The following is a 72,089-nucleotide window of genomic DNA, read 5'->3' on the forward strand; positions in this document are numbered from 1 at the left end:
GGGCTCTGTGCAGGACACTCGAGTTCTTCACTCTAACCTTTTAGACTATTTTAGACATTTGACCCTGCTGTGATCTTAACAATGACTCCAAAATCTCAATTCCAAAATCTTAAAAGTTCATCTTTAGTCTTTAGTTAGTCTTTAATTCCATAAAAATCCTACATTCAGCCACTCTTTTTGAGATTTCTCTCCACCACCTAGTGGAGGAGGCATAAAAATACACACACTGAGCACTTTATCAGGAACACTATACTAATACTGGGTAGGGCTTCCCTTTGCTCTCAAAACAGCCCCAATTGTTCATGGCATGAATTCCACAAGATGTTGGAAATATTCCTTTGAGATTCTGCTCCATGTTGACATGATTGCATCATGCAATTCCTGCAGATTTTTCTGGTGCACTTTCATGCTGTGAATCTCCCATTCCACATCCCAAAGGTGTTCTATTGGATTCAGATCCAGTGACAGGGAAGGCCACTGAAGAGCACTGAACTCATTGTCATGTTCATGAAACCAGTTTGAGATGACTTTTGCTTTGTGACATGGTGCATTATCATGCTGGAAGTAGCCATTAGAAAATGGTTAAATTGTGGCCATGAAGGGATGCACACGATCAGCAACAATACTCAAATATGCTGTGGCATTCAGTAATGATTGATTGGTATTAACAAGTGCAAAGTGTGCCAAGAAAACATTCCCCACACCATTGCACCACCTCCACCAGCCTGGACTTTTGACACAAGGCAGACTGAGTCCATGGATTCATGCTGTTGGCGCCAAATTCTGACCCTGTCATCTGCCTCAGCAGAAATCTAGATTAATCAGATACAATACATTTTCCAGTCTTCAACTGTCCGGTTATGGTGTACCTGTGCCCAAGGCAGCCTCAGCTGTCTGTTCTTGGTGTTGCAGCCCATCCGCCTCAAGGTTTGACAGGTTGTGCATTCTGAGATGCTTTTCTGTACACCACAATTGTACAGACTGATTATCTGAGTTACTGTAGCCTTTCTATCAGCTTGAACCAGTCTGGCCATTCTCCTTTGATCTTTCTCATCAACAAGGCATTTCCATCCACAGAACCGCTGCTCACAGGGTGTTATTTCTTTATTACACCATTCTGAGTCTAGAGAAAATCCCAGGAGATCAGCAATTTCTGCAATACTCAAACCACCTTGTCTGGCACCAACAATCATGCTATGGTCAAAATCACTGAGATTTTTTCCTCATTCTGATGTCTGATGAACATTACCCGAAGCTCTTGACCTGTATCTGAATGATTTTATGCATTGCACTTCTGCCACTTGATTGGCTGATCGGATAACTACATGACTGTGTAGTTTACAGGTGTTCCTAATAAAATGCTCAGTGGATGTATATCTCGCAGATATTTTTAGCATACAGCTGGCTGTAGTAACCAAAAAAAAAAAAAAAGACTATGTAGACGATAATTTCTCTAGTTTAATTTAATACTGATACATGTGTGTTCATATGTTCGTAATGACTGTATTATTGTCCTGTAAAACGACAAGGCTTTATCCTTGTGTTTATTTGAACTTTTGTTTTGACAGATTTTCGCAACCGGAAGTGAACATCGGTACCACTTTACGCTTTTCTGACAACTCCGGAAGTTGCTAGCTTAGCGTTTTGGCTGTTTATTATAAAGGTTAAGCATACACTTGTTATATTTGCGGTTCTGTTTCCTTTATAGCGAAAACTCATGAACATAAAACGATACTGGTAATAAATTAATACACAGAGCTCTTGGGTCGGAAAAACATAAAGCTTCCTATGTTGGCTCAGTTGTAGCTAGCTGGCTAACAACAAGTTGTTGGGTGTTAATTAACGTTAGCTAGGTAGCTAACTAAATTCTTACACGGTGTCTGAACGGAGGAAAGCAATATACCTGGTGGATATTTTGATTGCATTTTATGCTGTAATAACCTTAGCTTGAGAGTGTTTGGTGGACAGAGTGGACTATTACCTGGCTTGTTGACTGGTTAGTAAAGGTGACATATAGACTAGTTGACAACACGTTAATACGTCACCATATTATTGTGTCGGTTGATGAGGAGTTATCAGGAAGCCATGGATCAGATCGAGCACATGAGGATCTTTCCCATGAGCTTGTGAGCTCAGACTGACTTTTTAATGGGAGCCGGGTGGCGTCTTTGCCAGACTTGTGGGCGATACTCACGCAGAAGGAAGAAGAACCGGCGGCTTGAATGGAGTCGTTGGCAGGTTACGTTTATAAAGCGGCCAGTGAAGGCAGAGTCCTGACCCTAGCTGCTCTTTTACTCAACCATTCTGCCTCTGAGACGCGGTATCTTTTGGACTACATAACCCAGTTGGCTGGCCAACGCTCGACTCCTCTCATCATAGCAGCAAGAAACGGCCATGACAAAGTGGTCCGTCTCCTTCTGGACCACTACCGAGTAGATACTGAGCAGACCGGGACAGTCAGGTTTGATGGGTAAGAATAATGTCGAGCGCTATAACGAATACATACACGCATGCACAGATTTCCCAGCTCTCCTGTTGCTACCGATGAATTAATCCGACTTTATGTATTCGTTCCTTACCTTCTTCCAGGTATGTGATCGATGGAGCCACGGCTCTTTGGTGCGCAGCAGGTGCAGGACACTTCGAGGTTGTGCGGCTTCTGGTGTCTCACAATGCCAACGTGAACCACACCACCCTGACCAACTCCACCCCTCTCAGGGCAGCGTGCTTCGATGGTCGGCTTGACATTGTGCGCTACCTGGTGGAGCATAACGCCGACATCAGTATCGCCAATAAGTACGACAATACCTGTCTGATGATAGCTGCTTATAAGGGACACACGGACGTGGTGCGCTTTTTGCTAGAGCAAAGGGCCGACCCTAACGCGAAGGCCCACTGTGGCGCCACGGCACTGCACTTCGCTGCCGAGGCTGGCCATCTGGAAATTGTGAAGGAGTTGATGCGATGTCAGGCAGCTATGGTGGTGAACGGCCACGGCATGACACCACTCAAAGTGGCGGCAGAAAGCTGCAAGGCAGATGTTGTCGAGTTGCTTCTCTCCCATGCTGACTGTGACCCTCACAGCCGTATCGAAGCTTTAGAGCTGCTCGGAGCTTCGTTTGCTAACGACCGTGAGAATTATGACATCCTCAAGACATACCATTACTTGTATCTGGCCATGCTGGAGCGCTACCGTGACCCTGAAAGGGTCATCGCCAAAGAGCTCCCGCCACCCGTTGAAGCTTACGGTGGTCGCATGGAGTGTAGGACTCCTTTAGATCTGGAGACCATCAGGCAGGACCGTGACGCGCTGCACATGGAAGGTCTGATGATCCGTGAACGCATCCTGGGATCGGACAACGTAGACGTTTCGCATCCCATCATATACCGTGGTGCCGTCTATGCCGACAACATGGAGTTTGAGCAGTGCATTAAGCTGTGGCTGCATGCCTTGCACCTGCGCCAGCGAAGCAACCGTAACACGCACAAGGACCTCTTGCGCTTTGCACAAGTTTTTTCACAGATGGTGCACCTGAAGGAACCAGTTCAGGCAGCTGACGTTGAGCAGGTGTTGTGCTGCAGTGTCTTGGAGATCCGGCGCAGCATGGCACGCTTGGAAACGGCCTCCGAGGCTGAACGTCCAGCCTGCACTGACAACTACGAATCAAACATTTTTACATTTCTCTACCTGGTGTGCATCTCCACCAAGACGCAGTGCGACGATGAGGACCGCGCACGCATTAACAAGCAGATTTACGATCTAATCCGACTCGACCCGCGCACCCGAGAAGGCTCGTCGCTGCTCCACCTGGCCGCCAGCTCCAGCACTCCAGTGGATGATTTCCACACGAATGATGTGTGCAGCTTCCCCAACGCACAAGTCACTAAGATACTGCTGGACTGTGGTGCGCAGGTGAACTGTGTTGATAATGAAGGAAACAGCCCTCTGCACCTCATAGTGCAGTACAATCGGCCTATCAGTGACTTCCTCACTCTGCATGCCATCATCATCAGTCTGGTGGAGGCCGGAGCTCACACTGACATGACCAACAAGCAGAAGAAGACACCTCTGGAGAAGAGCACCACGGGTGTCTCAGAGATCCTCCTGAAAACACAGATGAAAATGAGTCTAAAGTGCCTGGCTGCTCGGGCCGTCCGACAGCATCACATCCTCTACCGAGACCAGATTCCTAAAAGCTTAGAGGAGTTTGTTGAGTTTCACTAATCTATATATTTCTTTCAGTTTCTAAAGTTTTTAGCTGATCTGATGGTGCTGGGAATTCTTGATCATGTTTTTTAAACCTCTTTTCCCCTTTGTTAAAAGTGCTAGTCACATGGATCTGAAAATGGCTTTTACACTCTTATGCATCTGATGTACAAATTTGTCTAGACTGATCCAAGATTTTTCCTGATTTTTTTTTTTTTCCTCCAAAAAAGATTACAGTGATGTACTCACATGATGCACATTTTCTAGGCTGCCAATCATTTACACTCACTTCATACAAAGTCATGGGGTGTGACATATGGTATTGAAATAACTCATCAATGCTTTCTTGGGGCCATAGGTAAAGACTTGAACTGAAACTGTCATTTTATGTGAATGGCAAAATCCCCTGAGAGAACAGCTTTTTACTGACTGCACTTTGCTTAGGATGATTTAGTTTGAGATTTGTTTTATTAACATTTTATTAAAAAAATTATTTAAAACATAGTCAGAAGATCTATTTTGTAAGGAATCTATAGCAGAGGAATGATGTACTAAAATCTAAGCCTTCTTTGTCAGGCTGTAAACGAATTTCTTTTATAAATAAATACACTAAGTCGTGCCTGTGACAGGTTCTTTACCTTTTGTTTTTTTTTTAGTTCTTTGGTTGTTCAACTCCGATCATGCCACTGTAGAGTCATTTAATATCTACATGACCGTATGCTGCCATGCCTTGTGTGGCCTTATTTTGGATGGTGCTTGGATCTTTTTATTAAAATCTGAGAAAGCAACAGCATCTTGCATGTGGCTCTCTGTGCCAGGAAGAGACAAGTCTGCAAACTTGACTTTAAATGTTGAGAGTCTTTGCTTTATGTCTTTGAGAACTGGTGATTGTAATGAGGTTGTACTTTTATTTTTAATCTAATGAATCAATATTAAGCCAACATTAAATGTTTTGTCATCCCTGCTTTACACAGTCTGATTCGAGACGTCATTCATTCATGAGTTCAGTTCATGTTCTCAGTAGCCACTCTATTGATTCTACCTTATATTACAATAACGTGTGTTTGTTTATATACTTCATCCATTCATATGGTAATGTTTATACATATACTCATAAGTATAGAGAGTGCAATGTGATGTAGTCCAACTTAATCTGGTTAAAAATGTGCTCACCTTGCTTAGGTAGCACCATAGCCTTTTTGACCAATGCTTTTAAAGTGTTTAAGATAAAGTTTAAGACTAAACAGTAGGCTTCATGCATAGGCTGCTTAAAGATAAATGTTACCATTCAATATCCCTTGAGTCAAATTTTAGCTAACAATCAATAATTTGCTAAAAGTAGAGATAACACAATATGCTACTTTTTCTTTTTTTAGACACCAATCACATCCCGCAGTTTGCTGTGTTTCTTCTTTAGTCTGATGTATTTCCCTACAGCCAATCTATCCCCCACACGCGCTTTGCCAAACAAGAAATTCTGCGATTTATGGCTAGATTTGTTACAGAATCAAATTTGTTCCTTTTTCCCCCGATATCTGGCTATGAGATCGGTGCCATATCTTGCAAAAAGTATAAAGCTTGCCATGTAAATCACAACACCTTCATCTTACAATATGTTAAATACTGAATTTATTTTATACATAATTTACTTCATGTATAATCCTGTTTGCAGTTGTAGGTCTACGTCTACCTAAATATAACAGCCAACTTGCTTTATGCATTTGCTGTAATTGTAAATGCATTAAAGAAAAAAAAAACCTAACCCCAGATTATGTGACCAATAAAAGAATAAGTGCTCACATGATACAGTAAGCTGACTTTCTGAGTACAACAAAAGCATTTAAATATCTCAGTTAAAATGGTATTAAAAGATAGTGGTCTACTAAGTAGAGCAGATGCAATGATGTGGCCTCTGAGTGTATACAACACAAGATGTCTAGTAAGCTGCTTGTTAAATGCTTTGAAAGACTTCCAGTTTTTTAACATGAAAAGCATAGTTTGATTTTTAAGTAAAGTAAATTAGAGCAATGGCATAATAAATATTAATTGCAAGCCATTGATTGTTGCTGTCTACACTTATTCCCTATAACGATGTAAACTGAGTCCTAGCAAAGTTCAAATTATTAAATTATCCATTAAATTATCTTCTCAGTCAACTTCAACATAAAGTTGGGGTTTACATATGCCTTTCAGAATCTGCAAAATGTTAATAATGTTTTTTTTTTTTTTTTTTTAATAAGAGGGATCATAAAAATTGCATTTTGTGTTTTATTTAATACTGCCCTGAATAAGCTATTTCACATAGCTGATGTCCACAAGACACAATAATAACTGAATTTACACAAATTAACAACATTTACATACACTTGATTCTTAATACTGTGTGTCAGGGAGATAAAAACTTTTGAACAGGATGATTGGTGTAAATTATGCTGTTAAAAGGTCTTGTTTTTTTCTTAATTTTTACACCCCACGGCTCTTAATGTTTCGTGTTGCCTTCTTGAGAATCAGTGAATGTTTGTACCTTTTGTAATAGTTGTGTTTGAGTCCCTCAGTAGTCCTCAGTGAGAAAACATTGATCTCGCATCTGTTATGTGAAATAGCTTATACTACAAAACAGAATGCAATTTTTATGATCCCTCTTTTTTTTTTTTTTTTAAATTAACATTTTGCAGATTCTGCAAGACGTATGTGTAAACAAAGTATAAACTTATGACCCCAACTTTATCACCCTGTCCATCTTATTATTAACTCCAGGAGAATATACAACAGTTCTCTCACTCAGATATATTAAATATTCTTTTAATTCAGTTTTAGGCTGGCAGGTAACTTTAAGAACAAGCTATTTCAAAATAAAAACACAAACAAAACAAAAAAACAACACAGTTATCCCATGGTTGGCCTTTATTCTACACAACAGTAGCTCTTGCATGTTAAACATTGCCTTATCTTCTTGTGCTGTATCAAATAAAGCCGTTGTTAAATGTAAAATGTAAAAAAAAAAAAAAAAAATGCTGAACTTGGAAGTATAATATCTGCTTGTGTTATGGTGGTTAGATGGTAGATGTCAGTCTGTCGTACAGAAGATGAGTCCATTGAGGAAGTAAAGTTCATTTATGGTGCAATGGAACATCTCCGTTAAAGCAGATATGTAATGTGTGTATTTTATATTACGTTGCCATACTCCATTCCAAAAGGAACTATTTTTGTCACTGGTTAATTACTAGTTCAAGTCTATATGTACAAGTGCACATGAATTTATGCTACTGCAGCTGTTAAGTGATTATCTGTGATCACTATAATGCAAAATGTGTTCTAAATGATCTGTTTAAGCATTTTGTACTTTCATCTAGTACTGTACATTTATTACATTTACAAATCCCACATTTCTTTTTAGCTCTATATTGTTAAAATAGCCTACAAATCAAAGGTCTCGTATAGTAAAGACCTTGCAAGGTTTAAAACTTTGGTCATAAGTTACGACTCGTCAGAGATCCGCATCGTTACTGCATTAGAACATTTTGGTCCGGTGAGAAAGTGGGAGGGCTCAGCAGTGCATGACGTGTCAAATGGCCAGAGTGCTGCGAAGACGGACCCATACTATACTCCTGGAGCATCCCTGAGTTACAGCTTTGTGAAGGAAAGAGGACACTGTGGCTTTACCGCTGCTCTGTGGTCTTCTCGTCTTCTTCACGTTGTCTCTCCCTGTCAAAGAATCCCAGCTACAGACAAACAGAGCCTATTGTGAGTTTTTTTTTTCCCTAATGTGTACAAATCCATTAAGAATGACTTCAAAGACTAAGATGTAAGGAATAACACACTCCATACCCTGCTGTTATATAAAAATAACGCACTCTGGGCATGGTGGTGAGGTTGACGGGTAGCTTGTGTAATGTGGCACCAAGCGAATGCTGAGTGCTACTAACCCGCACCCCCCACGTGCATTATTTTTGTATAACAGCATGGTCTGTAGTGTGTTATTCCGCTTATACCACAATGATTAGAATGTTTAATTTATTAATGAACAACAAATCATGCATTTTAATGCTTTATAGTTAGATTTAATGTTGTGGAACATCCGAGAGACAAGTTCGTTCCTGTTGTCACTTATGTTATAGCTGCTCTAAACAGTCATTCCCTCACCAGCCTCTTTCTCTCTCTCTCTCTCTCTCTCTCTCTCATACAAACACACAGTCACAGCATGTCGTTTTATCTTGAAAATGGAAAGCATAACCGAGACTAAGCATGCTTACAACCGAGGATCCTTCCATAAATCTTAATGTCTCCTGACAGGAAAAACTTCACCACATCAATGATTATAAGAATAACTTTGTTAAACAACAACCCGGTTTACACAACAAATCCATTTATTATTAGTGTTAGATTATGTGGAGCTTCTGCTATGCAAGTCCCTGTGTATGAGCTGTTACTGTAGAAATGTATTAGAACAAGTGCATTAATATTAGTTGTTCCTTACTACCTTTGCTGTTATATGAAAAAAAAACTGACCAATCAAATTCAGGCACTGAACCATGCTGTGGTATAAACTTATATACTCAGTTTCCATATAGCTTATACTTATACTTTAGCTTATGGTAACACCTCGCTTATATTATTGGCCCATTTATCAGTTGGACCAAACATATTGGTCATTTTCTACACAGTTACCTTTCTGTTGCTATGAATAATTTGTCAGCCATCTTCTACCCTGTCCTTCAGTGGAATGGGGCCACTATAGGACCACTGCTGACTAGATTTTATTTGAGTGGTGAACATTTTCAGAACATCAGTAACTGACATTAATGTTGCACTGGTACAAGTGTATCCGGCTCTGATTGGGTTTTTAAGTACTGTATATTTTACTTGCCTTGTTATTAGAGAAATCTACACTATTGCTGCACCTTGTAGGTGTACACCAAGAGACTGTAGTTTTTATTTTTTCCATGTGCATGTCATTGAGGTCATTGCACTGACATTGAGGCGTTTAAAACCCCCAACAATGCTGCTGCACTTGATAAACCCATACCAGTGTAACACACACTACCATGTCAGTGTCACTGCTGTGGTGAGAATAGTCCAACATCTAAGTAATATTTGGTTACCAGTTTCTATTTTGGTCCTTGCTCACTGACAGACAGGGTAGAGGGGTACTGACTACCTGCAAAGCAACAGATAGGTAACAGTCTTCAGTTGTACTGTATATGTAGGATTACCTAATTAAAAAAAAACATTAAGTGATTAGTGTAGATACTAGAGTAGCTAAAAAAACTGACAACTGAGTGTGTATATACAATAAAATAGAACTTGTATAATAATGAATCAGGATAACATGCCTTCCAGAGAGCTAGTACAAGCAGAGCCAAAAGCTGTAGGCCTCCCAGAGTGCTTCCGATTATAATCCAGATGGGAATTTTGTAATCTTCATCCTTTCTAATCTCCAGAATTATCTGCAGGCATAACACAACAAAAATAAAGACTGAGTCCCAGATATACAGTATGTGGATATATGGATATATGAAGAGAGATGTAGGTTAAGAGTTTGTTTATAACATCATTTGGAATTTCAACAGACCTGATCAAGGTTACTGTACATGATTGTTTAGTATGTGCTTATGTTAGGCTGGTAACTGCTGGCCTTCTTTGCATACACAAAGTTAAATGCAAAAATTGCAGATGCAACCTTCCTTTTAACCTTATGACTAAGACTCTGAATCTCAATACAATGGTTTACTCGTCTATTATTATTATTATTATTATTATTATTATTATTATTATTATTGTGTGATCTTGTTAGGAAATGTAACTGTCATTTTATTGTAACCAGATTCAAGATTAATCTCAAGAAGTTAGACAGACATATGCACACATGAAGAAAGCTTTTATTCTCTATTATTATATGCTTTCATTCTTATTATTTTATTACTTGGCTTTTATTAAATGCTTTACAGGGTTTATTTGTGAGTAGCATTCTTTCGTCGTGCTCACATGTCTTGTAGGCCTTTCCTCATGCAGGAACACAGGGTTGTTTGGGCTCAACTCGATGGCTGCCATTATCACCAACTCCAAAGCCTTGAAGTTTATCTGGGCAAAATACAAGAAGTACTTTTTTCCCCACTCAAACTTTGTGTTGTGGGTTTTATCGCTTTCCACATCCTCTTTCTTTCAAGTGATTTGCTGTACTTAAAATATTTTAAATTACAACATTACATAAGAATCAGAGCAATGACAATTAAGATTTCTGATTTAAGACACTTCATATAACATTCCCAAGACCAGCTGGTAAAATGTGTTCTGAGAGTTGAGGATAATTATAGCTTTTCTATTAGTTTAATTTAATGAATTTCAGTTGCCTTTTCAAAGTGGTGACACAATCTGTGGCTAGCATTCTGGCACATACACTAAACTAAATTAGGCATAGGCCATTTTGCCACAAAATGTGTCATCCAAAAAGAAGTCTTCGTTATATCTGATTTTGTTGATGTTGCAAACAGTTATTAAGCTGGTATTAACCTGGTATTTCACAAGCAAAATATAAAGACAAAGAAAAAAAAACATATGGCTCCTTTAAATGAGACAGATAAGTTTCCTTAACTGTGGGTTATTCACTCAGTTTCTAATAATTTACTACATTCTAGTAGTTGCCTTTACTGCAGCACATAATATTATGTCATAAGATGTCATAAAAGCCAAAATAGTTGTTTCTTATCTGAAATTAGAGACATCTTCAGTTGGCATCATCGTGAAGCAGAGAGAAGACACTGTGAGAACCGAGTTCTATTTTATGAGTAGCATTATAGGAGGATTAGGCCTTGATCTGCCACATTGAACACATTAGAAGCCCTGTGAGCAACGAGCAAATAATTTCTGAAAAGGAGCCACAATGCATTAAAGTCCAGCTGCTTACTTTCTGTAGTGTGTGGAGGTTTAGCGATCCTGCCACAATCACACTGACGTCTTGATGGGGTAGAAGCATGAGCCTGCACTGTGCAGAAAAAGCTACAGCAGTCGACGAATTCTGTTTCAGTAAAAAATAAATAGGGGTGAGAACTGCACTGAAGAGATACAGACCTGAAGAGGCAAGACATGAACAAATCAGGTAGTGTAGTCTTTTGCATTTATAGCCTACTGCAATCAGGTAGTGTAGTCTTTTGCATTTATAGCCTACTGCAATCAGGTAGTGTAGTCTTTTGCATTTATAGCCTACTGCAATCAGGTAGTGTAGTCTTTTGCATTTATAGCCTACTGTAGCTAAAATGATTATAAACCATTTTTGTACAATTTTATCTCAGCTAAAATTATTTTGCAGTAGCCGATGTAGACATGAGCTCTTCAGCTCTTTTATCAAATATAATAAAAAAATAATTACCAGCTGTGGTGTGAGCGAGAGGTCTTCATCTGAGGGCACATCTGTCTCAGTGACATGTGGAACTGTGCACTGAGAACCAGAATTCTGGAGAAAGCACATATACACTGACTCTTATGCTGTGAATCATTACTAAATAGCAAAGCACATGCAAATGTACTTAATTACTGGAAAGTAGAACAGAGCTACTAAGCAAACATGTTTAAATCAGCTAGTTAAATTGCTCTACTGTCAAAATAAAGTTTGAGACAGGTAGAGAAACCACTTCTATATATCAAGAAGCCAACAATGATAAAATTTTAACAAAATGAAGATAGGTATTTGAATGGCAATGAATGATTTGAAAATTCATTTTTATCCCCTACCTGATCAACATTTATATCTGAGATGTACAGAAGATTATTGCCATTTTTAGTCACAGAAAACACATCTACTGTGAGGAGCAGGTGAGTAACAGGGAACAGACCGAGGTTCTGGAGCTGCAGTGTAACATGATTAAAAAGCATTTAACAAACCTGTATCACTGAGTTACATCTTTTTTAAAGTTGTCAAAAAAAAGTTCAATGCTAACAATGCAAGCAACTTCACAGCTAAAGGAAAAAGTGATTCCTACCTGATAAGACAAATTGAAGGTAAGTCCGGTAGCTCCTACATACTCTAGATTAGGCGCAGATTTAATTTCAAAGCGAACAGGGCTGGAATCCCTTGATGATAAACGTAGTTAAAAAAACAGTGATCTGCACAGTTTAGCTTCTACAGTATGTTGTTTGTACTTAAATAAAAGTATGCACAATGTATTTTCTCTTTGCTGCACTCACTCTCTGAGCAACGTATTACTTTTTTTCCAAAAACATATTTATTACCTTGTAAAGAGGATATCAGCCTCATGCTTTAAAGGATGATGTATATTATTGATGTTGTCTTCTGGAGTCACCTCTTCACCATTGCTACAAAAAAATAAAACATGCCAGTGCATTTTTAATAAAACCACTGTTTGACTACCTGAAAATTCCCACCCATGAGCTAACTCTCCCCATCATACAGAAACTACTAACTAGGGAGGTGAAGGCTAATGCATGCTTCCTCTGATAAATGTGAACCCAGCCAACTGCATCTTTCAAAATAATTGCTCATGCATCACAAGACAACTGAATGCACATGGAAGAAAGTGCTATCTACCCTGTTCTGCATACAGTACATGACCTCACAGACACCCAGTGCCACTGTGATTGACAGGGGAGAGTGAGTTCGTCCCTCCCACCCACTACCAGTTTTGCTCCCTTGGCTCCTGGCTGTGGCATCATCAGGATTTGAACTCACAAACTCCTGACAATAGGGTGGATGCTTTTTCTGTTGTGCCACTCGGTAGCCCATAAAATACACATTTTAAAAAAGTGGAGATCAGTGTGACTTTTTTATTCACTGTGTGAATGCACTATTAAAACAATAATATATTCGTTCTTACCTGGAGGCCTTTAGCAAAACTTGCATGTAATCCATAAAGACTGATCTGCTAAACTCCAATTCCAAACGGAAGGTCACCTAGGATGAAGCACATTCACACATATGCATACACACCCAAGGTAAATTAAGCAGTCTATATTGTTAAGGCAGATCAGAAGCCAATAGATTACTATTGGATATAGTAATATATTTGTTTCAGGTAGTGAGACAAACCAATTTGCTTTTCCACACCCACAAAACACAAAGCTATCAAACAGCTTCATACAGTGTTTCATAAACATGTCATTAGAGCCCCCAGGACCCCCTGAAGATCCAGAGATTTGTTCTCCTTTAGCTACCAACAGGTGTGTGGGAAGCTGGGAGAGTGCAAAAATGAGGACCTGGTTGGAAACCCTGTTTCACATTATTTGACACTCTTTTTTACACTAAAGGCACTGAAATTAATAAAGTGGATCATTTATGTATAATTAAAACTCACAGCAATGAAATGATTAAGAATTCTGCAAGAGAAAGGTAAGGCTTAACAGATTAAACATAAAATATGGAAAAGCAGAGAACAGAAGTGGTAAGTAAAACATTACTGATCTACCAGACTGGATGAATTAAACCTCACTGGTATCAATGGAATATTTGAAAGATAGATGGCTTATATCTACTTGGAGTGATGAAACTGAATGGAAATTTGGCTGAGAATTATTCTTAACATTTCTAACAATTATACACTTTATAGGAATTTATGGCTGACAATCTAATAGATTCATGACTGTTTTCTCTGGATGTGATATGTAATGTGCACTAGAATTAATTTGTCTATGTTGATTTTCTACAGTTTTTGCTGCAGATTTTTCATTAGCAAAGCCCTAACCTTTGCCCTTATTGGCCAAGAACCATGTTTAAGACGTGCCGGTGACAGGCATGTTTATGCTGCATACACTAAAGGTTGTAACTTGTAATTTCCAACTAGGGAAAACCAAAGTAAAATGCCCCCTCAACTTGGAATTCCTACTTGGGAACTTGGGTCTCCTCATCCCTGAGTTCAGCACGTGACATCAAATCAACATGGCTGCTCAAAGCATGAACATTAAATAAAGCAGTTTTTTACCATTAAGTGATTTATGTTGTATATATGAGTATTTCCTTTAGATCAATCCACATACAGGCATGCTCACTTGTTAAATCTACAACACTGATTATACAGTTCGCTGTTTTGAGGAAGTAAATATACATTATTCATCGCAATTAACTGACTAGCTTGTTGCAAACAAAAGACAAACATGGTTTCAAGGTAATGGTTTCCACTTTTAAGGTAAGTGGAATGCAGCACTTGTCTCACCTGAGCAAGAGACCGCATCAGTGGAGCACTGACATTGCAGTTCCTCTGTAGACTTAGTCTTTCTGCTGCCTCACACTTGATTTCTATATCAGGAGGAGTCTGGAATGCAAAAGACACTAGCATGTCACCTTGGTATTAATTAGTGAAGTGGAGTGATGTGTGGCCAAGTATGGTGACCCATACTCGGAATTTGTGCTCTGCATTTAACCCATCCAAGTGCACACACACAGTAGTGAACACACACACACACCGTGAACACACACCCGGAGCAGTGGGCAGCCTTTTTTTTGCTGCGGCGCCCAGGGAGCAATTGGGAGTTCGGTGCCTTGCTCAAGGGTCTCACCTCAGTCGTGGTATTGAGGGTTTAAAAGAGCACTGGTCATTCACTCTCCCCACCTACAATCCCTGCCGGGCCTGAGACTCAAATCCATGACCTTTGGGTTACAAGTCCGACTCGCTAACCATTACTCCACCACGGCCCCCAAATATCCATAACTCAACATCCCCCCAGGTTCTTTTCAAGGCAGTAGTTGTGCTAGTCATATGGTTAGATTGGCTCACTGATACACACAATGTGTCTCCAATCAAAATATCCAGAAGACTAAAATTTGTAAGAAAAGTATAAATTAATTCTATGTATCAAAATGCCAATTCTGCATTCTAGAACCAACTCTGGCCAATTTGACAGTCCAAAACCACAGTGCTTTGTATGTGTATGTGTGTGTGGAAGCAAACCTTCACCATCAGGTTGGAGAATTGCAGGTTCGCTGAGTGAGAAATGTGTAGCTGTGTGTTGTAGGCATTTTCTCCTCTATTCTCCAGTCGAACCTCCACCAGCACTCTTCTCCTGCTGGTTTCCACCACACGTTCAGTGTTCACCCTCGCTCCTTCCAGGGCACACAGTGGGCATGTAGCACACTCTCTCCGAGCACAGAACTGTCTGGAACCAAGAACAGAGACGGCACAATGTATGTGCTTGTGTGTGAAAGAACACACAAAACATTACTTCAGGTCTGGGACGTGTACTACAGGTTTGTGTTTGAGTGTGGTTCCACAACAACACACCTACGGTCCAGTAGGTCAGTGCTGCTCTGTAGCATCAAGTTGGGCGCACATCGATCGTCTTCCTCACACCCATTCCAGAAGGGCAGCTAAGGAGGAAAATACAAGGAAAGAAAATGTGAGGAAGAAACACCATTAATCTAATACTGAGCATAGCATTCCAGCAGTGAACAAAGTTTAGGTAACGTTAGCCATTTAAAGCTTATTTTAGCTGTGAGTCACCTCTAAACGCAGTGAGGTGGACCAGCCATCATCCAGCACAGGGCCTTCATCAAGGTTCTGCAGTTTCACATCCACATTGAATACTACTGGCCGAGTGTAATCAGCAGTTTCCTATACACAGACACAGACTTTGATACACAGCCCTGTTAATTCTGTTAAACCATGTAATATAATAAATGATAAACTGCAAAAATTCCAAATATATTAAGAAGAAAATGTCTACACTGATATGGTTTTGATATCCTTTTTAGTATTAATAAACTTTGGGAATAGAATAGAAAATATAAGTTAAGAGGTGATGTCAGACTCACATGCACATGGAAGTAGATGTGCTCACAGTGCGGTGTATCTGCTAGGACAGTGATATTTGCAGAAGGCTGTCCTTCAGTGTTATCCAGCACTGCTCTGGGGCTGTAGCGTCTCTCATCAAAAGCCCAGCTCTGTTTGAGAGCTGCAGAGACAAAGACAGACAAAGAGAAACTGAAATATAATCAAATGTGATGAGATGAATGCTTAATAACCACAATCTTGCTTAGGCAACTGGTGTGTTTAACATGCAAATACTAAATTTGCAGCATATCCTACATTCACTGCATTTTCCAGGACATACACTAGTGTTACAGGTGCTACAGTTGCTGTGGGTTGGGTGGTACAGCTAATTTTAAATTTCTACTAACTGAATTTAATGTCTTATTTGCACATTCTTATTCATAAATAAAGTTATAGCATATTAATATCTAGTTACCCCCAAACGTGAAAAAAGAGGAAAAAAAATCATCACATGTAAAGACATTAAAAGATGCTCCGCCTACATCTAAGGGTCTGAAAAGTCAGGAACCAATGAGAGTAAAACTACATATACTTACTTTTGTTTTCATTTTCTCAGCAGCTTTGTCATGTTTTTGTGGATTTTGCTCAACATATTTGGATTGACATATATGCTCAACATACTCCCACTGGTTCCTGACTTTTTGACACCCTGTACATTTATAACCTTAATCTACTTATGGAAAAACAATAATACTACAAATTTGAAGGATCTTTAAGTTTACAATGGGAGATGAGTTATCACTTTGATCATAAGCATCTTTCACAAAAGTCTCTGTCTCATCACCTGAGATAAAAGTCACTTTTTTTCATAATTGATGAGGAAATAATAATGAGGTCTGTTCTGTTGTCTAAATGCATTATTCTTAATAACCTTTTATTATGTCATTTAAAATTTTCAAACTTGTCATTTGTATGCTGTCATCTGTACAGAGTTTGTAAGCTCTATTCTCTGTTCTGTTGCTGATGCAACAGTGCAGGATCATTGCAGGTAATCATTGCAGGTAATCTTAGGCTTGTGTCCATTTTGCTATAGCAACAACTTGATCAAAGCATAACTTTGATTGCTTGAGAAAATCACACTTAGCTAGCAAGGTTTCAGCCATTTATGCAGACCACCTTGTTAATAAACCGGCTCCTTAACCAATGAGATCTTTGCAAGCAGAAAGTTTAGAAAACACGCTAAACAAAAACATTTCCACATCATTTTGGTAAAATATATTTTTTTCATAAGAAGTAGACATTTCAATGGATATTATTGGCAGAAAAACAAAATTTTTTTCAAAGCCAAAGTTTTCATCATTGTTGGCTGTTTCCGGAATTCATCTACAGTGAATAAATAAATAGACTGAATCCTCTATTATCCCATGACTACACTAAAGGGAGAGTTCTTCTTATTGTAATTTATTTTTTTGGTTACCAAAATATCCTCTAATAAAGAAAAAGCTTCTGACTCAATTTCTCCAAGATGGATGATGGAACAAGTTAAGTAATCTTTTTGACTGAGAAAATGCCAGCCAAGTGTTAAGCCTGATATGAAAGAGGTGGAGAAAGTGATTATGTGTGTGCGTGTGTGTGTGTATGGGAGAGAGAGAGAGCGAGAGAGAGAGAAAGAAAGAAAGAAAGAAAGAAAGAGTTTCATAAATTAGATCCAGATGAGGAGTGAGAGGGAGGGACAGACACTGTTTTACAGTGGTTTCTATGGCTGTGTTTTTTGTGGCTTAACACATTAGAAAAAAAAATCTTTCCATTATAAAAAATTGACCCTTCATACACACATCTGATGGAGATTTCACACAGCTCCAGTTCAGTGGAAAATACTACACAAACTCTCTTGTCTGTGCTCACGTGTATACAAACAGACAACCAATCGTTTATACTTTACGGCTAAATCTTTAAAGCAGACAGAAATAATTTAAATTGTCATCATGTCTCCAAGATATTTCTACAAAGATGAGTAACAGTGATTACATACCCACTCTTTGTGTGTCTGGCATAGGGGTTCGTGCCTTTACCGTGGTACAGACCATGGCTGCCATGCAGGTCACCTCTTTGCCTCCTCGCACACAGTCTTTGTTGAACACATTTATCTTCGATGGCTCAAAGTGAACATCAAGGTACACACGGACCACGCTGCGAGACCTGCTCATTTAAACCAGAAGCAAGCAGTAAAGAAATTAGAAAAACACTTTATAGCCCTTACACTGAGCAATGGTAAAGAGTGGAGGTTAAGGCTCTGCAGAGCAGAAGGTTATGAGTTCAAGCCCTGGCTCTGTCACTGCAAGGCCCTTAACCCTCTCTGCTCTAGGGGCACTGTATCATGTCTGACCCTGCATTCTGTCCCCAGCTTAGCTTTTTTATATGAAAAAATAAAGAATTTCACTGTACTGGACAATCAAGGCTATCTTTTTCTTCAGCTATCAGTTTCTATGAGCCAAGGACTCACCAGAGTAAGATGGCAGCACCAAAAGCACCTACAGACAAATCAGTCAGTCCATCTCCATTTATGTCCATTACACCATGGACACTACGACCAAAATACTGCAGGCCTGGGGATATGTCTGCAGCCGCTATTCTCTGACAAACAGAAATATAAAGGAAAAAAAAAACAATTAGATAAAGAATGAGAAATTCATGACACTGTGGTTTAATATAATGTCAGCCCATAACAGCTTTGAGTACTACCTGCTTATACTTTGGCTGAATACCACTGTGCCGGCTGTAGAAGAGGTAGATTGCACCACCATGATCATCCTCTAGAGGGGCACCTACCACCAGTTCACCATAACCATCACCATTGAGATCAGGCATGGAGGACATGGCTGAGCCAAAACGAGAGTTATGAGCCCAAACTGATGGCTCAAGAAAACCCTCCAAGTTAACATGTCCCTCCAGATCGAGAAAAAAGAACAAGACAAATTAAAGCAATTAGAAAAAGACATAGTATGTGCATATATTTATGCAGTGTTTAGAGCATTCAGGAGTCTCAGTTTTGTACTAGTAATGCTTTGTTGATACTTACCTGATCGTCCAATCTGTAGATGTAGATTCTGCCTGTTTCCCAGCCTCTGCTGAAGTACATAGGAGCAGCCACCAGAAGCAGATCAGTCAATCCATCGTCATCCTGATCTAGTGGAGTTAACTCACTACCATAATATGAGCCAATCTACAAAAACAGACAAAAAGAAAACAGGCCAAATGGATTATACTGAGATCACAAACCATTAATTGCTTTCCTATTTTCTTAATCATTAAAGTTAAATCTATGTATGTATCATGTGTTCCAGCACACATTAAGTCTCCCCTGTAAGATGTTCAGATATAAGAAAGACACCAAAAACACACAGTCTGAGGATGGTCTGTCTGAGATCACTCACATACACGCACGCACGCACACTCACTCACACTCACACACACGCACACAGATGTGCTGCACATGCTCTGTAGCAGCAGGTCCCATCTGAACTAGAGGCTTGAGTCTAGACTGTCACACAACGTCTTCCATTTATAAATGTGTTCTCCGTTAAGAACCCCAATTGCTCCTCCAATCAACAATGCTATTACTAATCTAATATCATGATCCCACAGTAACCTTGGATACAGAGTTCAGTGTCCATCTGTGGCAAATGAAGAATGAGTGAGAACAGAAATGTTCCAATACACAGTTTATATTCCTACCAGTGTCATGCCTTAAAGCCTCAGTTTTTGAAGAATGAGTGAGAACAGAAATGTTCCGATACACAGTTTATATTCCTACCAGTATCATGCCTTAAAGCCTTTGTTTTTGGATTATCTAAATTACTTGTACACTGAAAACTTTCAGCCTACTCAGTTTAGGAGGTATTAAGAAAACAGGCCTGCTTGGTTATCATGGAGATGATGCTACTTTTACTGCACATACATCTAAATATAAACAATAAAGTATTTATGGCATTTTGAATAACAACCAACTGATTAATTCCTTCAACATCCTGATTTGTGTTTTTGGTAAAAATCCACATTACTTTGCACTACCAGAACCCACAACTCTTGATCAGTGCAGGTGAACAATTACAATACTTTGAAGAACATGTAGCAAAGTCCATACGTTTATGTTTTTGTTAATACACTCAATTGAGTCCAGTGTCTACAAGCCCTGGTAAAGTGACTCACTTGTTTTAGAAGCTGGTACAGCACACAAATGTAGACTGAATGCAGTTAGAAGACTAGGCAGAAGACATTTGAAATATGAATAACCACTATATATAAACATACTCTCAAACCACATAAACATGAAAACAGAGAGCAAGGTATACTGAAAGAGTGAGCAAAGCAATGGCACATTCACCTGTTGTCCTGTTTGAGAGTGCAGTATAGTGAGGTTGCCTGTGTTGGTAAGGGTGAAGATGATCATTTTGCCTGTGTGGTTATACCGAGGAGCTCCTGCCACATAAAGCTGGCCATAATGAGCTGACACTATTGAGGACACCACATAACCTAGAGATGCACAAACGCACAAAACATTCAGCAAAACTGCTACATGTTGGGGAGGTCAATTCTCTGATGGCAGGAACATATTTCCTTGGTTTCTTAATCTATTTTTTTGGTAATTAAAAAATAAATAAAGGGGATGGTGGGGTGAACTTCCTTGGTAGGTTATGAAGAGCATTAATATTGCTTACATTAGTTTTAAGTAGGGCTGAAAACCTCAGGCTTCCACACAATACAGTATGATATTGACTCAACAATTGAACGCTACAATTTGATATTTGACAATACCACTGAATCTGCTACAGTATAGTAGGTACTATAAATAGTAATTTAGTATTAAAATTTGTATTAGTAGTTAGTATTTAGTATTTTTAGTATTAAATTAGTATTAAAAAATATCAATTTAGCATCCGATATGAATTATTTTTATTTTATTTGGTTTATTGTTATTTATTTTTATAAGCAACTATAATCAATAATAGATATATAATGAATTCTAATGGATAACAATTGATTTACAATTGTTGCCTCGATTTCATTGCCCATTTCAATTGTTGGCTTTTAAATCAATGCATCAATCCAAATTTCTTGATCACTACATCCATAGTTTTAAGCTGCATTTCAATAAAAACCTGATTAAAAAAAAAAAGCTTAATTCAATTAACTTTTATTTCAGTTGTCCCCAATCACCTGTACTGCAATATAACATGTATATAGTTTCTGTCTCTCACCCAGGTAAGCTCCGTGGTTCTTCAGCTCCTCAGGAAACTCTTTAAGGTATGATGACTTGGGAGGGATCACACTGCCATACTGTGTCTGTTTGAGGACAGCGCCATTCCACTCATAAGCCCCTACAGCACCTACCAGAACACCATCCTATGGACACATAACTCTAGGTTATTGCAGAAGTGTATTAATTTAAGCAATTTATTCGATGAGCATATACCGATCAGCCATAACATTAAAACCACTGACAGGTGAAGTGAATAACATTGATTATATTGTTACAGTGGCACCTGTAAAGGGGTGGGATATATTAGGCAGCAAGTGAACAGTCAGTTCTCAAAGTTGATGTGTTGGAAGCAGGAAGAATGGGCAAGTGTAAGAATCTGAGCAACTTTGACAAGGGCCAAATTGTGACGGCTAGACGACTGGGTCAAGACCATCTCCAAAACGGCAGGTCTTGTGGGACATTTCCAGCATGCAGTGGTTAGTACCTACCAAAACTTATCAAGGAAAGAGAACTGGTGAACCGATGACAGGGTCATGGGTGCCCAAGGCTCACTGATGCGCACGGGGAGCGAAGGCTAGCCCGTTTGGTCCGATCCCACAGAAGAACTACTGTAGCACAAATTGCTGAAAAAGTTAATGCTGGCTATGATAGAAATGTGTCAGAAAACACAGTGCATTGCAGTTTGCTGCATATGGGGCTGCGTAGCCACAGACTGGTCAGAGTGCCCATGCTGACCCCTGTCTACTACCAGAAGCACCTACAATGGGCACGTGAGCATCAGAACTGGACCATGCAGCAATGGAAAAAGGTGGCCTGGTCTGATGAATCATGTTTTTTTTTTTACATCACATGGACAGCTGGGTGAAGTTGGTTACCAGGGGGAAGTTGCTTACCAGGGGGAAGAGATGGCACCAGGCTGGACTATGGAAAGAAGGCAAGCAGGTGGTGGCAGTGTGATTCTCTGGGCAATGTTCTGCTGGGAAACACTGGGTCCTGGCATTCATGCAGATGTTACTTTAACATGTACAACCTACCTAAACATTGTTGTAGATCACGTACACCCCTTCATGGCAACGGTATTCCCTAATGGCAATGGCCTCTTTCAGCAGGATCATGCGCCCTGCCACACTGCAAAAATTGTTCAGGAATGGTTTGAGGAACATGACAAAGAGTTGAAGGTGTTGACTTGGCCTCCAAATTACCCAGATCTCAATCTGATTGAGCATCTGTGGGATGTGTTGGACAAACAAGTCCGATCCATTAGGGCCTCACCTCGCAACTTACAGGACTTAAAGGATCTGCTGTTAACGGTTTGGTGCCAGATACCACAGCATGCCTTCAGAGGTCTTGTGGAGTCCATGCCTTGACAGGTCAGCGCTGTTCTGGCGGCACAAGGGGGACCTACACAATATTAGGCAGGTGGTTTTAATGTTATGGCTGATCTGTGTATTTCTGTTAAAACCATTTTGGTGCATAAATGGCAAACATTTATCCTTAAAGCACAAAGCTTAAAATAAATCCTTGTTGGCCAAGGCCTGTTTATGATCTATTGGTCTATATGCACTTTGTGTGTAAACTAATAAGAGGTTAAAAGCTAAAATATAGACCATAAAAAGTGACATGAAAAGTGTAGTACTGAGGCTGAGTCTGGACTGGGAGTGAATCGTCCACTTCAACAGGCTCTGCACTGGCTGTTCTCTCTTACATAACCTATTTGTAATGGCAAAATATCTTGCCTAATAAAAGCAAAACAGATACCCATGAAAGCAGAAATAGTTTAGAGTAATGTACACTTCTTTCATAAGTCTGTGCGACTGTAATGGCTTTTACAGTTACCTAACTGCTGTACTGCACGCTAGAGAAGTTATACAGGTTTAACTAATAATAATGCATGGGTTTTGATTCTTAAATCTACAGAGATGCTGGGCCATAAAAAACAGAGAGTACTCTTTCACAAAGCATATTATGGAGAATACTAACACTGCCAACACATTCTCTCACACTTGGTAGTGCGTGTGTGTGTGTGTGTATGTTTGTGTCTGTGTGTGTTTGTTCATTCCAGAAAGTTAGCACCGAATAATCCTCAGTAACCTAGCATTTAACCCAAACCTAATTGTGTTACACAATGATTTTCCACTCCTAGATGAAATCCTAAATAAAAGAATTTTGGATCAAATTCACAGGTGAATTTAAAACCTCCTGCACTAGACACTAGAGTTAGTGCTACAGCTGTCAAGAAATAAGGAGAGCTGTGCAAAAGCTCCCAGCTCACACACCAGCCAACTATTCTTTCATAGACCGTCGACGTGGACAGTTTGACTGACTGCCACAGCACATTTGCACAGTAAACTCCCTCAGTGATATCAATTCTATGATACAGGCTGCTCTCAGTACCTTTTATGGTTCTATTATGATTTATAGACATCTATTTGTGCCTGGGATACAACTGAGAAAAAGTTTATGTGGATTGTTAAAATAGTAACAGCATGGTATATTTTATAAGCAAAACAGATTCCAAGAAGAATAGGAAGGAAAGGTAGTTTAGACTAACTGATTCTCTCTGAGAAAAGGAAGAACCAATGACAAAAAGTCACTGACAAAAGATATTTACACAGTCATAATCATAATCAATCACTACACTTTACGTAAGACCTAAAACAAAATCAGAATTCATACTTATTCCTAAAATTTCTAAATATTAGAAATAGGAAAGGTTTTTCCTTTATTTCCATGTCTGACCTTAAGCATTAAATTTCATCCTTAACTATTTGTACAGATTCATGAAATGCCATCAACTGTGCCTCAGGAGGACCCTGAACTTCTATCTTTCAAGTGCTGGAGTCTGAACCAAAGACCACCCTCAACCAAACAGCAAGCAAAAGGAAGAATATCACTGAAAAAATTGTCTTTCTAAAAGAACTTTTTTTTCTCCTCTCTTACTGGGGTAAAATAGGCGTGATATGGGAAATAACTGAAAAATTATATGTGAAGTGGAAAATAACTTCTGCTAAGAGGAGACTAGATCTGCAAATGTGATCTGTTAGCATCTCATGGACTGGAGTGTTTGGCATTTGAAGGTAAACAGCGGAGCGTTTTAATATTCCACGTCTGCGTCACGAAGCCAAGCTACAAAACCAGAATCTCAAATTTATTTTCCTACTATTGTGTTTTATTTGTACCAAGTTTGACAGATAATGCCTTTATGTCTAATAAAATATATGAAGGTATTGTTATTTAACATTTCATAGGTCACAAGCAAATAAAACCAAACCCTTCCTTTATATTCACATGTATAATTATGCACAGAAAAGCCGAAGACACATGTGAGTGTGTTTTTGTTTTCATGTCCCTTATTGAAGGAGCCTGACTTCAACAAAACCATATGTGGACTGCTTTTCCTTTCAAAGTCAGAGAGAGGAAAAAATCTTTCCATTACATTATCTTCACTCTCAAATGCCACTGTTCAGAGTAGCACCAGGAATCCAACAATGTGAGGTATGACCTTGTGTTATTTTTCCCCAGGAAAGTGCTTTTGCCTACCCTGAAGAGAGATTCATTTGCTATGGAGCAACTTCATAACTTCATATGGAGCAACCAAGAATAGGATAAAAAGTCCTTTTCAATTTATTTGTTGTTGTTGTTCTTTCAGCTACTTCCTTTAGGGGTCACCACAGTGGATCATTGGTCCACATGTTTGCTTTGGCACAGGTTTTACATTGGATGCCTTTCCTGATGCAACTATCCCATTTTATCCAGGTTTGGGATCAGCACTAAGAGTACACTCCCAGTGACTGGGTTGGTTCCCTGCCCAGGAATCAATCCCAGGCTACAGTGGTGAACGCACAGGGTTCTTAGCTGCTAGACCACCAGGGAACAGCAGTTTCAATTTATCTACATAAACATAACATTAATTTCAATTATTTCAATTTAAATTTATCTACATATCATTTTAAAATGACTTGTCTTTATAAATATGAAACAAACAGTGATTTTACTTCTTGGCATATTCCCTTTATCGCTTATTTGCAATTCCTGTGTACACACGCACCTGCTATCCTCAAGCATTCTAGGATCTATTTACATGAAAAAAAAATGAGATAGCCTTTACTGTCATTATACATACATTTAAGCAGTACAATAAAATTCACTTATATTCATATATTGCTTTTCAATAAACGAATATGCTTGGAAACAGATAAGATCAGAACAATGACCCTTGACCAGTAGCCCAAAGCCTTCACCACTCAGCCACCACAGCCATTTACTAATAACTGAGAGGACAATTAGACACAATATCAAAAGAATCAAGTCCCAAGTTTAATCTGGCATTTTCTTGCTTTCATCTTAGAAAAACATCAGAATTTCTTTCCTTTATAAAAAAATTATTTAGAAATAGAATGTGGGACAATTCAAAACTATTGTAGTATTCTCAGGTTCAATAAATCTATGCTATTAATTAATTAAATCATATATGGAATCCTTTAAAGCAGATGATCAAGGGCCAAACTTACCTCCACAATGTGTGAGGAAAAACCTGCCTGCGACATCTGTAGTCCAAAGCCAGTTCCATTCTGACTTGTACCTATGGAGTCATGGTAGATTTCTTATGATGCCAGTCTGATATGACATGTAATTAATTAACGTTGGACTAAGGTAATAGTGTGTAATCTGTAGTTATGACCACTAATACATGTAGAAGAAAAGCGCTGCACAAAAGATTCATTGCAAACATTCTAAACCTTCATAGCAGACAAAAAGTATATAAACATTCACATATTAGACACAGATATTAACTAAAAGTTACCCTCCAGGCTGAAGATTTTCTCTCCCAAGGCATCCACAATGTCCTTCAGAGCAGCTTCATCTGTCACACTGAAGAAATGCTCCTCAGGGTCAGTGGCAATGAATTTGATCTCTCTCAAGAACGCTTCAGGGTTGATCCCACGTCGATTGTAGTAGCCAAGCACCTGAGGACATCATGGAACTTGATCCTCATCCACAGCCTCAGGAAATACCATTGTAGCCAAGATATATCAGATAAGACCGGTTAACTACACAGTAAATTTAGTTCTGCAAGATTACCTCTATGCTGTAGGAGTGATTGTACTGTGCATACAGTATCTAGACAATTTGTAATCACCATCATTAGTCATAAAGGCCAGAATTTGAGCACAGATCAGTGAAATCCATAAATACTGATGTACATACAGGAGAGAATATTCCAGGGCAAGTAATATTCTCAAAAGAAATGTACTGGACCAATGCTGAAGGTGATGTAACTGAAGACATATAAAATAATAATAAAGGTGGTGATACTGCCTCTTGAGTTTCTATGAAGCTAGAGGAAGTTCTGAGAACTTACTCTAGAAGGATAAAACATAATATTAAGAAATTATGAAGACTTTAAATCAATTGACTACTGCTTCGAAAGCCAGAGAGAAAACTGCCAAGTGTGGTTGAGCTTTTGGGTGTAAGATTTTGGAATTTTGCCCTGCCTCTTAGAAAAAAAAGTTATTGCAAGCTACTCACAGAAGGACATTTCAAAATGTGGGTTGGCAGCTATGAGTGCCCATTCAACAAGAATTCAAGGCAGTAAGTAGTATATGTTTTGGGAGGCAGTCCAAGGATTCATAACTCTGAGGATAACAAATAGTCTGCTACCATTGTAATACAGAATAAATTGTAATCAACATGTTCAAATTTAATTAAGTATTATGTAAAAGAGCAAAACCCCTTACTTTCAACAACAGCTGGTTGTATAGCTATTGTCCACTAGGTAGTTCTCACTGTGACTGCCCAGCAGCAGTGCCTATGCACTGGCAATGCAACTCGTTATTCACTATTCATAATAATAATCAGCTATTGTTTTCTCTTTAGCTAAAATAGCTTTGCAACAAGAAACCATTGTTCATTAGCTTCCCACCTACCAATCAGAGAAATGTCTTACTTATTCAGCAAGAAACAAAAAACTCCATTACACTTGAATCTACATTCCTTATTAATTATATTGACTTACCCTTCCTCACACTTAATCTGTCTTTTCTGATTGACTGCCTGTCACCATAGACTTCTTTGAGGCCTAAAGTTGGGGTTTGATGATGTACACATGTGAGCTGGTGTATGGCCTATACATAAAAATTTCCCACTCAAGCAGTTGGGGTGGGGTTTAGTGTGGCTCTGCAAGTCGTACTGTGTAAGGTTATGCATGTGACAAATAAAATTTGTATTTGAATTTGATTTTTAGGAGGGATATATTTGGGGATGAGCTAGAGAGGTAATAAATAATGTGGCATAACTGAGCACATATATTTATGAGATCTCTTTTTCTATATCTCTCCCAGAACAGTGAGCTAGCCATGTGTGTCTGTGTAGCCATGAACAGATCAACGCCAAAGCCAAGCTGAAAATGGTAAAATTGCTGGAAAGTGTTCCCTGAGAGCTCCCTAAAGTGTACACTGTTTCCTAAACCTGGGTGCTGCTTAGAAAACAATGTAAAGTGGACCTGGAGCACAGCCACTTGCCCAAATGGTCCAGTCCTTGGCCAAAATGCAGGTGCAGCAACAACAGGCTCCTGTACCCAGATGCACTTTGCTGGCAGTTCTGAGACAGAGCAACCAGAGATTGTCATCAAATGGAGCAGTTGGAAGCCCAAATTCCAGAGGATACCTCAGTATGTCCAATGCCACTGGACAATCTGGTTGAGGCCATTCAGCTGTCTCAGGACCACATGTCCGAGTATGCCGACACAGGAAACAGGCACACTGGCCTCCCTACCTTGAGAACTCAGCTGATCCATCACCTCAGCAAAAGAAGCTGCTCCTGCCTGTTGCAATCAGTGGACTAGATCCCTAGCTATTTGTGTGGAGCAACACTTCACAAGTCCCAGTAGGGGAAGCAACCAAAGAGCTGGACTGGGGTCTGTGTAGGTCTTTTGGGGCTGTGGTGAGTAGCTGAACTTCTGGGCAGACTTAATCAAATGCTCTGGAAGTGACCTACCCAGTGCTGTTCAGTACTCAAGAGGGTACTCAGTGGAATTTGGACTGAATGTGGGTCCTGATGAAGATCTAAGCAAATATTTCAGTTAGAGATCCTAGGCTAGGCAATATTTTCTTTAATGTTATTTAGTTGCAATTCTAACAGTGTAAAGAGGGGAGCAAGACAAATTCTTAAAATATCACACAAAGCCTAAGTCTTTGCTATGCTTTTATTTTTGTTTCTCCTTTATTTACATCAATCAGCCATACCATTAAAACCACTGACAGGAGAAATTAATAATATTCATTATCTTGTTACAATGGCACCTGTCAAAGGGGGTGGAATATATTAGGCAGCAAGTGAACAGTCAGTTCTAGAAGTTGATGTGTTGGAAGCAGGAAAAATGGGCAAATGTAAGGATCTGAGCCACTCTGACAAGGGCCAAATTGTGATGGCTATATGACTGGATCAGAGCATCTCCAAAATGGCAGCTCTTGTGGGGTGTTCCCAGTATGTAGTGGTTAGTACCTACCAAAAGTGGTCCAAGGAAGGACAACCGGCGAACTGGCGACAGAGACATGGGCGTCCAAGGCTCATTGATGTGCATTATGTAACAGAAAACATGATGAATCATGTTTTCTGTTACATAAAGTGGATGGCTGGGTGCCTGTGCGTCACTTACCAGAGGGAAGAGATGGCACCAATATGCTCTGGGCAACGTTCTGCTGGGAAACTTTGGGTCCTGGCATTGATGTGGATGTTACATTGACACGTACCACCTACCTAAACATTGTTGTAGATCACGTACACCCCTTCATGGCAACGGTATTACCTAATGGCAGTGGCCTCTTTCAGCAGGATAATGCGCCCTGCCACACTGCAAAAATTGTTCAGGAATGGTTTGAGGAACATGAGAAAGTGTTCAAGGTGTTGAAGTGGCCTCCATATTCCCCAGGTCTCCGTCCGATCGAGCATCTGTGGGATGTGCTGGACAAACAAGTACGATCCATGGAGGCCCCACCTCACAACTTACAGGACTTAAAGGATCTGCTGTTAACATCTTGGTGCCAGATACAACGGCACACCTTCAGAGGTCTTGTGGAGTCCATGCCTTGACGGGTCAGAGCTGTTTTGGTAACACAAGGGGGACCTACACAATATTAGGCAGGTGGTTTTAATGTTATGGCTGATCTGTGTATATTTTGTAGCCTTTAAGGATTATAGACTAATTAATACATTACGATATGTTGTTCAGGGGAATAAAATACAATATTCTCTCTGCAGAAATTAGTCAGGAAATGGTCAGACAATATTCAGGGTGTTCTAGTGAATTTGATATCAGAGAATGAACAAAAAATTCCGGGATTAGATCAAAGTCAGCTAGCTAAACATTGCTGTCACAAACTTCCCTCCTCTGTGCATTTGTAAAATAATTTTTGCTTGTAAACCAATAAAAACATACTTATTGACTAATGACAAACATACAAATAACTAACAACTAAGTGGCTATTCAGTAAAGGACTCTTGATACATTTGGTGGGAAATTAATATGAACTGAGTAGCAAATGGACGGTAAAAGTAAAGCAGACTCACAGCGATTCCATACAGTGTGATGTTGTCTTTCTCACTCTCTTCAACAGCCTTTTTTAGGTCTGGGCTATCATGTGATTCTCCGTCAGTTATCACAATCATAACTTTCCTGGCATCTGGACGCCCTCCACGCTTAAATGCCTGGGAACTACAAATGATATTAAAAAAAATGTTTTATTCCACTGTCTATGCAAAATTCCTGTAATTAACGAGCTTACAAGCCTCTAGGTATGAATTTCCTGTATTTGTAAGAATTTCAAAAATAGTGAAATAATAACTAAAACAGAATATCACAGAATGACTCTAGAGAAGTGTAATATTTTTGTTAAAAACTAAGACATTAAAAAATGGTCTGCCATTGGTATACCGTGCAACATTGATCCCAAGTGCTGTGCGAGTCTCCTCTCCTCCACGTTGGATAATATTCTGTGCTGCACTCACCACTTCATCAACGGTGTGGAAGTCATCCAGATAGAACTCATGCACCACTCTCTCTCCATACTGCACCACTCCAACCTGTGGAGAGCAGGAAAGGCCAGGCATAAAATTCCTAGTGCCATGGTTCTCAAAGTGAGGATCCCCAGGTGTCTGTGAAGTATAGCTAATCAGTCCTTGATTTTTTAAAATTTTTGTTAAAGTGGAAATCACAACCGTCCATTAGCAGAAGTTATATTTATTATTGAATTCTTATAGTTATGACCTATTTGAATTGTTGTTTTTTCAGCTTCTCCCATTAGGGGTCGCCACAGCAGATCATTGGTCCACATGTTTGATTTGGCATAGGTTTTACACCAGATGCCCTTCCTGACACAACCCTCCCATTTTATCCAGACTTGGGACCGGCACTGAGAGAATACTCTCAGTGGCTGAGTTAGTTCCCGGCCCGGGAATCGAGCCCGCGGCAGTAAGGGCATGGGATCCTTAACCACTAGACCAGTAATTTGAATTAAATGTGTTTAATCCAAAATGAATAAATCAAAATCAAGTATTTAATGCAATTTTACTTGTATAGTGCTTTTTAACAATAGACACTGTCACAAAGCAGAAATCCAGATCTAGATTTAGATCCCGAATAAGCAAGCCAAGTTCAACAGTAGCAAGGAAAAACTTCCTGAGACCACAGGAAACCTTGAGAGGAAACACACTCAAAAGGGAACCCATCCTCTTCTGGGGGACACCCGATAGTGAGATTATAAATCATTACAGTATTTAGCTGTAGAAGAGTAAAGGCCGGGCTTTGGATTGTGACTGATTAACTAGGCATGTCATAAGATGAGGTTTGTTACAAGAAATGAGAGCCCTAAAAGGCTAGACTTGCACTCTAATATAGTTCAGATTTCTATGAAGTAGGCCTATAAGTCTACCGATCTGAGTCTAATGACAATTTTAATAGAAAGTGTCCTGTGAGTTGACGTGTCAGGAATAAAAAGCACTATGGCTGCAATAAATAGCCAAAATTATGAGCCTAACTTTTAAATAGTTGGATAATTTTCATAAAATAATTTTTTGTGAATTTCTTTTTTATCTAATCTGTCTGTCTGTCTGTCTGTCTGTCCCTTGTAAATGTTCATCTGTCCATTTTCTGTAAAAACAGTTTGTCATTTGGTGCAACATAACTGGAATTGAAAATTCCTCAAGTGTTTTGGCATATGCAGTGTTTAAAACAGTATGGTTTCTCAGCCAAGATACAAATCAATACATGATCCTAGATTTGCATTACAATAAAATTTAAAAGTATGTATGTACAGTGTAAATAGCACATAAAAACAAGAACTTATGACAGATATTATGGAACACATTATATAAATAATATACACCATATATTTTCATTGTAGATATCCAAATTCCAATCCATACAAAGCTTTACATCCAGCTACAAACATATGCATTGCAGACATGACTATGCTTCAAACATACCTGAATCTGTCCTGGACCAATAGAAAACTTCTGGAGGATGTTGATTAGGAAGTCCTGCACATCAAACCAGGGGTATATAGAGTTTGATCCATCCAGCACTATGACTATATCCATATATGTTTCACATCCTGAGAGGAAAAAATGCACATTCAAATTATAACTTTCAATGACTGAATATATGAATTTAGTTAAAAATTAACATGCACAGATTTTTTCCAACCAAAACTCTAATCAATGGCCATGCAGCAGTTTAAACAAAATGAGAAATAAAAACTGAGAAAAACAAAATCTTACTCTGAAAGGCAGGTGCAATGCTGTGTGAGAAGTTAAAAGTGCTGTCAACACTGGAGCAGATCCCTGTACTGTATAAGGATGTACCACATTCGTACGACCATAATGGCCCGCAAGCCTGAAGTACAAAACATCTCGTAACACACAGAATGTCCTTTGTGCCAAGTTCAAAAAGTTAGATGTCAATTTACATGCAGGTGCAAGTGTAACTTAATGGTGTAACACTGGTTTACATTTACATGCTTAGATGCGTAAATTTTCCGATTTGTGCTTAGCTGCTATTTTTGTGACCAGAAATGGACTTGCCATTCTGATGTGGGTGAAGTGGCAAAGCAGAGGGTGTGACGTACAAACTTTGCCACCACAGTGGGATTTTTAGTAAACAGTATTTAATCTTATCTATTTTTTTTGCATAAATGTGCACCGAAACACTGCCACACACCTAGCATTTAAGTGCATCACTTAGCTTTTTGAAAGAAAGGAGTTGATTATAACTGCATATCACCTAAATACACCTCTTGTTAATGTATTCACTCCAACCCAACCCTTTTTACAATACAAATACAAAATATTGCTTTTTACTAGGGAACTGCCTGCACTGATGGTCAGGAAAACAACAAACATACACTATGCTTATATGCTACACCCACAGACTCCAACGCTGTGATTTTTTTGTTCCCAATTTTTTTGCTTGCATTATGATCATAAGAAGAGAGCCTGTGAATTGTATTATTATAAAAATCACACCTACCACAAAACTGTTATCCTTTAAGTTGGAGGTTAGGGACATCCCTAGTCTCATTTTGTCCTTGTGTTCAAATACATTTTTTAGGGTTGTCCCTCCTTCAGGGAAATAAAAAAAATAGGTAATAACATTAATTTGAATGAAAACAGAGCTGTTCCACAAGAAGTCTTTTTTTATTGGTGTAAAATTAATCTTCCATCAGGAATCCAGAGAATACCCAAGTTGAGGCGTGAACAGTTTGTCTTAGTCGAGCTATCCAGCGGGCATTTATACACATCACCGGTCTCCTTTTCACCATTCTTCTCAAATGGAGCTCCCACAAGGAGCCTACAACAAGACAGAGCAAAACACATGTCATGACAGATTTACTCACTTGTTCTCTTTACTACAGAATACTGTACTCAGTTTATATCATATTATGTTTTAATTTATTCACATAGATGCTTCAGTTCTGATCAAAAATGAAAATTGATTCAAACTTTTTGTAAAATACAGTACTTTATACAAAGTAAATGCAAAGTTTTATTGACTTCAACTTTTCTAATTTATTTGTTACAGACTATAATTAACTTTATCTAAATTCTTTTTACTGGAGACCTAGAACTAAACGGTTGAAGATTTGACAAAATCTATTTGACCTGTACATACTTTTCTCTAGCACTTTGGATTACCAGGTCAAGACATTTGAATGGCAACAGATCTTTTGAAACACCATGATGGGTACTTCCTCAGTGAATACAACTACAACTACACAACTTCAGTGGAAAAAAGATACATTTTAAAAATAAGGATTAATAACTAATGAATTCCAGCATGTATGTTAACAGTCTTGTGCCAAATAATCATTAAAAACTGATTTTCTTGGCGCCAATCAGCAGGGACTCATTTCCTGGAAAATGTATCACTGCCCAAAACTTACTTATCCCTGAATCATAGGAAACCAAAAACGTCACAAATCATAAGACCATATGTGGTGATAGAATGTGGAGTACTGAACTACTGAGATTTTTTAGACTCTTACATACTACAAAATTCCTGATTCTGGTGTGCTGCTGTGGATTCACTCACATTCCTGAAGTGTCACATGGCAGGAGATTTGCTTTCTGCCACTGTGTTAAGTTAAACTATGATGGGATGCACAGTGGGACTCTTCGGGAAAACAAACCACAACACATACTTTCCAGAAGCCGCTAGTGCTACATGAACCAAGCAGACAGGTTGCTAGACAAGTGCAAATACTTTCCACTTATTTACCTGAAAACTTCAAAGGACAAAACATTTTGTATTCCTGAAGGAATGCAAGTTAACCATCAGGACTGAAAAACCTCAACCTTGAAAACAGGAAGTAGGTGGCCAGCTTGAGTTGAGTGGAGTTACCTTAATTGAGTTACACATTAAGTGTTGTCTGCAGGGTTTTATGATACACATGTGGAGCTGACTCAAAGATAATTTTAAATGGTAATCAGTGGCAACAAATCAGTGAAGAACTCGGAGCCCTTTGACCACTTTATTCTAAGAAAACAATTAAAAGAAATGAGATTTTGCACAAGGATCGAAGACATATGGGCTTGCATAACTACCAGATAAAAACAAACAAATAAATACACATACAATACAATGTGTATAAATAGGCCACAAATATTATTTGTGACTTTTCTTGTATGATAATTATGCATATTATTATGTTTCTGCAAAATGAACAGCTTTAAGACATAAAGAATACACATTTGGCTTTGACACAAGATAAGCTAAGCCACGTCATGATAACTGAAGTCATCAAGCTATCATTAAAAGCAAGAACATGAGCTTTTTATTGCATGATCTAGAATGAGCCCATACCTTTTGTTTAGACCCTCAATTTGTGAGGCCTGGTTTGAGATTTTAATTTTGGATCCAGATTTACTGAAATTTATGGTTCCAGTTAAAAACTATGTGGAATGATTGAGATACAAAGTTTCACATTATTTCACCTAGCCTGATTTAACTGATTTTCCTAGTCTGAAATAAATATTTGTGTATACAGGTCACATAAAGTGTCTTGAATTTTTGTTTTTATAATATTTTTATAATATTTACCTGGACCGTATGACTCGTTTTATTGATGTGAAATGCTTTGAATGAAATCAGGCATGAATTGTGATTGCTTGCTCAGAGGTCTCTGGCAAGGCAGAACTCAGACTCCTTGCCAGGAGACGGCATTTGGGACTAAATACAAATCACATAAACTGCTCTGAGAAATATATGACTGGGATGTGTGATCAGTACTATGGAGCTTTACTAGAGTTTTTCTATCTAAAAACAATGCAATAAATAAAAAATCCTTGAATAATATGCAGTATATTAAAAATTGTCATACAATTCCTTCCATAAAACAACATTTTGATGTTGAAAGTCACAACATTGCCTTTCTTGCTATCTTAACAAATCAAATTACAACTTTAGCTTGTTTAACTTAGAAATCTCATGCCATTAATATAAATGTCAGTCCTTTTTATGTCCAGTGAAACCTGCAACACCTATCACAACTCTTGACAATTGAGAGATGATATGTCTAGTTACATTAGCACAATCATTGACTGTTTCTGACAACTGAATATTTTTCTAGGAAGGACAACAACATTTTGCTAGACGTATTACTCAGTGAAAAACTGTCATACCATTTCTGACCAAGTGCCTCGTGTTGCTGCACTGTGTAGCCAAACTGTGTTTCTTTTGGTCCTTGGATGATCTGGGCTTTCTTTGTGTCAATACTGAAGCAGTTTCTGCTCCCTTAAAAGAGACATAAAATAATATACTCAGTAATATAAAGGCACACTTTCCCACTTCTTCAGTGTAAGCACTTAGATTAGAAAGATATTTCTCACAATTTTCATTCTTGAACAGACAAAATGTAACATACAATAGGAAGCCAGGCATATAGCTCAACAATTAATGATTCTAAAAGTTTTGAATTATTAAATATATTATTCTGAAGAGAACAGTAGTGGGAATAAGCATCCTGACCTGCAATTTATATTTTGTCTTTCATATCCTAATATCCATAGTCCTCTTACCCAGTATCTGATTCAGCAATTCAATGACATCTGGTTTCAGTTTAATAGTTTATCTGCAGAGGTCAGTGAAATGAGTACAGGAAGACTTTTTTACTACTGCCAAGTGAGGCAGAAATACCATATTATACTAATTATTTCAAACTGCTCTTTATATTTAATTTCCCCAACAGGAAGCTGTGAAATCTGAAAATAGAAGGACCAGGCCATTCTCTGACAAAAAAGGTAAACTGGTCAAGATGATTCCATCTGGAATCATGCTGTCTTTTTTCCCTCTCTCTGTTTTCCTCTCTTCCTTCTCTGTCTTCATTAGCTTCATCTACTCTTTGGGCATGTCTGTCCAAGTCCATGCCTCTTTTAAGAAATATTAAACCAATGTGTTCCAATCTTAAACCAGTCTTCATAAGTCTTATTATATTTGTCTTACAACTGATACATGCAGTGTCTCAGACTTTTATCAATAGTCTTAACTTGTTTACCCACCCAGTACACCTGCCCTTTATTAAGCATCCCATTAAGATCTGAGAGCGGCCAGTTAGTAAGTCCTTAAATACAAATAGTTAAGTCTTTGGTAAATGACTTTTGGTAATATTAATTATACAACTAAAAAACATAAGAAACTTAAGGTGTTCATCACCTTTCGACTCACAGTGCAAACATTCCACCAAGTGACAAGGCATCTACCCATCAGCACATAAAACTGTGTACTTCACCCAGTAAAGGGTAAATTCTTTTGAAAGTTGTAATTTAACCTCTTGACCACATTAGATGGATTTTTTCCTACAAGCCATATACTTCAATAGTTCCCATGTTAGAAATCCCTATATTACCAGGAGTTGTTGTCACACCTGCACTAATTACATGATTCTCAATATCTCATATAAGTAACCTGCTGTGTTATTATTACACAATGCCAGCGTTACTGTTACTGCTGTCACTGGAGTCACTTTCTACAAAATTAGTAGCAGCAGGCCTCACATGCATATTGTTTTGATTAAATCTCCACAATAACACATTCTTTCTTCAGGCTTGTTCATAATCACAGACACATCACAGGTCACACACAGCTACATATGTGCTCTGTCTTACCTGGGAGCAGGAACCAGATGGAAAGTAGTATGATGAGATAATACTCCATAAGTGCAGCCATGCATAGGTGAGTGTGAGTGCGTGCACGCATGTGTGTGCTGGTCCACACAACTTACTGTGATTGGTTTGCTAGACACAACTGCACTGCTGCAGCAGGACTAAATCTGAGGAGGAGTGGCTCACATCGGCAAGGAGGTGCACTGAAACTGCACACTCTAGAATGACAAGGAGGAGCACATACACACACATTACTACACATATGCCATGAATGAGTGAGACAGAGAGAGAGAGAGAGAGAGAGAGAGAGAGAGAGAGAGAGAGTGTGCAATATGAAAAAATCTTTTAAAGCTTAGCCTTAAGGTGGGTGATGAGGACAGAGACACATGCTATTTAAAGAGATTTTTTTTCACTATTTAAAGTAGTGTTTTTTTCTGTTTGAAATTGCTGCAGATTTACAAACATCCCTCTCTCAATGAAAAAAGAGGAAACACTTCAGATGCTCAGCCAGAGTACGTTAACCAGTCTATTGCCTTAGGGTTCACAGCTTACAGTAAACACACTGGCTACATTCCAGAAACCATCCACATATCCACACTGGATGTGCATACCTGGAAGTGCATACAAAATACATTATTTGTACAACTATAGAAATACAACGATCATTAAAATAGCTATTGAATAATATTTATTATTCAGTAGCATCAAGAGGATATCAGAAATCACTTAAATTGACCATTACCACCTATGTTTGTCATATGATAGTCATACCGAATATTGTAAGACATTATGTTTGATGAAACTTTGCCTTAAAACACTGAAGTTGTTATTTTTTCTGATATTTTTATAATTAAAATCTGTACAAGTGAACTCTATATTTTAATTCTCAACTCCAGTGATTCATCAAAAACAGCCCATTAGTCTGAGAATGCCTGCTGAAAATTACACTCTTTGGAAAACAAAGGAATATCCTGGAAGCAGGAGGCAGGTCCGTAGCTGTAACCACAACAAAAGCACTGACCTTATTGGTATATTTCACAACTGTGACTCAGAACTTAAAAAGTGTTTCCAGACGTACCTTAGCTATCACAGAAGGCTTGACTTAATATCAAAGAAAGGCCCATGAATTGGCAATGGAGTTCCAGAAGTCCATTGAAACATGTGTATGAAGTTTCTTGGACAAAGTTCAACAACATTCCTTGTATTCAAAGGATATTCAGTTGCAACCTACATCATGTTAAGATATTAATTATATATTTACAAATTATAGAAAGGCTCATTCACTGCAAGCAATAGGAAAAATAGCTGACACAATAAACAACAATCCAGGCATAATAAGTTCGGCTTGCAGTTTGGCTTAATATAGCCTTATCTGGAGGTGAACTCACACTAATTAAGCCAAGAGCAAAGTAGTTGAACCACATTTCAGATTAATTTAGGCTTATGCCATATTTGCCACAATATGATTCAAGATTCAGTAGGTTCAAGAACTTCACTGTCATATGCAAGTTCCTTGTACAATGAGATTCTTAGTTTGCACACTCTCACAGGTGCTGCAGTAGAAAATAAATAATAATAATAATAATGATAATGAAGTAAATTTAAAACAATATACAAAAGTATAAAGTATAAAGGCATAAAGAATAAAAATAATAAATAAAATACAACAGTGTTGAGATGTATTGCAGATTAGAACAAGGTGACAGTATGGAAGAAGAAGAAATATTAATGTAAAAACTATTAGTATAATAACAGTGGTCATAAATAGATATACTGTATATACGTACATTAATACACAGATACACATTATATACATTTAATGGGTCTGTGTAAGGGGAAAATGTAGGTAGAAGTGGCAGAGGGTGGATTTTATGATATGACTGATTTTACGATGTGATTTTATGATATGGCATTAAAAAGGACATTAAAGATGTGTCACAGAGGTATTGATAAACCACACTTCAGTTATAGTCAAAAAAGGAGAAAAAGAAGGCAGCATTAAGTTGAATCAAATGAAGTGAAAATTGAGCTGCTCTATAATGCTTAATAGAGCCAAACAGGTGGCAAGCTGGACCAGACTGCAGTTAGACACTCCATGCCAGATTGAAATGTTTCTGATGCTAGCAAATTTAGAGTCACCGGTGTTTGCCAGCACACGTCAGTGTTCTCTTCGCTTACCAGGTGTAGAAACAGGGCAGAGGGTTGACTGTGCTGTGCCCTGTCAAAAATTCCATAAGGACAAAAATACCATATGCACACTGTAAAAATGAGCTTGTCGACTTACCCCAGTTAAGTACTGCAGAACCATACCACAAGTTCATATTAAATTTGGTGACATATTGTAATCATTAACATATTTTTAGCACTGAGTTGTAATGAATTTTATTCATATTCCTTCTGGAAAGAGCATTAAAACACTTTTAAATTTAATTTTATTTATTTGGTTGTCATGAAAATAGCTTAATCTTCCATTTTGCCAAGTTGCCAACTCCAAAACTGAAGTCACCATTAATTGGTGTTGCATTTGAATCCATCTTAATACAAAGTCAACACAGCAAAAATTCTTGATGACTGGAATAGTGAAAAGTTGTGGGAAGTCAGACAGCAAAGACAGACAGACAGATCACACGCAGGCTGTCTGTGCACACATTCATTGGCACCCACACACACACACACACACACACACACAGAGAGAGAGAGAGAGAGAGAGAGAGAGAGAGAGAGAGTCTGCCAAAGCATTCACTGATGAGTACATCAGGAACCAACACAGAAAGAACACTCTGCTACAGAGAAATAGAGAAGTTGAGACATTGTCAACACATGTTGCCAGTAAAATGTCTGTGACATAACAGCACGTAATCTAAATGAAGTCATGTCATATAAATGTTTTAATAATGCTTTGTTTCATGTTTTTTATTTTATTTTTATTTTCCTTTCTTTTGATTAAAATTAAAATGTAAAATGACAGCATTATTTTTCTGATCATTTTTGGTTAGAATCACAATGGAGCTATTTCCTATTTGTTTCTGGTTTGATTTCATAATGGAGTGCTTACATGTTTTACTCCTAACAGATAGAGGATTTTAGTATAGTGAGCAAGTCTGTACTGACATCCACATGAGGGCAGCATAGGAAAAGCAAGGTAAACAGTAATCAACCATTTACTGTGTTAATTGGGGAGTATTGCAATTCTGTGCAATTCAATTTACTCAGATGATTCTGCAATATTGTGCACCAGCTACCACACATAATGCGGTTAGGCTCATTCACAGATAATGACTTTAATAACCCTTTAAAAATTATAGATTCTTAAAGGGTTATTAAAGTCATTATCTGTGAATGACCCACGAACTGGACCCTGTAACACATACTAACACAGAATACTCCCAGATCAGCACTATATAAACCTCAATGTAAACACCAATTAGATCATCAAACAAAATCAAACAAAATATAATGTGAAAACAACAGGTCAGAGGAAATTAGAATCATAAAGTGTCAGCCAAGTATCTCCTTACTGTCTGAGATACAAAGCAAAGATAGAGCTTGACCAAGTAGAGTCTTAGTGCCCACTTTTTGCCATGGAAAAGACAAGCAGTGCAGTATAACTTTCTCTTATCTGCAATTCAGTACTTACTAGTTAAAAGTCAGATTGAAGTTATCTATTATTCCATTTCTTCTAGGAGAATATTATTTCCAGATATCTACAACTTACCCATGATGATGTGTAGAAGATGTGCAGAACATCAAATGGAGTCCTTTTATAACAATATCACAATAACTTCACTTTAAGGCCACCCTTTGCTTTCAAAACAGCCTCAATTCTTCATGGCATGGATTCTACAAGATGTTGGAAACATTCCTTTGAGATTCTGGTCCATGTTGACATGATTGCATCAGGTCATATTGTTCAGGTACACTTTCATGCTGCGAATCTTCCATTCTACCACATCCCAAAGGTATTCTATTATATTCAGACCCAGTGACTGGAAAGGCCACTGAAGAACACTGAACTCATTGTCAGTTCATGAATCCAATTTGAGACAAATTTTGGTTTGTGACAAGGTGCATTATCATGGTGGAAAGAGCCATTAGAAGATATAAATTGTGGACATGAAGGGATGCACATGGTCAACAACATTACTCAGCATTACTCTTTACATCAATTCTACCCCATCTGTGATCATCACTTGGTATCCTTCACCATCACTCTCCCTATCTTGCCTAAAACCAGCTATCAATAGTTGCCAAAACCTCCACTCTATCTCCCTTTCTTCCATAGATTCCTGCACACTATCATCCCTTTCCTCATCCTTGGACCTCCTCTGCCCTCTGTCTTCTAAACCCAGGAAGATTTCTTGCCCTGCTTCTTGGCTATCGGATGTGTTGTGCAACAATCAGAGAGAATTAAGAACAATGGAGAGAAAGTTGAAGAAATCACAACTCGACCCAGATCTTGTCTCTTATCTCTCTCTTTCCTGTCCAAATTCTCATCTAAAGTGACTTCTGCTAAGCCTGCCTTCTACAAGGAAGTGCTGGAAACTTCTGCAGAAGATCCTTGCAAGCTCCACAAAATTCCACCAGCATGTTGATTTTGCAACCAGTGGTACAAACGCTTTAGGCCTCATTTACAACAACATTCACGGTGCTTACAAGGCTGCACCCCACCCCCCACCTCAGCTGCTCAGACCACATCTCTGTTATGCTAATGCCAGCATACAGTCCACTCCTAAAATGTGCTAAAACAGTTCTGAAACAGGTGAGAACCTGGTCTGAGGGAACCATCTCAGCACTTCAGGACTGAAGGACATAGATGATGTGACTTCCTTCATGTCCATCACCACACACACAAACCAGAAACTGTGGATGCCTGCAGTAGTGCGCTGGCTGCTCAAAACCCGAGACAATGCCTTCAGGCCTGGTAGCAAGGCAGCCCTCCACACAGCCAGGGCCAATCTGTCCCGGGCTATCAGAGAGGCTAAGCACAACAAGGCAGAAAGAATCCACATATACTTCATATACACCAAGGACACAAGGCATACGTGGCAAGGCATTCAGGCCATCACAGACTACAATGCTACACTACTTGTCTGTGATGGTGACCCCTTGCTCCCAGATGCACTGAACAATTTCTGTGCATGGTTTGAAGCACAGAACAACATGCCAGGGTGGAAGACCACCCCAACTCCCACTGACCAAATACTTTGTCTGTCTGCAGTAGATGTCAGGAAAACTCTGTTCAGAGTTAACCCACAGAAAGCTGCAGGTTTTTAACATACCTGGCTGGGTGCTCAGCGAATGTGCCGATCAGCTTGCAGATGGCCTCACAGACATTTTCAACATTTCCCTGCACCCAGCAGTTGTTCCTGTGTGTTTCAAGACGACCACCACCATCCATGTGCTGATGAAATCATCTGTGTCTTGCCTGAATGACTACTAGCCTGTTGCATTCAGGAAACACATAAAGAGCAGTCTTCTCACCAAACTGGACCCATTTTAGTACACCTACTGCCCCAACTGCTCAACAGAGGATACCATATCTGCTACTATCCACCTTTCTCTGACCCATCTGGACAAAAAGGACAACTATGTAAGGATGCTGTTCATAGACTTCAGTTCAACATTCAACACACTCATCCCACAACAACTGATAACAAAGCTGAACCTACTGGGTCTGACCACCTCCCTCTGCAACTGGATCTTGGACTTTCTGACTGGGAGACCCCAGTCCATCAGGATCAACAACTCCACTTCCAGCACCACCACACTGAACACCAGCACTGCCCAGAACCGTATGTTCGGTCCACTGCTGTTCACACTGCTGACTCATGACTGTGCTGCAAAGTTCAGTTCTAATCATATCATTAAGTTTGCTGATGACGCTACAGTCGTGGGCCTCCTCAGCAACAATGATGAGAGGAGGGTGAACCAGCTTGCAGAATGGTGTAGAGACAACAAATCTATCTCTTAATGTTGATAAGACTAAAGAAATTCAGGAGGACGCAAGTGGACCACTCACCACTGCACATCTATGGAACAACTGTGAAGAGAGTCAAAAGCTCCAAGTTTCTTGGTGTTCATGGTGGTCCAAGTTTTCCTGGACTCTCAACACCACCTGCCTAGCCAAGAAGGCCCAGCAGCACCTCCACTTCCTGAAGAGAGCCAACAACCCCCCCCAGCCCCCCCCCCCCCCCCCCCCCCCCCCAATTCTTACCCCTTCTTCTACAGAGGGACGATAGAGAGCATCCTGACCAGCTGTCTCACCATGTGGTACAGGGACTACACAGTCTCTGACCGAAAGACCCTACAGCAGATTGTGAGAACAGCTGAAAAGATCATCGGAGTGTCTCTACCCACCATCGACAGCTCATTCAACAACCGCTGCATCCACAAATCCACCAGTATTGCAGAAGAGGTCCCCTCTCACCCCTCTCATGGACTCTTCACCCTCCTGCCATCTGCCACAAGGTACAGGAGCATCCATGCCACCACCAGCAGACTCCGTAACAGTTTCTTCCCTGAGGCAGTGAGATTACTCAACACCCTGCTGCCTGCCAATGCTCACCTGGGCTAGTCAAACACCTAACCCAGTATGACTCAGTATCACTGCACACCGCACTTTACAAAACTGCATCAGACACTTTTATATTATGGAACTCGTTTTTAGTGCTACACTTGTGCTACATCACACAATAGTTTACAGTTTACAGCCCATGTTCTGTGTATTTTTTGTCTTGCACTCGTATGACACTGTTGTGTATTTGCACTTTATGTAGTCTTGCGTAGATCTGTGTTGCACCATGGCCCTGAAGAAACGACATTTCGTTCCAATGTATAGAAGCTAGAAAAATGACAATAAAACTTACTTGACTTGACTTTACTTGAACTGCATTCAAGAAAGCAAGGGATATTCCCATCCTGAAGAAACCCACACTGGATCCCTCAGACATCAGCAACTACCTGGTATAACTGGTATCACTTCTCTCTTGTCTACAATCAACAATCTCTCTATATCTCACAGAACAACTTCCAAGATCCTAACCAGTCTGGCTTCAAAGTGGCACATTCCACAGACACTGCCCTTTTGGCCATTACTGAGAAGCTACATGCTGCTAGATCATGCAAACTGTCACCAGTCCTCATCCTCCTCATGCACCTTTCACCAGTGTTTGACAGTCAACCACAAGACTTTCTTGTCCATCCTCATGAGTCTTGGAATTCATAACTCAGCATGGCAATGGTCTGCTTCCTACCTGGAAGGTCGGTCATATCAGGTGATGTGGAGGAGTCCACATCTGCTTCAGTCTCTCCGTTGGTGTCCCACAAGGCTCAGTACCCGGTCCTCTTCTGTTCTCCCTCTATTCTCGATCTCTTGGTGAGGTCATGTAGTCACACGGGTTCTCATACCACTGCTATGCAGATGACACTCAACTCATCCTCTCCTTCCCTTCCTCAGACACTAATGTTTCCACTTAGATCTCAGCATGTCTGGCAGACATCTCATCATAAATGGCAGCACATCAATCCCAGCAAAACTGAATTGCTGTTCATCCCAGGTGATTCATCCCCATGTCAAGATCTTGTGATTTCAACTTCACTCACTACACACAACCTTGGGGTAACCATGGACAGTCAACTGCCCTTTTCCTCTCACATTGCTAATCTGATATGCTCATGTCTATTTCTCCTTTACAATATCAGAAGGATTTGTCTATTTCTATCCACACAGGCCACTCAGGTGCTTGTTCAGTCCATTGCCATTTTGAGACTGGACTACTGCAACTCGCTCCTGGCAGGTCTGCCTCTGAGCGCCATTCGAACTCTGCAACTCATCCAGAATGCAGATGAATGACTTGTTGTCACCCTTCCAAGTTCTCCCATACCACCCCATTGCTATGCTCCCTCCACTGGCTTCCTGTAGCTACCCCCATTATGTTTAAAACACTGATGCTTGTATACAAAGCCAAAAAACGGACCAGCACGACTTACGTCAAAGCATTTATCACACTGCACAATGCTCCCTTCAATCCTCTAGCACTGCGTGACTGTTCCCACCATCTTTCAGGGTACAAGGAAGACATGCATCACTACTCTTCTGTTCTGGCTCCTAGGTCATGGAATGAACTTCCCCCAGATGTCCGAACAGCTGAGTCACTGGCAGTCTTCAAACAATGTCTAAAGACCTACTTCTTCCTGAAGTACTTAAATTAACACTTTAATTTTAAAAAAGAAATGTGTTGTCTATGTGCTTTTCTTACTATATTACCTACCCAACAGAGTTTTTAGACTGATGGTATTCTTAGTCCATGATCTAATGAGCCAGTATCAGGATGTATTTATTGATAGAGACTTCAAAGCACTTCTGTAAGTGCTATAGTATGCTAATTAGAATTTCAGTTCCCCTAGGAAAGCAATGGCAATAAAACAATTAGACCTGCTAGAGAATGCCTCTCCTATGACTGACAGAGTGGTATGTAAACATGATGTGTGTGTGCGTGTGTGTGTGTGTGTGTGTGTGTGTGGTGATATGATTATGTTAATGTTAAATGATCAACATGCGTGTTCTTGTAGTTACTGAGGGTATCCTAAATTATTATACTTGAGACAATTCAAAGTTTCTTTCTCTCACTTTCTAAGAACTTTCTTGCCTTTGCCTTTTCCTGTCTGGTGTATGAATATGAGGCTGCACACATGTTTTTAATCCCTTCATCATCCAACACAAACCAAACCAAAGGGTTTTCCACATCCAATGGTCCAAAAGCAGAATCAGTAGCAAGGCCAATAGTCTAATAGCAATGCATACATTTCACATGTGACCAAATCCAGTTATGATCGGGTCTCTAAATGTATATTATTGCAAGGTATAAAGTGTTAATTGTAAGTGTTTTCTCATTATATAACATATTCGTACTTCAGCAGCAATTACTTTATAATAAAACAATAACTTAATAATCACCTGAGAATATATGTCCCTGAACTTGAGATTAGCCAGAGCTAGATATTTTACATAAATTTTTAAATAATATAATGGCATTAGGATGTCGTATTCCACCAACAGATGGCAGTGAGGTTTCATAATTTATTCTACTTACACATGATAATGCAATGGAGTTATACTTTGTCCTAATTTTAAAGATTCTGTGGTCCAATATATCCATCGAATTTCACAACAATAATGATTTCACCTCAACTCTGTCAGAACATTTTGACTCCTACTATACAACAGTAAAAGGATGTTGATCAAGGCTTGTTCAGTGGAGCACATATATATTTGTATTAGATTTAATAGCTATAAGTAGGTTATTTATAAGTAGAATTTTTTTTTCAGCATCCAAGTTGCTTTTCCTTCACATTAATTGAACAGCATTAATGGTCATTTGCATTAAGGTCACGTTTAGGTCCTCATCTCACTGAGGCATGTCATAATGAAAACATCAATGAAAAAAAAAAGTTCTCAGAGTCACCTTCAGACAGACTGGATTCAAAAACCACTGCAAATTTTTTTTAAATTATTTATTTATATCTGCATAGTTCTGTCTAGGTAGCTCTTGATGAAAAATGTTTTTTCTGATTTGTTTTATAGATAATCTGGCCACCAGATGGGCTGGTGCAATTCAGTGTCAGAAGATGAATAACAGTAACATCGTGGAACCGAGCTGCATGCCAAAAGAGTCACAGCAAGAAACTGAATGACAGAAAGCATTAAAGTAACACATAAGACAAAAAATATTCTATAAAGTAAATTCAAATGTCCCAGCAGTATTGTAATCTATAGCATTTGAAAGAACAACATTCCAATGGCATTTCGAGAATGTCTATTATACAAGATGACCAAAAAGGGATTCTTAGGTAAAAAAAATGCTGAAGAGTCTGTATCATCATTATACAAAGCTTTAAAAAGAAACGAAATGCACTATATTGCCAAAGGTTTGTGTACACCTGACCATCACCTCCATATGTACTTATTGAACAAGAGCTGGTTGAATTGAAAAGGGCTTGTTAAAGCAGTTGTTTTTAAATGGACAGACTATTCCAAATCTTCACAGTAGTGTGGAGAAAGCATCTATCAAGTTGATCGGCCCTGGCCCTTGGAATAGACAGAGCATGCTGGGGTGTCGAGGCACTGCCCCTAGTGGTTTGACACGAGGTATATGGGTGTGGGAGCAATGCCTTCAAGTCTAGGGGCAATGGTCTGAGTGCATCTTATAGAGAGCAAACACAGCTGCTACTTGTCATCTGTGTTGAGGGCTTTGCATAAATTTAATCTCTTGTGAAGGACCTATGATATCATTTGCTTTCCGTTGGATGTTATCCAGGGCTACCAGAAATTTAGGCACCCATCCAAGAAAGTGATGCATGATACGCCAAACCTTTGACTTGTACACACATGCTCTCTCAGGACTATCTAATTTATTGCTGACCTCTCTAACAGCACCAAGCTTCTGCCCAGCCTTGTTTGTGATGTTTGAGATGTGCCTATCCCATAGCAGCTTGCTGTCAAATGTAAGCCCTAGGATGTCTAGGTGTTTATGGACAGCTAGCTGACATCTTTCAAGGATGTCAGCTAGCTGTTTTGATTGGGGCAAACAGGGTAGAATTGTCAGCATATAGGAATAGCTGGTTTTCACACGCCTTTACCGAGTCATCGATGAAAACTGAAAATAGCAGAGGGTGTAGGATGGAGCCTTGGGGGACAGAAGCATTAACTAATGTAGTGTTAGAACTCTGGCCTACACAAATGGATCGTAGCTGTTAATCCAGGTGAGGAGCTTTGTTTTGATCCCCTTTGCCTTGAGTTTGGATAGCAAGCCATCATGCTACACTTTGTCAAAGGCTCCTTTGATGTCAAGGGTGATTACAACCACCTCTTCACCATTGTGAAGGTGTTGGTTCCACTTCTGGGAGCGGATATTCAGAAGGTCAGCCGTACTGTGGGCTGGTCTGAATCCAAACTGCCTACATGAGATCAGATTGTTTACTAGAAGGTACTTCTGTAGCTGGTCATGCACAACTGATTCCATTATCTTACTAATGATATTAAGCAGTGAGATTGGCCAGCCATTTGTTGGGTTTGATTTAGAATCCCTTTTGTGGACCAGGACACCTGTGCTACTGATTATAAAGTCTGATAAAAGGGAAAACATTGATCCTAGGAGACCACACACACACACACCGTATATACATCTGCCAATGATGTGGCAGCAGCACAATGCATAAAATAATGCAGATACAGGTCAAGAGCTTTAGTTAATGTTCATGTCAAACATCATTGTTTGAAAAAGTGAAGAAAAAGTGTGATCTCAGTGGCACGGATGTTGGTGGCTGAAGGGCTGGTTTGAGTATTTCAGAAATTGCTGATCTCCTGGAACACAAAAAACATCCAGTGGACAGCAGTTCTGCAGGTGGAAATGCATTGTGGATGAGAGAGGTCAGAGAAGAATGGTTCAAGCTGACAGGAAGGTTATGGTACAGTAAGTCAAATAACCAATGTTTACAACTGTGATGAGCAGAAAAGCATCCTAGAATGAGCAATACATCAAAACTTTATGCACATACTAAAACTCTTTTAATGGTCTTAACAACAAATCATTGGTTAGAAAATTAGCAAGAATTAAACAAATGCACTCCTGAGAGCTCCTGTGCCACCATTTGCTCGTTTACTTTTGCTGCAGTTAACTGTTTAGGGAAAAGCTAGAAACAGGGAAATTCAATTATATAGTCTTCTTGTAGGCAAAGGTAAAATCATGATAATGATTAAAATGTTTGCTGTAAAATTCAAACTAACACATGTCTGGGTGTACAAAATAGTCAGGTCCGGAAGTATTTGGACAATGACAGAGTTTTTGTGATTTTGCCTTTATACACCACCACAATCGATTTGAAATAAAACAATCAAGGTGTGATCGAGGTGTAGACTTTCAGCTGTATTTTAAGAGGTTCCACAAAAATATGGCATTTACCATTTAGGAATTACAGCCATTTCCAACAAAGTATGTATATATATATATATATATATATATATATATATATATATATATATATATATATATATATATACATACTTTGTTGGAAATGGCTGTAATTCCTAAATTACATATATATATATATATATATATATATATATATATGTTATACAATATATGTGGAGTTCTCAGAATTCTCTGGAACATTTAGACCATAGTCTGCTACATCTGGAATTGCTTTCAATGTTTCTCACCATCTGGACTTGGACTACAGCCAGCAAATCATATACAAATACCCTGTTGCTTAAAACGAAAACAGTAAGATGAATAATGTCAGCTACATTTACATTACAGCTGTGATTTTTTTTAAAGATGGTAGCATATTCTATAACATATACATTTAGATAAATGCCATTACCTAATCCTGAAACAATGGCCTACTCTACAGGTCTAATTTTTGTCTACACTTATGTCCTGATTTTCTAAAGGGTTGCATGTGTAAAAGCACTTTATAAAACCTGACTGACTAACAGAAATTACATAGACTTGCACCTTTCACATAAGCAAAATAAAAATCTGCACATTTTACTTAATGAATGTGCAGTTTGGAGAATTTCAACATGGTGAAATTACATGGTGGTGTCAATGTAAATTGATTAATGTGCACCCACAAAGCAGTTTACAAATCCTGAAAGTCGCTTTGGGGATTACATTCAAGGAAACACATTTCAGCCAATTAAAGACAAAATTATGCCATTCATTTAAGTCTTAATAATGAGAAATGACATCTTAATAAATTTACTTTTTGATTTAGGTTTTTAGGTTTCATGTTTTTATTTCTGTGTTCGGTAACATCCTCTAGCTTGTGCATTCTCTTAGTTTGCCTCTGTACAAAATCGAACTAACTGAACTGCAGCTCTTACATAAAATTGGTGGCATCGTGGGGAATTAGGCTATCTATTTGTTATTCAATTTGTGATACTTGTTTGCAAAAGCATCATTCATTGTGTGGCAACAAAACACTGAATTCAGCTTCATAAAATTCAATTGAGTTCTACTGTTATGTTTGAATCCTGTTATGTTTGACCCCTACAATGAGGGACCCTTCAGAGTTCTCACTGTGAAGAATGGAGCTTTTGGAGTGAACAGAACATAGCCATGATAAATGCATGCAGCCATTATTTCTTCCCCCAACTTTTCACATGACATAATTCGAACAATTATTCTTTGTAAATCCTGCAACACATTGACTATTTGCACTTCATACCTTTGCACGTTCGAATTACAGTTTAAGGAGTAGACAGTGATGAAAAATAATGGTATTCTGCAAATCTTTTAATTGGTAGTGTATGTAAGAGATATTAAATTACCTTTCATTATATCAATCATCAGAAGTGCAGTGAAATCAAACGCATATCGCTTATAAACATTTTTCTTTACATTACTGATTACTGTGTGTCTTCACAGTGCCTGTAAGAACAGTGCATTCAAAGAATCTTGAGTTTATAACCATTTCATTTCATTATGAATACACCACAGGACACTCCAGGGTCAATGTGTCTTTAACGTACAATTAGAGAAACCATATATCACACTACAGAGAGAGGCCCACAGCCGTATCATTACCCCAACACATCTGAAAAACTCTCATTAATTCTACACACACTGGAAAATGCAAACAAATTCCATTGTAGTTCACTTATTATTCACACACTCTTTACTTGATGGTGGTCTCTGGGCCTTCCTTGAGTATTCTGCTTTATTATATTACCCTTTTAAGTGAATTTCTCTCACTCTGTAGTTTGATTTATTACATTCTAACAATGTCATTTTAAATGGAAATTCTTATTGCTTATTCAATAGCTTTGCATAAATCACTAGATAAGTGGGACTATAATATGCTTATCATCAAACACAGAGAAGAGTTGTGAGAGAAGTCCTCTGCACAAAAAATGCAGTAGATTGATTCCATTTTATATTCTGCATTGATTATGGGTGGGGTGAATGAGACATGCAGCACACAAGCTCTGCTATAAGCATCACAGATAAGATGCAAACCGTTGCAAACAATTCCATTAAATACTCTTACTCATTCTTTAAATTAGCACTGATGTATAGTACAAGCATGTTATTATTTGAAGCAAACAAGGTTGGTGTATTGTTTTTTTATTGGAAAACTACCTTGCCTCAGACCAGAGAACTCCATCCTGATGTCCTGGTTTGATATCCAAGGATTCATCTGTTCCACGACAGGCATGAGAAACAATACAGTAAGTAGCTCAATTGTTTCTTCTAGGGGTGGTGGAAATCATTTGAAAGGCAAATGACAGAAGAAGTCAGAGATGTTGAAGATAGCCCAAGCACTACTTATATATAATTTACATATATAATTTAGCATAAGTGCTTTCACATCTCCTAAACAGCTGAAACCAGTCATTCCATTTTAAATAATTAAAGCTGATATTGCTGTAAGACATGGTATGATATAGTAGTTATATATTTTATATAAAACATATGATGAATTTTGACATCGATATAACTGTCTCACAGTTTCTTTATATAGATTTTTGCTATTTCCACCTAAAAGTGGTGCCATTTCTGCTTAACTGATGAGCAAAAATGGGGAAAAGAAAGAAAGAACTGCAGCTCATATAGGTAACTGGAGATGTCCCGTGGAATTATCCACTGCATCTGCATATCTGAGTGACATCTCTGTATAAAGACCATCATGTCCTCTGAGAAACACATGCAGTGTATAAAATAGATTACTCAATACTCATAATTCACGAGCAAAGGATTGCTATTCTACTTATAGAGCTGTTTTCATGTTCACACTTCAGTTGTCACTCTGGGGGATCCCTTAAAGGTTAAACCCTTCTTTGCAAGCAAGAACCCTTAATTATGTAACTAACCATTAAAGAACCTTTGAAGAACCACATTTGGGGAATACATACAGCATATATAAATAGATATAAATGTGTGTGTGTGTTTGTGTGTGTGTGTGTGTGTGAGTGTGAACATATTAATGTGCTCATTCTAACATGTTATTGCTCATTCACACGGATTTGGAATCTAAGACTCATAATAAACATCACTTCTCTGTACAAACATCACTTCTCTGTACAAAGACAGCTAAAAAGACCTTTTCTGGTGTGATTGTGATCTTGGGCATTGCCCTCTTGTTTAATTTTCACTTTCCTCATAAGTAACATCAAACTACTTTTCTAAAATCAGGTCAACATTAGCAGTGGCTTCCATTTTGCCAAAAAAAAGCAGCCAAGCTACTAGCTGAAGAAGGAAGTAACAGCTAGCCAGCTAGACGTATAAACAACACATTCCAGAAATGAATGCAAATAATCAAACAGAACTTTATACTTACATTTTATTTACAATATTTACAAATTACAACTACTACAGGCTCCATGCTGTTCCAACTGGTACAGATATGTTTAAGTCTGATATGTCAGTCATGTTCATTCCTGATTTAGTGATTGGCAGCTGGTTACGAAGTTCCGCCCCTTTGAGAGATCGACCAATCATCATAAAGAGATGCCATAGATCCAGGTGGGACAAAAGAAGAGCTCATTGTACAATAAACGTTGAGAGGTTTTTGTTTGTTTGTTTGTTTGTTTTTTGTTCTGTGCAAAAGTCACCTGCCCATACTCCATTAACTCCGAATGAAGCCATGCATCTGGGTGGGTCTAATGAGACTTAATCTTTCGTCTAATTAAACCAGCAACTACAGGAACACCTAATAAACACTAATTGATGCACAGGCTTCCCTCTGTGTCTGTTAACGCTGTGTGTGGGGCAGACTGATCTGTTCAGTGTTCATGCTTAACACTGGATATTACAGTGAGATATTTAATTCAATAAAATATTGAACTGCACGAAGATTGATGAATAACATAAACATAAATTGTTCTGTCAGTTTTTACTGCACAGTTGGCTGAGCTCTATGCTTGCATAAAGTTGACAGTTCAGTGGACATTATACACATAAGCCAAGCATGGACACAAAGGAGCAATTACAAACCTGTGAAAGTAGACACAGGTGAATTCACATGGCTGCACTCTATGAATGGGTCTCACTTTAGCAACTGTTTAAGTAGAAGTTATATCCAGTTCAGCAAGTCGACACATAAAACTTGATGAGCAGCTGGCATAATCCACAGACATGTAACAGCAGTATTATGATCTTTATTCTGTATTTTGAAGATGATGGATAGAATGTATAAAAGCAGCTGCTATATAAATTATGGAGAGTAGACAAGAATAAGTAAACAAAAGCTTTGGCCTACAATTTAGGCTCATACTGAATGAAAAATGAGTCTGATTGATTAATACAGTTATTTCTGGATAAACTATGGCAGCAATACAGACTCTGGCTCACAAACACATTGCTGTCTTAAATATTATTATCCTTGCTATCTGTTTTGCATTTTCTTTTGAATAAAGGACTTCTTTCAGTTACAGCAAATAATGATATAAAAATAAATGTTTTTGGCAAATTTGGTCTCTTGTCTACACTGACTGAAATGAAGTAAACCAAAGACAAATAAGTTACAGTGTTGTGTCTGCACAAATTAACTTATTAACCAATTACAGGTTCAGAGCAACTCTGTAAGGTGCCAGTTTGAGTAGCAGATCACAGATGGAATGAAATTATTTGAACGGTATAATTATTTGGACATATCGCGACCTCAGTATCTATCAAGCTTGGTATTCTATTTACTCTGATGAATTTGGTTTTGCCGGAAGATAACAGACTCAAAGACTCAGATGTTTTCTATATGCTCAATGAGAGGAACACCAACCAGTGCAATTCCAGAGTTTAAGCCTTGGGGGCTCAGCCTCCAGTGAGACTGTATGATGTGCAACCAATAAAGAAATAGAAATACCTCTGCAGCTGAATGCAAAAAGCGCACAGTCACTTGTTTGCACATGTTTGTGTTGTGTGTGTATGCTTGTACAGTATATTACATCTCTTTCTAATTCCAAAATTCCAAAATATTATGCTATATTAGATAATAACATCAATCAATTACTGTTCCCCAAAACAAAAACACCATAAGGTTTGGTTTTTCTTATTTTGGCTTGACTAGCTCTTATTTGATACATGGTTAGTCTCTCTCTCTCTCTCTCTCTCTCTCTCTGCATTTATGGGTTCTCCATTCTGCTTTCTTACATTTTACCTCTTCCACCCCTCCATTTTGAATACCTTTTCACTTTCTCACCTGGCTAAAATAACTTTAGCCTGATAGCATGCAAGTGCAGCAAAATATGGTGAGTAAAGATTCTATAAAGTTTTGTGCTTGATGCTTTGGTTTAATTCAAACCTTGTGGGTAGCCTATAAATGGCCCCCGCTTCATCATCATCTTTCCCATTATCTTGTTGTTGAGAACTTGAGGATATAGTGTGTTTGTGTGACCCTTGGTGACAGTAATTCTAATCTTAGACTTACTTCACATTTTGTTTAGTTCATCTCCTTCATCTCTTCATGATTGCTGTGAGTATATTTCATGCTTCAGAGCTCTAGCTATCTTGAATTGGTTGACTATGCCACCCTGAGGAAACCAGGGGATCTACTGGATTGACCCAGAAAAGTAAAAACTATTAACAGCTGTATGGCTTCCCAGTCCCAAGTCTTATATGAAATTAAGAAGACAAGCAGAAAAATGAATTCTCATATGCATTCTTATTTATTTATTTATTTATTGCAAGAAAGTAAAAAAGAAAATCTAAAGTTAAAAAAAAAGAAAGAAAATGTCATCAACAAAAAACTCTGGTTCAATATAATTTACAACAATATTGTAAGTTAACCAGGTATTTCCAGCAACACTTGTGGAGGTGTCTGACACCAGTGTGCCAGGGAGGACAATTTAGCAATACCTAGTCAATATTTTGGTGAGAAGTATGCCAATACCAAATTCTAATCCTTAAGGATCACACCATGTACTAACAAAAGCAAAACACGCGAATCACGCAATATTATTAACACTAGACACTGCAGAATGCATCACTCTATGTTGGCCAGGATACTGATTGGGTAACGTCTCTAAAATAACCAGAACTTTAATTAACATTAAACAATTTGTCCCTTTTCTGAAGGGAAAGGTCGGGTATAGCCCATCAAAAAATATTATAATTGAAGGAATAGAATAAAAGAAAAATTAAAGGAAATAGAAAATGAAGAAAAAAGAAAACAACACTGAATGCATATTCATTACGGAAGTGAAGGTAAAAAAAAAATAGACAAAGAAGAGACACTGCTACGCTGCTAAACCTTAATCTATATAGGATATTGGGACAGGATTAATTCACTTCTGTGTTAGATAATGTGCACAAGCTCACCACAAGTACATTATTGAGCCAACAACGGAAAAGGACAAGAAACTCCTTCCCCCGATATAGTCCAAAGGGCTAATATGGGAGAATAACAATACCAAAGGTCTAATGCCACAAATGTAATTGCTGATGGATGCAACCCAACTGTGTGCAAGCACAGTGAACAAGACCACAGTCAAGTACAACAAAACCACCACAGCACAGCAAAGAAATCATAGCCAATGCAGCAAAGCAGTCAAGGCCAAGGCAAATGCAATGAACAGCCACACAGTGAAACAGCAGCAACTGGAAGCCTCTGGCACCTCCAGCCTCAATGCTGTGCATGAGGCAGAACTGAAATGTCTCTCTCTAAACACTGCCTTTTTGCTAGCCAACCTTCAGCAAAAAGTGTAAGAGCATGTGACATTTTTCCTACCTTAAGCTTTTTGGGGTCAGCTTCCTATTTGATGCTGATCACACCCACTTATATGATGTGACATGAATTAAGTCTGTTACTTCTATCAAGCAGTTCCATTGCAAGGGTTTAGTAACATAAGATTTGACTTTTACTTGAAAATAAATGCTGCTAAGTTAAACTGCCCCAATTTACCTCATGTCCCGATATATCTGAATTCACCCTATATGTGAAATAAATAACTCAAGGCTATCTTTAGGCCTCACAATTTCAGAACAATACAGACAAAAATCCAACAGTGGGGGGAAAAAATTATTGGTGTTAGTATTCGAGGGCTTCCCTAGTGAAAAAAATATATGCTAAGTATGCTTGCAGCCAGTCTAATTGTCATTATACTTTAAGTGTGTTAATGATTAGTTAACTTGAAGTGTGCTATTTTGGAACAACTAATTTTGTGCTAAGTATATTTTAGTTGTAATTAAATTGTAGTAAAGCATAACTTTAAGTGTATTTAGTGTACTTTTATGTGCTAAATTGGAACAACTTCAAGTATACAGTACACTTTAAGTATATGCCTGTGTAAGATAATTTCATGCTTGATTACTGATATTAAAGTGTACTTTTTTGTATTACAAATACATTACAAATTAATTAAGAGTGTCTTCAAAACATGCTAATTTTTTCCCCCAATGCTGAAGGCACTTCTTGTCAGGGCCATTACAATAAATAACATGTAACTTCAATAACAGACATCTGTATTTCAACCCAGTGGCATGACAATACCAGGAATCCTCCCGCTGCTCCCGATTAGCCAACCCGGGCCTGTACCACCCGTCACTTACCCTGCTCCTCATCACTGACCAACAATTGTTACTGTTGCCGTTGGCAGTAAAACTTTTTGTCGGGTTGTTCCCCGAGTTTCTGCCTCTTCTTTTCCCTGAAATCTCAGTCGTACCCTTTTCCAACATCGCGGGCATCTCGAGGCACAGCGCCGAACTTTAGCAACGTCTCTCTCTCTCTCTCTCTCTCACTCACTCACACGACTAGCTAGCTAGCTAACAGGCTAAGCTAACTGGAGACTGAGATGATGGCTAATTCGCGGCCTCGCTGTCAAAAACAAGAAGTGTGAATAGCAACTTTAAAAAATGCACAAATCCCTTCAGACAAGAGCACAAACAGTTAAACATCAACTACCAAGTGTGTAAACTGCAACGCTGCCTTTATAAATAGCTATCTCTATGAAGTTAGCAATACCAAGCCAACTAAGTTCCCCGAACAATATTAAGTCTATCGGATTAGCTAGTAGGCTAACTGTTAGCACTCTGTAAGCTTCAGTCACAGCACTGATAGCGAGCTAAGCAAAATAGCATCGGCTAATGCTAATTTAATTGCTCATTTCGCCCAAAATTCATCTGAAACATTTCAAAAACACATTCGATAAAAGGTTACTTTCCTGTAGAACACATTTTCTTGTGTACGTATGGTGTGCTCTTGGTATAAAATTAATCATGGATTGATGTTTATACATTGGACCTCTCTGTGACATTGTATAAATTTATTAAAATACTTAAATCACAATTACAAGAGTAGCCTTTTGTGCAGTGTATACACTTTATTTAAAAATGTTTTAAATGGGCTTTCAACGCATTTATCATATGTTTTATTACTTTCTGAAAGCAGTAATGAAGTGAATTGCAAGCATGAAGAAGTCCACTTAAAAATTACTCCAAAATTGAACTTAAAGTATACTACAACTTCAGGGTATTTAATAATGTACTTTGAAAGTATACTTTCAATGCATTGTTACAATGGTCATTTTCAGCACACAGTTAAAAATAATACTAAAATATATTTATATAAAGTGCAAATAAATACACTTTTAAAAAAAATAAACAAAACTTTCAATTCAAGTATATTTTTGTAAAATATCTTTTTAGAAAATATCCTAAATTACAGTTATTTTAAAGTGTGTTAAAAGTTGTATGGTAAAAATAGGTAAAAGCATGGTGGTAATACACTTTTTATATATTTAAAGTTAGTACAATTTTTTGTTAGTATATTTGCAATGTACTATTGAAACAGGAAATATATTACAAATACAATAAAGTATACTTTTTTCCACTAGGGTTGAATCTCCAAATGTTTTCCTTTCAACCATATCATTTTACAATATACATTCACTCTCTCTCCCTCATGTGTTTGTGTGTGTGTGTGTGTGTGTGTGTTGAAAGAGAATACCTTTGGAAAAATAAAGCTAATTGAAAAGCATATATGATCATAATCTGATTTCGATAAGCTTTGAAATATTACACCACAAGATCTCTTCATTAGCTACTTGTTGAGATTGAGACTTTGCTTATTCAGAAACACATCCCAAATACAACTTATACAATTTATATTGTTAATTTACAAAACAATATTGTTTTATCTGTGCTTGGCCAATTTTCAAAAATCTACTTTTTTAACAACATGACTATTCTTTTCAGCAATGTCATCAAAGGTCACCTATTATTTTATTTTCTTCTGATTACCAAACATATAGGTCCATATAATGCAAATCAGAGTAGCCCCTGAATTCTCCAGCTCAACAAAACGAGTAAAAAATTGAGTAGTGATCATGTTAATGTCAACTCAAGACAGCTTCAGGGGAAAGAATGTGAATACTGAAGACTGAATGTTGTGAGACATGATGTGTTTGTCAAAAAGAACAATGTCTTCTGAATGTCTACAGGTGAAATAATTTGGTTACAGTGCCAGTGTTCCATGACCTCAGTGATTTCCCTACATTGCTGACGCACATGCCAATATGATTTATTACCTCTATTTTTTTGCCAGGTAAAAAGTAAAATTGTTCCGAAATATTCCGCCATGGTTTCGTGAACCTCGCCAACTGCTGTTTGTTCTTATTCCCCAAAAGTTCAAACAACTTAAATATTAAACGTTAAACACATAAACACAAAACTGCTGATTTCCATCTACACTACTACTGATGGGCAGCTACAGTTCTTGCTAATGAAGAACAACAATACACAGAACTATTTTGCAGCAGAAGTATTAGGATACCAAAATCAGTGGTAATACTTAGCATGCAGTACTGAATAATTACTTAGCCTGGTGTGCTGCACTACACTTCCTTTTGAAGTACTGTATGTAATGATGCTCCTATTTCAAGAAGACCTGCATCATAATGGGATTTTTTTTTTTTTTTTTAAAGTAGCATTGGAAAGAATGGTTCATACACTGGTGCTGTTAAAGAGGAGAAACTGATCCATAGACTTGACTAAAGAAAGAGTACACTGTCTGTAAAAAAAAAAAAAAGAAAGAAAGAAAGACAGATGAAACAAATTAAGTATTTTAGCAAAATCTTTTAACAATTTTTGCATTTTCTTAGCAACATATCCTGAAAAAAGCACATGTTCCAGGAGGGAAAAATGTCTAGCTTGAGTCATATGAAATATTGTATCAAAAGCACTGATGGCAGTATATTCCAGATTTTATTCCCATTCAATATACGAAACTGTGAATTCAAACATGTATTTGCAATTGCATTTCCCATATGTGTGCATAATTTAAAACATACTTCATATTCAATTACAAAACATATATTTACATTTGCATGTTCATGAATAACAACGTACAATGCTGCCAAAGTCAAAATGCAAATGCCGTTCCATTGGACATTTTCAATGTCTAAACTGGTTGATTGTCTAATGCCTGACAATGTCTGAACTGGTTGTCTAAACTGAATAATTATGCCATATTGAAACAACAATAGCAATAACTCAGACAAAAATAAAACACAAATGCAATCCTTTTTTGCATTTGCATTTTCACTGTCATCACTGTCATTTTGGAGGAAACTAGGACTAGAAAAGAGAACATGACTGAAAACAAATTAGACACATGACCAAGCCTGGCACAGACCAAGGAATATTAATGCACAGATATAATGAAACAAAATGAAATTAGACACAGAAAAAGAGCGAGTGAGAGAGAGAGAGAGAGAGAGAGAGACAGAGAGAGAGAGAGGCCAGAGCTAGAGCAGGAATGTCAAAAACAGGAAGCAGATAGGAAAATATTCATATCCATTCTTTGCTTCATGGTATCAAAGCTACATTTAAATAGCATATGGATTATGCTTACATCACTTTGTTAATGCTAAAATGGCTAATTTTATATGATTGAGATTAAACCAAAATTGAAAGCTAAACTTATTGCCTTAATTGCTTATTACAAAAGAATTTGAGAGTGTGGCTCAAAATCATTCATAAGACCCATGATTTTAAGATGATTTTAGATTAAGAGATAGTCAGACATAGATGATGCATGATTATTAATAAACCTCTTTCGTGTTATTTAAGAGTTTGCTTTTTACATAAGTCACATAGAGGTCACTTTTAGAATAGCCTTAACAATATTCACAGTGATAAGGTCATTATTTCTGGTCAGGCAAATATGAAATTTAACAACTCCAGACAGCTTTGAATAACTAGCTCATCAATAACACAAGAAGGAGTCTACAGTCTCACAGGGTGGTCAGGATGACTTAGATCCTCTTTCCTTTAGTTATATAAGTATAATGAATGCTGCAACCTAAAGATGCTTTAGCATTACATGGAAAGTACTGGAGAGCCCAAAAAATATACAAACAACAAAGTGCAATCATGCACACAAGATGTTCTGGCTTTTGGAACGCTATATCTTCAAAAGCTGAGTAAATGCACTGGAATAATATTTTGGGGAAAATTTGATATGGGTGAAAAAGAAGGATCTTTGTTCTCTCTTCTGTGGTATGAGGACAGGAACATGAAAGAGCAGTTAGAAAAGACAACATTACATCAGTTGGTTATTTGCTTTGTACTAAAATGATCTTCAGAGTAAACAAACAAAAAAAAAATCTAATTTATTTAATTACAAGTATACTTTTGCCCTAATTTAATTTAGCATACATTCACTATGCTATGATATACATTCAGTGACCACTTTATTTTTTTTTTCCAGGTATTTTTCAAGTACACATGTCAGCTGGTTGGTTCCTAACAACCTTTTTAGCAATTTTCCTGTCAAAGGGAGGTTTGAAATGGGATTGCAATTGCCAATTAACTCAACCAAAGCTAACTAACAGAAAATAGCTAAAACTCAACTATAGTTAAGCTGAATGGTTACAGTTGTGTCGCCTTTTGGCCCAAAACTTAAATGCCACACAAGCATAGTAGTAGATTTTGGGCCATTTTTGTCCAGAGAGAAAATGCAGTTAAAAACTTCCTTTATATGAATAAACTTGATCATATTTGTTCAAAATTTCTCTGCTATGGTCAGTCTCTCTCTAGTTACAGGGACTGGAGCCTTAGGTTGAGCACAGCCTATCTGGTAATGATTGCTTTGACATCATAACATATTTCCTGTATGGTGAAAGTACAGCTAGTTCTTTGAACATTCAAACAAGTTTATTGACTTTTCCTTGTGCCGTAATTTCAGTGTCATAAAAAGACCTGTGAAACCTATGCCACTCTCCACAGATCGCTATTTATCATTTGACAGCATTCTATAGAAATCCACAAAGTTATCCTAGAGAATAGGCTACCGGATAATCCCTTAGCAACCAGCTAATGAAAGAGAGAGCGAGAGAGAGAGAGAGAGAGTGAGAGAGAGGAGATCGGACTGATAATAAAATATAATAATATTAGATTTTAATTCTCATGAACAACTAGTCTAATATATTTGTGTCTCTAAGGACATTGTGGACAGCCTATGGCTTGTTGAACTGTAACCCATACAAACCTTTATGTCAAACCCATGTGGCATAATGAAAGTCAACAGTAATGTTTCTGCCAGTCACAAGATAAAACTCACTATAATTTGATGTTAAATCTCAAAAGAGACTGCATGTCAGTGCACTGAATGCCTCAACTCCCAAAACTTGATATTGTTAATGAAAAAAATCTAATTCTAAAAATGTCACTTGTGCCAAATTGAATTACATTATCCAGAGTCCTGTGATACAATAAGTATAATGTCTTGTTATTGGATGAGTCATACTTTATGGAATAACAAGGTGAGTAATGCATAAAATTAAAATAGAAGCCAAGACAGATGAAAGCCCACTTGTAATTTGCAAAAAAATGTCCAATTTCATATTTTCATGCTTTCATGGGTTTTGCACTGAGGAGAGGCTTCTGTCTGGTCACTCTGCCAGAAAGCCCAGACCGGTGAAGTGTTGCAATGACCTTGGTTGACCTTCTGCAAGTTTCTTCCATCTCCACACATGATCTCTGGAAGTCAACCAGAGTGACCATTGGGTTCTTGGTCACCTCTCTTACCAAGACCCTTCTCCCCTAATTGCTCAGTTTGGCCGGACAGCCAGCTCTAGGAAGAGTCCTGGTTGTTCCAAACTTCTTCCATTTAAGAATTATGGAGGCCACTGTACTCTTTAGAACCTTCAATGCAGCAGAAATTTTTCGTAGCCTTCCCCAGATCTGTGCCTCGACACAATCCTGTCTTTGAACTCTGCAGCCAGTTCCTTTGACCTCATGGCTTGTTTTTTTGCTCTGATATACATTTTCAGTTGTTAGACCTTATATAGACAGGTGTGTGCCTTTCCAAATCATGTCCAATCAGTTGAATTTGCCATAGATCAAAGTGTAGATACATCTCAAAGATGATCCAGAGAAAGTGTCATAGCAAAGGGTCTGAATACTTATATCAGTGTGATATTTCAGTTTTTTCTTTTTAATAAAATTGCAAAGTTATCACAAATCTGCTTTTTGCATTGTCATTATGGGTTATGGAGTGTGGATTGATGTGAAAAAAAAAATTAAAGCATTTTAGCATAGACTAGACTGCATCATAAAAAAATGTGAAAAAAATGAAGCGGTCTGAACACTTTCTGAATGCACTGTACAACACAGTGCATTGTGAGTGAGTTTTTTTCTTCCACATTTTAACGATAACCAAATAACTACTGGCTATGACTCCATTCTCCTCTGGACAAAACTGAATAATAATAAAATTAATAATAATGTTTTTCCAGTCATACAACATACCAACAAACAATACTGACAATGTACAGACTTCCCTATTTCATTTTGTTTTTGCTTGGTTAAAAACAAACTTGTTTGCTCACAACCATAAGACCATTTGCCACATGCACAAACTCTCTCTCTCTGCTTTCTGTTATGTGACCATGGATTTGGTTATAGAAAATTTAAAGTCTTCATGAAGTCCTCATCTGATTTACTGAATGTAATGTGGCAGATGTGCTTATCTGTGTTCATTCTAGCATCAGTGAAGAATAAGCTATAGCCAACCACATGGAATATATATATATAATATATATATATATATAATATATATATATATATATATATATATATATAATATATATATATACAATATATACACTGCTGAATATAATATCCTTTGAAGTAAGAAAAATCAGTATAATTTGCTAAATTATTTACAGTACAAAAAGATGCAACAGTTAAAGTAAAATGTATTTGCAGAGTTATTCACACCCATTGCTGTGAAACCCCTATCTAAGTTCCAGTGCAGCTAGTTGCCATCAGAAATCATAATATTTAATTACTGAATTTCTGAATGGAGTCCACCTGTGTCCAAGTGTCACATGATCTCAATATAAGTACACCTGTCTGGTTTGTTAGAGAACATACCTAAAAAAACAAACAAAAAACAGCATCATGAAGAAAAAAGAGCTATCAAAACAAGTGTGCCACAAAGTTCTGGAAAAGTATTGATTATATTTAAAAAAATATCCCAAACTTCATCCCACGGAGCATCATTAAATTCATTATTAAAATATGGAAAAATAATGCACAGGCACAACTCTGCCTAGAGAAGGCAATCTACCAAACGTCAGAGGACCAGATAAAGAGGACATTGTTCAGAGAAGCAACCAAGAGGCCAAGGATAACTTTGAAAGAGCTGGAAAAATCTACAGCTCAGACAGGAGAAGCCCTAACACTCCACAAAGCTGGGTAATTTATGGAAGAGTGGAAAGAAGAGAAAAAAAGCCATGTGAGCTTGCTTAAAAAACATGTTGAACCCCATCCCACCATGTTGTGGCGAAGCTTTAATAGGATAATAGGGCCTGGAAAATTGATCAATGTTGATGGCAAGATGAATGGAGCTTAGAAAGAACCTGAAAGAGATTGGGGTGGCAGTTCACCTGTCACCAGGACAATGACCCTAAGTTACCACCAAAGTTACACTGGAGCTTGAATGTGCTATTGGCTCAGTCAAAGCCCAGACTTGAAAATCTGTGGCAAGATTTGAAAACTGCTGTTCACCATCTGTCTCCATCCAATCTGAGCTTCGGGTTGGGGAGCTGGGTTTGTGTCACAAAAAAATAAAATGGAAGAAATCCCAATTACATTTATTTCAATTCCAGGTTGTAACAATACAATTTGTTAAAAAGTTCAAGGGAGGAGAAGTCTTATGCAAAGCATTGTATTGTGTGTCTCTCTTTACCTCCCCTTTCATTGCATATGGATAGTCAGTCAGTAAATTGGAATCAAAATCCCACTGATATAATTTAGAAAACACAGCACCAGCCAGTGTTGAAGATTGTATGTTTAAATTAGTGATGAAAAAACCCTTTGCCTGCACCAGTAAATCTGAACGCACATGCCCAAAATTCCATAGATTAGTTGCCCTGAAATCCTGTAGCATAATTTTAAGGTAGATTTTTAACAATATAAGAAACGCTAACTATCAGCTTTTACTGAAAAATAGAGAATATCAGCTATCAAATATGATATGTATCTATAATATTTTCAGAAATGTTGTTTTCTCTTTCAGCTGCTCCCATTAGGGGTTGCCACAGCAGATCACTGGTCCACCTATTTGATTTGGCACAGTTTTTACACAAGATTGCCCTTCCTTACACAACCCTCCACAATTTTATCTAGGCTTGGGACCGGCACTGAGAGTGTACTGTTGCACGCAAACCCAGTGGCTCAGGTTGGTTCCCTGTACGGCAATTGAACCCAAGTTGCAGCGGTGAGACTGCTGTCGCCTAACCACTAGGCTTCCAGGGACCCATTTTTCAGAAATGTACTTTAGTTTATATATGATTATTTGCTTACCTTGTCGTTTATGATTTGTTGTACTGTAGCAAATCTTATGAGCACAGAGACAAGGCCATTAAGTTTAGACTCTTGGCCTTTCTTCCAGATTACATTAGGTGTAACCTTGAGGTTTAGGTTAGAATAACACAAAAACACAAAGATTTATGGTGTGGAAAGAGCTTGCCTTGACCTGAAGGGTTTGAAGTCTTAACACAAGCTAAAAAAAAGTGTATAACATTTGTCTCTGGCCCTGGCAGAGTGGGATAAAGGAGAGAGAAAGGGAGAGAGTTCAAACATGGGATAGAGTATTATTGGTTAGTAAGAGTGTCTATACATATAACTAGGAAGCACTGATAACAAAAGGGGTAGTAATACACAGAAAATCCAAAAATTACAGTTACAAAATATAAAATTACAGTGAAGGTAACAAAATGGATCCTATGAGCTCAAAACAAGGCAACCGTGTCTATCGGTGCTGGTTAATGATGTAATTTATTCTAATTTGAATTTCTTCTTTGTTATAAAGAACGTCCCACAACCAGTCAAATACCTGTAAGCACTGCAGCCCTTGCGAGAAACTCAAATCCACACTTTCCCTCTTTACATTTCTCACAATTAGATCTCCTTACACTGTGTCTTTTTTAATGTTTAGCATGCTTTCCCATGTAATCATTAAAGATTATGATATGATAACGTCTTTAATGACTATTCTCTAATACCATAATCTGTGTACTTCAGGTAAATTACATCACATGATCACAAATATATAAGTCAAAACTACACTGTCATAAAGTGTTCCTTTTAATTTAAGGACTACGCATTTCACATGTTTTCATCATTTGAAGGAGGAATGGTGTGAGATTCTATAGGTACTCAGGCTTCTGTCACATATACACTAGCAGTCAAAAGATACACTATAATGAATATATGTGTCTCATTGCTTTAAAAACATTCCAATAAAGGCATTGTTTGAAACTTGTTTCTAAGACACATGTAAATATTTAAATGAATGTGCATGCATAAATTTTGTTTCTGAATCAAAATTTTGGAAGTAGATTTTAGTAGTTAATTAAGTACTTAGTAGGTAAGTACTTGTTAAGTGAGTTGTTAACTTTAAAGGAATTTGTTTCCGTAAACCAGTTTTCAACTGCTATTTTGGGAACTTTAAGAAAAGCCTCCTAGGTGACTCCGTCATGAAGCTGGGTAATAAGATGCCAAGACTGTGCAAATTTGAAATACTGTTAATTCAGAACTGTTAATAAGTTTGTTTGGTGTAACATTTATTTTTCTTGGTCATTGCATAATTTCATGCATAATAAATGTATTCATTGTATTCATTATAATAATATATTCATGTCTCTCTTCTCTCTCACACTCTCAGAGACACATAGTTAGCACTTAAGAGTGAAAGGGGATGTAGATGTTTGAACATCCCAGCTCTTAGTGATATTTCATGTCTTGGTTCAAAATTGCATTGTCAGTTAAAAAAATGGTCCAAAGTTTATTCAGTTCTGATCTCACTGACAAGCAGACAGAGAATAGAGACAGTACAAGAGAAATCCCATCAGCATATAATGTTTGTTTTATTTTAGTTTATTCCTTCTCAAAGACCTAAGTTTAATTCACCCACACAACCACTTTTCACCCATGAAACTATTTTCTCATGGAAAGAGATAAAAAACTCCTGCCATGTACCATACCAAAACAGTCTTATAATGTCTCCCATTAGTTGTAGATGCATATAAAATGGGGTCACATTAACCCACACAGGCAAGTAGCATCTATATTAGGGAAGCTGGGGAACTACAGTCCTTGAGTCCCTGCAGATTTAAGTTTTCCCTGCCAATTAAACAAAATTTTATTTAAATCACAGACATGGCATGCTGCTCAGTGCAGCCGGTTAGTCGGGTAGGTCTAGTAAAACTTTTTTTTCCCTTAGTTTATGTGTGCGTCAACAGTAAAACTTGCTAATTTTCAACGTGGCTTTTTGTAAGAACATTCACTGTTGTGGATATAAAAATAAAAAATAAATAAATAAATAAATAACATTTAATCTGATTCATTTTAGTTAGTGTCGAAATACTAGTTTAAAAACACCAATAGGATTTTGAAGAAATGAGAATTTACAATTCAAATTTAGAATATGGCTTCATTCACAGCACCAACTACAAGCAAGGACCACTATATACTAATTTGCTACCAGCATTTTGACCTGAAGTTTATATTGTCTGTGTGATTGTTTTCAGGGTAAAATTATAAACCGAGCAAATTTTTTAAGAAGGAAGAGTATATTACAGACATCTATTCCATTTCAATGAATCAACAGAAAGATGGCCTTTACATTGCCTAGATAGGAGCACCAACAAAACCTTTATTTCTCCTCTAGGCTTCATATCAGACAACGGGGGTGCTGGGAAACTGTTCTTGATGGTGAGTTGAGTTGTGTAATTCCTCTTGTAAATGTCATGATTTTATAGAGTGAGTGGATCTTTTCTTTACAGAGCACCATTTCTCAGCAGATACTTTCTCCTTAGTTCCTGAAGCAGTTTGAATTATTCTAGCAGTGTAACTGAGGAAAACTGCTCTTCACTGGGATGATCCATGTAACTTCATGTAAGCATCCAGTATCTGGGGCAGGATTCAAAGTTTTAAGGGATTTTTGTGACTAATTTAACACATCCAGTAACAAAGTTGTATTTGTGTGGTAATCCTGTTAAGCATGGTAAACAGATACCATTTGAAAGTGGGAAAATCCTTCACTTCATACAGTACACTTCAGTGTTTGTACTTTTAGTATGTATCTTTTACCTGGGAAGGTATATGTAGTATACCTTTACAGCTTTACTCTAAAAACTAATTAAAGGTTTAACACTGGTCCTTAATGTCCAATTATGCATCTCAAATCAATTGCACTATACTATGCTACACTATGTACACTACATTCATATTTCCAGGTAAAAGATGCACACCGAATGTACAACAGATATATGCTTGGGGGTATCTCTAGTTCCATTTTTTTAAACTTTGTAGACCTAAAAAATTTTTTTTAACATATCTTCACACATTCACACATCTTATGCAATTTACTGTATGCGTATGAAATGACAAAGACCCTAACTTGCCTTAATTGCATAGCCTGATGAATACTGTATATTTCACATCATGCACTGCTCTGTAAAGAACAGTTTTGCATGTTAAAAGTAACATCAGGTAATAAGCATAAGGGATGAACAGTAGGCCAGTGCATGAATTCTTTGCATTAAGCAAGTGTGATATTCTAAATTATGTGTGTGGCAAAGAGCTCAAATCAAAATAGATACAGACTTTAATGGCCTTGCATGCCACACAGACATAATGTATGTATTTTTAAACATACAAAACACACTAGTCAATATTTTCTTCAAATTGCCAGGGAGATATATAGGTTTACAGCAGCCTGAACACATACTGAATTTCATATGCTCTACCACAGTACATATTTTGACATGCCATAATTCTCTATGTTTGTCTACCCTGTGTTTGTTAAGCCTCATATATGACACTGCCATTCAAAGTTGTTTTATCTGTTTGTTTTCTATCTGTTCATGATGTTAGTGTCTAAAAAATGCTAGAATTGGATTTCTCAGTTTACCTGGGAGCATAGTAGAGAGTTCACAATGTTCAGTCCAGATTTAGATTGTATTCTTAATTTCCCACAGTATTAAAAGGACACAGAGGAGCATTTTTAGGATCTAAGCTTTTATGTGCATTTAATCCTGATGTTAGCCATACTCTAAAACCTCATAGTAAGACAACTCAAACAATATAAACACAGTGAAATTGTGTAATACTGTAATCCTGGTTTAAGTATTATTAATATGTGTGTGTGTGTGTGTGTGTGTGTGTGTTGCACCACTCACAAAGGTAAACAACGCAGTCCTTCTGGGAATCTGTGGTTAGGCATTCAGGAACAGTTCCTAAACTTGGTGCTGCATTTCTGATGGGAAGATTCTGTCCTGCTCAGTATTCCGAGGGATAATTTATGACCTCAGTCACATCATTCAGATGTCATTTCCAGCATCACTGATCCAGTGTCACTTGTAACACTATTCTAGTACATAGTGGTTCAAACAGGAACCAACTAAGCTATGAGGAGAGGGAGAGGATTGAGTACAGAGGGGCGCATATGGTAAGAAACAGGGTAGAGAGGCATTATAAAAGCAAGAAGGAGAAAGAAATACAGAAATGGGAACTTTTTAGGTACCAGTAGGGAGATAATCTGCAGTGGAAAAATACTTGAAATGATAGTATCTATAACAAACAGAGAAATAAGAAATTACAAAATGCTCAATACTACTTTCTTTCTAAAAGATATTGTTATGTGGTATTTTGCACTGTTTCAAGCTGCTCACGCAGCTGTTTTGGGAATGTGTGCTTTCAGTACGGTTATTAAGATGTTTCCGCCTTTACAACTGGAATATGCCAGGCTATGGAGGACGTATTCCTTTGAAAAGCCTTAACATTTGCAAGGTCAGACATGTCTGTTATATCTGTGTATGTGCATGTGAATACAGTATGTTCTGTTTTCATCTCTTTGTTTGGGAAATTAATGGCAGGTTGCTGTAGTTGCTAGACAATTTAATAGGGTAGTTAAAAACCACATCAACATCCTGACCTCAAAAATGACCACAGAATTAAATCACCACCTCAGATATATATATATATATACACACATACACATACACATATATATATATATGTATATATATATATATATATATATATATATATATATATATATATACATACACATACATATATTTATATATATATATATATATATATATATATATATATATATATATATATATATATATAATGAATTAAAGAATTTATGTCAAGACCAACCATTTGTATTTAAAGAAATAGCCATGTGACAAGATTCATACGGTAATATGAAGGGGAAACATGTAGTAGTAGTATGACAGTATGATGAATTGTCGAGCATCATCTTCCTTTCATCATTTTACTTTTGATAAAAGCAAAAGAAGGCCTTTAATTTACAGTGTCTAAGGTCCTCTGGTAAACATGGTCATGCATCTCATGTGAGTCATTAGGTGTGATGACTGCTCTGCATGATTACATAACAGCCAAGGAGTATGAAGCCATTTTACAGGACCAGGTGCACTGCATAATGTAAACACTGTTCCCATAATGTTCCCATATTCCCATGAGATCATATTTCAAGTTAATACTGCCCTCATGTAATTCCTGTAAAGTATATTAAAGTGTGATGTCAGGAGTAATGGTATGAAGTTAAGCTCCAAGTTAATAATGTCACAGGTACCAGATCTAAACATGTTTAAGTGCTTATGTAAAGTTTTGGTTTAAAGTACACTATAGGGCCAAAGGTTTGTGGACACCCGACCATCACACCCATATGTGCCCCTTCCCCAAACTGTTGCCACAAAATTGGAAGCACACATTTGTATGGAATGTCTTTGTATGCTGTAGCATTATTGCAATTTCTCTTCATTGGAACTAAGGGGCTAGAACCTGTCCAGAATGACAATGCCTGTATGCACAAAGTGAGCTCCATGAAGACATGTTTTGCCAAGAATGGAGTGGAAGAACTACTTTTATGATTAGGTATTTATTATATTATTACTTCACTCAAAACAGTTAAGGTGCAGAAATTGAATTGAACTGGCAAATGGTGACTCAAGCCCTAATTTAATATTTGACATTAATATGTTGGTTCTTTTATTACACATTATACATAATTAAGTATTTTCTTGAGATCTGCAACATGTACCATCCTTGACACATCACATTGGATCAATTCTTCCATGCTCTAATAGTCTGAGTCTATATTCTTAAATTAAATTACATTTAAGCAATTTAATATTCAGCAAATATTGGTAACTGTTTTAAATGACATGACAGAGCTTTGTAAAAATATCATTAAATTAATAAGCTTCAAAGAGGAAATTAACCTTGCAGCTTCCATTAGACGTGGGTCCTGTCATTATCAATGCAATTTTTAATAATTCATTTTGAAGGAAGTAAATACAAATGATCCTGGTACTTTTGAAATGTTTAAAAAGTAGTTTTAGTATAGTATGCATACTTTTTTCCAAATGAAAAATGTTCACTCTATGAAAATAATTCTATTATTTCTAATTATATTATATTCTATTAATGAACTGAGGATAATTTTTTCTCATGTAAGGATCACATCTCTATCTGAGTGTGTCTTGTTTTTTGTACCATGTCTTAAGTCTTTTCAAGTACAAAATGTCCCTGCTGCTGTCTAACTTCCTCATATTGTTCTTTTGTGTCTGTCACTGATATAATCTTAAAGCAACTTAAGCTCTCTCTCTCTCTCTCTCTCTCTCTCTCTCTCTCACATTCACACACACACACACACACACACACACACACACACACACACGGACTGAGCAGCACAGCATATAGTTATTTACCATTTAATTAAATGAATCAGAGAAGACACTCAGATCATTCAATATATTTCACAACCATTGAATTTTGCACATTGCATGTTAGAAGTGCTTGGTTTATATAGATGAATTTGTATTCAATCCAATATTACACAACAAACAAACAAAAAAATGTAGCAGAACAATAAGCAGGTCGATTTAACCTAAATTAGATTTTCCATCATACATATGAAATGAAGCAATAATAGAAAAATGTATACCATCAGTGCAATTTGACATTGAATCCAATTATTGATTATATTGATATAATAGAAAATTTGGTTATTTATTAACTGAATTTTTATGTATTGTTATGTATGGTTAAAAGGGTAAGGTCATGCCATATTCTCTGCTGGGTGTAATGTTTACTAGATTATGTTTTGGATGGTCATATATTTTATGTCTTTGATATTGTATATTTTTGTGTTGGGCATATTATAAACTGTAGGGTTAAAATCTAGTCTCATAATATACTAAAGGATAAAAAGATGCTTCAAGAATATATTATTTACTATAACAAAATGCTGTGGTGCATAGAATGCCATTCAAGTGGAAACACATGCTCCTAACATACAGTCATAATTAACATTTCTTTTGTAATATTGTTGTGCTATTCTCTATGGAATTCTGTAAAAATACATTAAAAAATAATACATAAAAAAAAACTTTTACTTATTTTAGAGGATGGAATCATTGTTGAGAGATTATATACAGTGGGGTCCAAAAGCCTGAGACAATGTTGAAAAGCTGGGATTATTTATTTATTTATTTAAAACAGGAAATAAACAGAAAGTTTTAGAATTTTGAAAATTCTAAAACAAAAAAAGGAAATGTGCAACATATTGACTATGCAATATTCAATGCAAAATTTCTGGGTCCCTATTTAAATGTAAGCAAATTTGTGATATTGACCATGTTAACTGCATTGTACAAAAGTTCAGATTTTCCATGAGTCTTATCCCTTCTACTGAAGCATGTGTTCAG

At 37.7% G+C, this 72,089-nt stretch overlaps 2 protein-coding genes across 3 annotated transcripts; one reads left to right on the forward strand and one right to left on the reverse strand.

Annotated features, from left to right (window-relative positions):
* The first annotated feature begins 1,556 nt into the window (after positions 1-1,556).
* Positions 1,557-5,176, forward strand: fem1b (fem-1 homolog b). Its single transcript, XM_026920065.3, has 2 exons — positions 1,557-2,470; positions 2,590-5,176. Exons 1-2 carry the CDS (start codon positions 2,223-2,225, stop codon positions 4,223-4,225), a joined length of 1,884 nt encoding a protein of 627 aa, XP_026775866.1. The 5' UTR covers positions 1,557-2,222; the 3' UTR covers positions 4,226-5,176.
* A 1,817-nt stretch (positions 5,177-6,993) lies between these two features.
* On the reverse strand, positions 6,994-37,024 carry itga11b (integrin, alpha 11b). Of its 2 annotated transcripts, none has more exons than XM_034307058.2 (30): positions 36,839-37,024; positions 35,357-35,468; positions 32,917-33,026; positions 32,706-32,797; positions 31,958-32,072; positions 31,664-31,791; positions 30,114-30,262; positions 29,750-29,894; positions 25,986-26,148; positions 25,693-25,763; positions 21,180-21,324; positions 20,306-20,454; positions 19,001-19,144; positions 18,664-18,867; positions 18,425-18,555; positions 17,954-18,120; positions 15,963-16,102; positions 15,652-15,762; positions 15,433-15,518; positions 15,109-15,307; positions 14,368-14,466; positions 13,036-13,112; positions 12,434-12,517; positions 12,184-12,274; positions 11,936-12,049; positions 11,574-11,657; positions 11,112-11,222; positions 10,193-10,288; positions 9,541-9,654; positions 6,994-7,929 (listed from the first exon to the last, which is right to left on the reverse strand). In XM_034307058.2, the coding sequence occupies exons 1-30, from the start codon at positions 36,927-36,929 to the stop codon at positions 7,867-7,869; spliced, it is 3,585 nt and encodes a 1,194-aa protein (XP_034162949.2). In that variant the 5' UTR covers positions 36,930-37,024; the 3' UTR covers positions 6,994-7,866. The 2 variants fall into 2 exon arrangements, with proteins under 2 accessions (XP_034162949.2, XP_034162948.2); XM_034307057.2 differs by having other exon boundaries at positions 15,103-15,307.
* Between the last annotated feature and the right edge of the window lie 35,065 nt (positions 37,025-72,089).

This window comes from Pangasianodon hypophthalmus, chromosome 9, assembly GCF_027358585.1.
Source record: "Pangasianodon hypophthalmus isolate fPanHyp1 chromosome 9, fPanHyp1.pri, whole genome shotgun sequence".
NCBI classification, from domain to species: Eukaryota; Metazoa; Chordata; class Actinopteri; order Siluriformes; family Pangasiidae; genus Pangasianodon; species Pangasianodon hypophthalmus.

Bases quoted from the DNA above. Each gene is read 5' to 3' on its own strand.
- fem1b (XM_026920065.3), top strand. From the start codon at position 2,223: ATGGAGTCGTTGGCAGGTTACGTTTATAAAGCGGCCAGTGAAGGCAGA. The intron at 2,471-2,589 runs GTAAGAATAATG...ACCTTCTTCCAG, and splicing joins GGGACAGTCAGGTTTGATGG to GTATGTGATCGATGGAGCCA.
- itga11b (XM_034307057.2), bottom strand. From the start codon at position 36,929: ATGCGTGCACGCACTCACACTCACCTATGCATGGCTGCACTTATGGAG. The intron at 31,792-31,957 runs GTAAGATTTTGT...TTTTCCTCTCAG, and splicing joins CATTGCACCTGCCTTTCAGA to GATGTGAAACATATATGGAT. The intron at 15,763-15,962 runs GTGAGTCTGACA...GTCTGTGTATAG, and splicing joins ACATCTACTTCCATGTGCAT to GAAACTGCTGATTACACTCG.